The sequence below is a fragment of the Benincasa hispida genome, chromosome 3 (assembly GCF_027475165.1).
Source record: "Benincasa hispida cultivar pf3 chromosome 3, pf3_genome.v1.1, whole genome shotgun sequence".
In the NCBI taxonomy this organism is placed as follows: domain Eukaryota; kingdom Viridiplantae; phylum Streptophyta; class Magnoliopsida; order Cucurbitales; family Cucurbitaceae; genus Benincasa; species Benincasa hispida.
In genome coordinates, this window is record NC_143480.1 from 49,733,930 (window position 1) to 49,806,018 (window position 72,089).

The 72,089-nt window shown below is 34.2% G+C and overlaps 2 protein-coding genes and 2 non-coding genes across 4 annotated transcripts; 3 read left to right on the forward strand and 1 right to left on the reverse strand.

The window, feature by feature from the left end:
* Positions 1 to 18,261: 18,261 nt before the first annotated feature.
* LOC120074264 (chaperone protein dnaJ-like protein) lies at positions 18,262 to 22,633 on the reverse strand. The gene is made up of 7 exons (XM_039027334.2): positions 22,269 to 22,633; positions 21,949 to 22,155; positions 21,611 to 21,677; positions 20,362 to 20,693; positions 20,039 to 20,180; positions 19,702 to 19,827; positions 18,262 to 18,912 (listed from the first exon to the last, which is right to left on the reverse strand). The coding sequence occupies exons 1-7, from the start codon at positions 22,288 to 22,290 to the stop codon at positions 18,528 to 18,530; spliced, it is 1,281 nt and encodes a 426-aa protein (XP_038883262.2). The 5' UTR covers positions 22,291 to 22,633; the 3' UTR covers positions 18,262 to 18,527.
* An 18,400-nt stretch (positions 22,634 to 41,033) lies between these two features.
* On the forward strand, positions 41,034 to 45,025 carry LOC120072643 (mitochondrial uncoupling protein 1). Its single transcript, XM_039025063.2, has 9 exons — positions 41,034 to 41,468; positions 42,159 to 42,371; positions 42,460 to 42,538; positions 43,298 to 43,431; positions 43,507 to 43,605; positions 43,709 to 43,813; positions 43,961 to 44,035; positions 44,151 to 44,237; positions 44,618 to 45,025. The coding sequence occupies exons 1-9, from the start codon at positions 41,385 to 41,387 to the stop codon at positions 44,654 to 44,656; spliced, it is 915 nt and encodes a 304-aa protein (XP_038880991.1). The 5' UTR covers positions 41,034 to 41,384; the 3' UTR covers positions 44,657 to 45,025.
* A 1,110-nt stretch (positions 45,026 to 46,135) lies between these two features.
* TRNAY-GUA (transfer RNA tyrosine (anticodon GUA)) lies at positions 46,136 to 46,230 on the forward strand. The gene is made up of 2 exons: positions 46,136 to 46,172; positions 46,195 to 46,230. It is a non-coding gene; the product is annotated as a tRNA-Tyr (tRNA).
* A 66-nt stretch (positions 46,231 to 46,296) lies between these two features.
* On the forward strand, positions 46,297 to 46,391 carry TRNAY-GUA (transfer RNA tyrosine (anticodon GUA)). Its single transcript has 2 exons — positions 46,297 to 46,333; positions 46,356 to 46,391. It is a non-coding gene; the product is annotated as a tRNA-Tyr (tRNA).
* The last annotated feature ends 25,698 nt before the right edge of the window (positions 46,392 to 72,089 follow it).

Below are 72,089 nucleotides of genomic sequence, written 5' to 3' on the forward strand. Positions count from 1 at the left end.
TTCTTTACATTTTCATTGTAAGTGACCACTCGCCCTTTTGCATATGCAAGGGTGCCAGTTGGCTTTTCGTTCAGAATGCACTATATGGGGATAAGACTAATCATCACTTCCCCATATCCGGAGTAGTACTCTATAAAGCTGTTGTTGTTGCTTATTGCTTTCTAGCCTACTATAATCTTTCTTTCTTTATTCACACTCACAAAAACTGCTTACGAAAACCTTTTCTCCGAACCCGTTTTCTAAAACCATTTTCCCTAAAACAGGGGTGGAGGTTGCGAGAGGCACTCGGTGTGCCACCGGCGGTCCGTATTCGAGTTGGCTAACTTGTTCGTGAGCGAGAATAAGTGCCGCACAATCACTAAGAGAAGCTTCCGAAAGATCGATTGTGACACCAAGCGCCCATGCGGCCGAGCGAGCCCTGCGAGCGATGCCCAACGCCTATGCCACACGCCCATGTGACGGTGACCAACGCCTATGCCAAGCGCCATGAATCGATGCCAAACGAGCCTTGCGGTGATGCTGAGTGAGCGATACGTCGAGGATGAGCGGCCATCCTATGCGTTGGTGGTGGCTAGCTCTTGCGATGGCTAAGTTGGGTTGCGATGGTAGTGAGTGAAAAACCAAGTGGAACAAAGGCCTACTATGCGTTGAACATCCAAGGGTTGTGGACGCATATGAAAGATGAGCTCACATAGAGGACATCATCAAACATGTGTCTTGGGAAGAAACCTTACATTGTGTTGATTGAACATTGCGTTTTGATGTGGGTGCATGTGAAGACATGCAAATTAAGCCCCATGCATTGGCTATGTAGGAGAAGGACACCTTACATTGTGTTGATTGAACATTGCGTTAATAGGTGTAAGGAAGAAACACTTTGAACATGCAGCCAAGTAGAAGGTGTCGACCTTGAAGAGTGTTTGGATGCCTATAAATAAGGCCAAGGACTTCATTTTCAGATCACAATGCAAAAAGACATTAAAAAGAGTGGGAAAGCTGAGTAAACATTGCGTTGAGAGCAAAATCCATGTGTTGATCATAGAGCTTCAAGGGGAACGCAGTGGACAGTGAAGTCTGGAAAACATGATCAAATTGGGATGAAAAGTTCTCCCAATATACTTGTGCGTTTAGAGTGATTTCAAAGCCACCTGAAAGCTCTAAAAGTCTAGTTTTCAGGGTAGGCTTCCAGAGAAGAAGCTCAAAGGGATCCGGCTAGAAACTGAGAAGAAAACAAAAGAGTCAGGCTATTAGGTAAGCTTAGGTCAGTCCTGAAGATTTTAAGATTCCGGCCAAACCACGAGAATTTATAAGCTCATATTTTAGGATAAGCTTTTTGAGACATTTTAGAATATGTTTGTAGAAGGAAGTATCTCGAAATAAGGATTAGAACTATGAGTAATCTGAGTGTAAAATTGAATTTTAATTCTAGGGGTGTAAAGGGAGCCCGAGGTAAACAAGGAACTTCTAGAGTGAAAAGTTCCTAAGAGATCGAGGTGAGTGACTAAAAAATTTGACAAAATATTTACAATATTTTAAAGAAAGCATGTTTTAAAGAAGATTATTCTCATGCCAGCTAGTTTTACAAAGTGATTTCCAAGCAAACCATGAGTTATGTTTTAAACGCATGCATGTGTGGGAAGTTTGTTGAAAAGCTATTTATATGTGTTAAATATACCCAGCATGCGTTAGTATCTTTAAATCCATGTGTTTTATATGTGTTATACTTTACATGCTTTAAAGAGAAAGTCATTTATGACTAGTTTTACTTAAAACGCGATACCGAAGGACATTTGAGAAGGTATCTGCCCAACTAGATACCGAAGGACATTTGAGAAGGTATCTAACCAACTTGGTACTGAAGGACATTTGAGAAGGTACCAAACCCACTTGATACCGAAGGACATTTGAGAAGGTATCCTAGCAGCTCGATACTGAAGGACATTTGAGAAGGTATCTGAGCAGAAGTACCTAGGGTATGACGGTACTTAGTACGGCCACGTGCACGTAGGTAGTTAGAGTCAGAGATTGAGAAAAAAGGTTATCTCTTGACTAGCAGTTGGTGTTGGGATTATTTTTAACCACAATAGGGTTATTCTCAACTGAGAAACGGTTTTACCGTTTCATGATTTAAACAGCTTTATATGTTTTATGCTTGAAAAATATTTATACTGCAGTACAAGGTATCGTAGAAGTTTATATTTCAGTTTAAACTCTTTATTGAGACTTTTGCATGAGAATCAGTTATCTTTCTTAAGTCACTCACTGGGCTAGCAAGCTCAACTCGTTTTCAAATGTTTTCCTTTCCCCCAGGTAGCAGTCAAATCCTCAGGAGATAGCTCTGCATCTTCTCTGCCACTAAAGGATAAAGATATTTGTAACCCGTCTGTTAGGTGGTTACTATAAATATTGTACACATGTTATTGTCGTTCATATAGGGACTAGGGTTTTTGGGCTTTGGGACTTATGAATCTAGTGTTGTAATGACTCTAAACATGTTATGTTTTTTAATTAATAATTTTTTGGCCTACAAGGAATTCGCTGTATATGAGTTATATCTTGGTATCAGAGTTATTTTGCAAGAGTTATTAGGCAGTAAGTGTCAACAAAAGGGGTTGATAACTGCTGCAGTCACGCCCTTTCCTAGGCTAAAAGGGTGGTCTGGGGCGGGGTGTGACAATTATATAACTTCTAAAGAAAAATGAATACCATTTTAGCGAGTCTCTATTCTCTTGAATAGATAGGCTCAGTACACTAAGGAAGCCTAATCCACTTAGGGCTCATGTGAGGTAGGACAAAGAATCAAATTTCACCGGTGAGATGAGTTTAGGGACCTTTAGGACTAGAAAAAAAAACTAAGTGGAAGCTATAGGGTGGGCTTTAGCACGCATTATTAAGACTCCGTCCTAATTATACTAAAATAGAAATCAATTGGTTCCAACCCTAGGCTTAAAGTTAGCTAGACCCGTAACTGACTTCAGAATGATTTAGAGAGCAATGAATCAAGCTTTCGAAGTGGTGGCAAGGCTTAAAAAGAGAGAAACTACAAATTATCTATCTTTGACTCACTGTTAAACGAGGATAGGCCAATAGTCGTTACCAGAAAACTGCTTCCTGCAGTAGGGCTCTTCCAAATTTGTTAAGGGGGCGCAATGATGTCTATTCCTTCTGTGGCATTTTGTCTACCAACATCAGATTCACTAGCACCAAAAATTCACTCAACAGCTAGGTCACCAAGCCCACTTTGATTAGCTACTTAGGATTCAACACACAGGGGAGATTTTAAATGAAAATCTTGATAAATAGAGAACTAAGGTAATGGTCCCATCTGGAATAGGGAATCTTTAGAATTTTTTTAAGGGAGTCTTTTAACAAGTCAGAGAAAAAGGTATCTTTGAGAAAGAAGAATAGAAGCTAAGCAAGACTTATTATTGAATAGTATTCTAGTATACCTTATTTGATTTGATGAGGAATGACTCATCTCCTAGGTAACAATAGGCAAGTAGTAATCATATCCTATTCTAGAACTAGAACTCCGATTGAGTTTTTCAAGTAGTTGCAAAGCATGATACGCGTAAACACACATGTCAAATTATAATATATTTAAAACACTAAATCTCAAACACTTTCCTTGGTGTAGGAGAAGTTAGCAGTGCGGACACCAATCTTCATTCCAAATTTTGGAAACTCTGCTCACACTTTGTAGACCATTCAAATCTAACATCATTTCTGGTTAAACTAGTTAACGAAAGGGCTATCTTCGAAAAGCCTTCCATGAATCTCCTGTAATACCCTACCAACCAGAGAAAGCTACGTACCTTTACCACCATGGCATGTCGCTCCCCTCCCACTATCACTTCTATTTTTTTAGGATCCACGCTCTCCCCTGCAGTTGATACTATGTGGCCTAAAAACACCACCTGATCCAGCCAGAAATAACATTTGCTAAACTTAGCATATAACCTCTTTTCTCGTAGTATCTGTAGCATATTCCTCAAGTGCTCCATATTTTTTTTCCTTGTTTATGAAATACACCAGGATATCATCAATGAAAAAAGATTACAAATTGATCAAAGTAAGGATGAAATATCTTATTCATGATATCCATAAACACTACAGGAGCGTTTCTCAGGCCAAACAGCATGACCAAGGACTCATAGTGCCCATATCTAGTTCGGAAGGCAGTTTTAGGAACATCCGCTTCCCTAACCTTCAACTGGTGATAAACTTATCTCAAGTCTATCTTAGAGAACACCATTTCTCCCTTCTGTTGATTAAAAAGGTCATCAATATAGGTTAATAGATACTTATTCCATATCGTTACCTTATTCAACTGCATATAGACAACGCATAACCTAACAGTGCCATCCTTCTTTTTTACAAACAGGACTAGCACTCCCCAAGGTGACACGCTGAGCCTAACATAACCTCTATCCACCAATTCCTACAAATGCACCTTCAATTATTTTAACTCAGTTGGTGCCATCTTGTACGGTGCTTGGGAAATAGGAGTTGTACCTGGAATCAAATCAATCGTAAACTCAACCTTTCATTCAGGTGGCAGATCTGACAGCTCCTCAAGAAATACGTTAGTAAACTCATGAATCACTAGAATGTCTTTAGATTTCAACCTCTTGTCCTGCAAAATAGTAATATGAGCCAAATAGTTCATACAACCTTTACTCATTAGTTTCCTAGCCTTGACTACTAAAATCGGGCTATTAGGAAGAACTCTCCTATTTCCAGTGAAAACTATCTTCATCTCTCCAGGTCTTCTAAATACTACCTTATTCTTATAGCAGTCAACAGAGGCATAATATTTACTCATAAAATACATGCCTAACATAGCATAAAACTTAAGTAACTCTAAAGGAATTAGATAAATCAACATGCTTTGTCCTCCAATTACTACTTTACAATCTCTATAAAACTCTTTCATTACCAGTATGTCCCCAATTGGAGTAGAAATAAACAACTCAACAAGCATGTGCTCTAGCATCCAATCAATATGCAACTGCAAACATACTAGTTCTAAATGAATGCGTAGCATTGGAATCTATCAATATGTAAGCAAATTGACCATTACGAGTTACCATATCAGTCACAACATCTGGCAACTCCTCGGCCTCCTGATGGGTCACAACGTAAACTCTACCTTGTTGTGAAGTTCGTCCTGCTACCCTCTTTTGTTTACCTTCACTAGAACCTTCACCTCTAGCCCCAACTACCCTAGGCTAACCCATCATTGGAAAAATCATCCTCTGCTCAGCCTGAGTTTCCCGTACTAACTGAGGATATTTCCTCTTAAATGACATGTCTGACCACACTAGTAACATACATTCTTTCCACTGTAACATGCTCCAATTGATTCTTACCACAACTCGAACATGAGGCTTTCTTGATCGTACTAGCCACAAACTCGCCAGCACGTCCTAACCTGGATCCTCAAGCTGAAACTACTGGCTGCCTTGACCTCTGCTGACTTCCATCTTCCTCATCTCTCATGGTCGACTACCCACCAAAACGGGGCTTGAAATTCCTGCTTCCAAACTCTCTAGAAGTAAATCTCCACTGCTCCTCTTTTCCTCTCTATAACTGCTCCTCATCAGCCAAACTTCTCCCAAGTCTGATAGTTGTCTTAATTAATTGGAAAAAGTCCGTTAAGTTAGCCATAGAAGTCACTGACGTACGAAGTTCTTTCCTCAAATCATTCTCAAATCTCCTGCATCTGTCATTCTCTTTATTGGGGTTGATGCTCTAAAGTCTCACGTACATCCTGTAGTTTGTAAACAGTTTTTATGAACGCTTGTATTGTATAATATATGATATTTACTTCACATCTTGTTTTCTGCTTAGTTGCATGTTTTATTTGCTTTACCAAAAACCAATAAACTTAAAACCCCTGGTTATCTGTATGTAACTCAAGCATGTATGTGGTGAAATATATTTGTGGTAAGAAAAGTTCAGTTGTTGGTCTTTAGTGGAATTCCTTATAGTTAACAGATAGTGGATCTCGTGGCTAAAGAGTTTAGTCAGCTATTCACGAACCGTTGGAGCTTCAAGCCACAGGTCCATTAGGTCCCCTGGATAGCTTGGATAAAGTTGAGAATCAGTGTTTGGGTTAATTTGAAATGTTCAAATTGACAAGAGGACGTTCGATTATATGTGATATAATTGGACTGGTTAATTATATATGGTATAATGTGCTAAATATATGAGATACATTATTTTAGAGGAAATTAGATATAAATATGATTTATATCAAGTAGATGAGAAATTACTATAGTAGATATGTGATATCAAACTATAGGGTAAAAATATAATATGATTATATTTAGTAATAATTTAATTGGTTAATTATATGATAATTAACCTAAAAACTCTCTCGGACGTGCGTTAGTGGGAAAACCGCGTTGGTTATTGTAACCAAAGAATAAAAATGAAAATTTGTTTCATTTTGCAAGGTTCAGAAAAAGATCGGAAGGTTTTGCGTTGGTGTGGAAACGTAAACGATCGCATAAGTCGAAAGCCTATACGATAGTCGCTCAGCGCCTAAACGATCACATACCTCACGCCTAAACAATCGCACATTGGTTCCTAAACGATCAGATAGCTTTCCTAAACGATCGTATAGTGTGTCATATTTGTTAAACGATCGCCTACCTTTTCCTAAACAACCGTTCAGTAAAATCTACACGATCGTGTAGTTTCTTCTAAACGATAAGCATCTAGCTATGTGATAGCTTCCTATTCTCTCCCACTTGCTTATCGTCTACACGATCAGTTCTTTCTCCTACCTCTGCCGAATTCACCAAAGACTGCATTTTAGGTTCTCACTCCGAGAATACCAAGGGCTTCTTTCTGAAGGTGTCGTCCCCGCTGCATTCATTTATTTGCGATTGTTCGTGCTGCTGCAGCCGACGCATCTGCTGGGTGTTTGTTGATCGAGTAAAGATCTTCCGCTGCGTTAAGTTCAAAAGCTTGAAAAGCGTCTTCAACTGGTATGAGAACTCTCTCCTTTGTTATTTATTGTTCAAAGCATGTCGTTAATTACTGTTTATTTGCATAACTGTATGTTCGAATGTATTTGGTGTATTTCAGTCACGGTGAAATTAGAGAGATTTGACGACGTTCATGGATGCTCTTCATCAAGAGATCCTTCACTCTTCAGCGATAATCGAATAGGCATACTAAGATAACTCAATAAATCTTTGCTTGTACTCAGCAACCGTCATTGATCCCTGAACCAGCTTCAAGAACTCATCTCTCTTTGGCTCTTTGAACAAACTAGGGTAATACTTTTTCTCAAAAGCTCTCCTGAATTCTCCCCAGATCATAGCTTCAGATCTGCTTTGCCTGGAATCTAGGACTTTTCACCATTTCTCAGCTTCTTTCTGAAGTAAAAACATAACTAAACCGACCTTTCGATTGTCAGGTGATGATAGAAGAATTGGAAGCGCATTATATGATGCATGTCTTAGGTTATGCATTTGTTCTCACGCGTCGGTGGTCATGCGTTGGAGTGGAAAGTATGTGTTAATCTCGTATGTAATGACCATGTGTTCCTATCACAAGTTTTCTTGCGCTCTCGCCAAGTATAACGAGATCACAAGTTTCTCGACTGATGCGAGGTTGAACTCAGGGACTTGTAGCTAAATGTCATGAAGTAATGTGTTTGCGGCGAAGAATAAAAGAATGTTGAGGGTTATTGGCTATGCGCTACTCCTACTTCTAACTAAGAGATTAAGCAGTGGAAGTGTTACTTGAGAGATAGAGACACGACAACTATTAACGCGTAGTAAAATGCATGGGAAAATAGATAAAATGGTGAGGATGTCTTCATCACAACACTAAACTTGATCGCAAGGGTAACCCTAGCCAACGCAAGCTATGCGATTATGCAACACACACTTGACTAAGTCTCTATTACCGCTCATGTGCTCTCACACATAAGCAAGATGACCGCATACCACCATATCTTACTTAAAGGGTGCATACGCTGTGTAGTAGCAAACAGAGCTTATTCCTAAGTCCCCATTCTTACTTATCCGATTCAATCTGCTTTCCCGAGTCTAGATTTGGTTTTTAGACTACTCTCCCAAGTATGCCTAATTAACGAATGATGCGCTCATAAGACAAGGTAATCACATAAAACATGGTTGACGTAAGATTATTCCTATCTCTAGTGAACACTTCTTACTTTGCCTAATGTGATCAATTACTTACCCTCCCAGGCAGTTGGTTGTTGCTGATTGTACTCATAGACAAGCATTGCGTCTGCTTATAGACAAGCGTTGCTACAGCTTCACACTAGGCAAATAGGATTTTCTCACAACACTCGCGCAGCGCACACCTCTCGGTAGTTTGCTACATGCTTCATATGTCTATGCCGCATGATTAAGTATGCGATACTCTAGCAGTCTTACTTAGTGATGCAATGAAAGTAAAGAATGCTAAGTAAATGAAGATGGAGATGGAATCAAAGGAAAATATAGAAGTTCATTGATCACAAAATGTATTAATCTCTTAAGCCACAATGTAATACAATACAAGGATAGAAGAGAAATGGGGGACCAGATGGAAGCAATGTCTTGCTTCCATCAGATGTGTATCAAGGCTGTCGATGGTGCCATGGATGGGCGGTGGAGCAGACTCTCTCGAGATTTAACTCCAGCGAAGGCTCCGGTCGTCACTCGGAAAAGTTGAGGGGATGAAGAACTCTCAAGACTATCTTCTCATGCTTTGGTCTGGATCACAACGATCCACCCGAAGGTAGCCTCAGGCAGAAGACTTTCGATGATTTGAAGTTGGGCTCTAAGGCTTCTATTTATAGAGCTTGATCGCCGACAGCATTAATGGACCTGCTCTGAATCTGACACTCATAGCGCGGTGGTCCCTTTCTGAATCTCTGCCACTCGTGGCGTGGTAGGTGAAATGTCAACATCATCTTTTTTATAATCCCAAAGTATGCGTTCATGCTTGCATTCCACCAACCTTGCGATTGCCTTTCTATTATGGTTATTATTCTGTAGCCGCAATCTCCCTGCGATGACCGCATTCGCTTGATAGTCGCAACACCCATATGACTGACGTATGCGATCACCGCATGCGATCGTCTTTGTGATAGCCTGGCTTCCATGCATGAGATCGATTCCCGCGTTTGCTACAAAAATAAACGATTGAATGCATAATAACGCATAAAAGTGGGTTAGCCAAGCTTCTTAATGTCGATCAATGCAAACTCGTTTTCTCATGAATTCTTAGTATAATCGCCGCATATTCTATTTAACAGCCCTCATAATTCTAAGGATTGCGATAGTAAAAATATATAAAATTGCGTCCAAAAGCATTAAGTTTATAACATTGCGATTGCATGCGTCCATCGTATTAAAGAAGCTAACTTATGTATTTTGTGCAGAAAATACGTTGGCGCAAGGCAGAATTTCGATCAAAGGAATATAGAGTCCGAGCGCATTAAGAGATTGCGACCGCAAGGTTATGCGATCGTTTGCGTTCGCGAAATTCTGCTCAAGAAGGTGGCCGCATAAAGCCAGCGCATCAAGGTTAAAGCTTAATAAATCATGATGGGACAGAAAGCTGATGACAGTCAATTCTGAATTAAGTTGACAAGCTGTTAACGACACACAGTAGCAAGTACACTCAGCTTTTTGGTGACAATTAGTCAGCGCATCAGATAGAGAATTAATGACATCCCATCAGTGCAATCATTTGAGAGAAAAGCTCTTCACCCTGAAGCTCTATAAATACCAAAGGCCACATTCGTTAAAGGAGTTCGGTTCGATTTTTATTCCAGCTGAGCCATATAGAAGATAGTTAGCCTTTGTTCATAGTTTTCTTTTACATAGAAGGCGGAGGCAAGAGAAGAGAGAAGACGCTGGAAGATCGTTCTGATCAGCTCGAGAGAGTGCCAGTGAGCGTGGAAAAATAGATAGAGGACCGACTCTTGCGAAAGCAAGAATATTCTTTGAACAGAGTAGAGAAAAACAGTGTAAAAACCTTGGGAAGCAAGAAATTGCTACCATGCTCCTTATCTTTATTTCACATTGTCATTCTGTATTTCGATTTCATTTATAGAATGGAACCTGCATTTCTACATCTGTTCACTCTCTTTATAATACGCATGAGTAACTAAACTTTCGAATGGGTTGATAAGTACTTAGCTAACATGACCTAGAATCTTCATTGCATGCGATCATCTTGTCTTATGTTGCGTCCATCACCCCTTTAGAGCTACTCGAGAGAGAGTCTAAAGAAAGAACCTAGACTTGAGAGAGCTAAGTTAGAATCTAGACTTGAGAAAGCAAGATTAGATCTGCATAAGAAAAAGATAGAGACTTAGAGATAAGCTCTGTTTGCTAACATGCATCGCATGCACCCTAGAAATAGGATATGGTAGTATGTGATCGCCTTGTGTATGTGTGTGTTATTCATCATCGCATAGACAAGAATAGAGGCTTAGAAGTAAGTCCTATAGACATCATCACATACATCGCATGCATTCTAAAAATAAAGCTATAGCATTTGCATTGAGAGATGACTTGCTGTCGCATGTGTGTAGCATGGTCGCATAATGTGAACGTAATCTTAGGAAGTGTTAACTATATCCCTTTTCAACTTGTTCCCCTGCATACTCTTTGTAGTTTCGTGTTATTAACTATTTTCTCAATTCCGCCGCATATACTTCATACCTTAACAACATACCAACCAACGCATTGTTTTATTGGTTACCGCAAAGAGATATGCAATTACCATCGCATACTGTTTCCATAGTCCCTGAGTTTGACCCCGGGCTTACCAGGCAACTTAGTAGAGTTTAGACATGGATCTTGCTAAGAAAACTTGCATGCACAATGTATATTCTACCATCACATTCTATACCATTATTTCATCGCATTAACCACGCATCACCGTCATCATCAGGACATCTCATTACATAAAAAAATTTCTTAATCAAGTCAAGCCAAACCTCAGAATATGTTGGGTCTGTCGTATCCTTAAACGTCGTAGCACCTAGTGCTTGAACCTCTCAATGCCATATTTATTTTCTAGATCCGTCTGTACGAACCCCACACTTGCAGCTAGACTCTAGGCAATCCTATGAAACACCCTGTCCTCCAATCCTACCTTGAGGGGTACTAGACTCACCCTCAGAAGTAGCCTCTTGTACTAATGGATTCTTGATAAGGTCACGATTCTCATCTGTTGTCTGCTTGTTCAGTCTGCTACTTCATCTCGGCATCTTTCCTAAGATAATAATGTTCAAATATCAAGGACACATTACATCACTTACAAGCCCTAACTAATGCATGAGCCTATTTAATTAATTATATATCAGGGATATTAATATAATTATTTAAATTATTTAAATAATTATTTATTAATTTTATTAGAAAATTAATTTGAAAAATTAATAGATTTTAGAAATAAAATATGATTTTAAAATCGATTTTGGATTTTGGAAATAAAATTACACAAAAAGAAAAAATGGATTTTTTCATTTTCATCTTCAACAAGCTCACTAGGAACCCACCATCTTCAACCTTCAATAACTCCAAGCATGAGCTGCATACCATACAACAAATCTCTTTGCATGATAGTCTGCAATATATTGAAGAGACTGGAGTGAAGTTGAGGTGATTGGACCGATAGAATTTTAGCTGAAAATTCGGTTGAAGAAGGTGTTTTTCATTGGGTTGTTGCAGTGAGCATTCTCTAAGTTCCCTTTGATTCTAGCTTATTTTGAGTCCCACAACTCAATCTAGAGCACCAAGAGAATAGTAGGGAAGATCTTGTGGTGGTCTACACAAAGATTTGGAGGAGTTAGCAGCTAGAAATCAAGATTTCAACGGTTCTTCAAAGGTATGTCTTAAAACCCATTAATTCTGTTTAAGCATGTTTTCTTTTCTGCCAAAATTAATCAATTAGAGTGCTTATGAATCTTGTTCGCTTCCGCTGCGTGTTGGTACTAGCCCAATAGCGTCTACTCATTGATCTTCATACTAGTGCATCGTTGAAATAGGGCTTAAGAGAATTCATGTTTTACTTAAAAACACTCGTCACAAAGCTAAAAGCTCATGCGTGGTTCATCTTTAAGGAAACACATTGAAAACTAGCTCAATAGTAAATCATGTGTTGAAAGCACATAAGAGAAAACATTCATAAACTTTGCCACTCACTATCTTAGGCTACTTCCTCAAAGGATGATAGGCTTCTCCTAATTGCACTTGCCCTGTAACATCAATAAATACCCTTGAACTATTAACTCCATCTTAAGCTTAACTAACATTCTTAAGTTTAACATCACCCTTAGACAACTTTCACCACTTTCATCGCATAAAATACTTCATTGCATAACATACTTCATCACAACATGACACAAGACAGTACCTTGTGCTCAGCTTGTAAGTGGCAATGCGCTCACAACGCTCACTTAGGCTCTAGGACACGCCTACGATGCCTATGCATGTTAACGCTCACCCTAGCATGCCTGGCCCACGTCCTCCTTTCGTTCACAACCTTGCATTCACCTTGCGTGTTCATACACCACAACCAATTCACGCTCAATTGCACATAACCTCACTCGTCAGCCGTGTGCTTAACCCTCAGATGCAACTACCTGCTTGTTCAAACATTAATTTTCCAGATTTAACTTCTAGCCTTAACAACTTAAATTTGAGGCATTATTTCATTAAACTTCCTTCTAAGAACTTGTTTATAAGCATCTAACTTCCTTACCTTAAAATTTGAGCCTATGATTCCTCCTAGCAAGCTCAAATTCATGAGAAATTATTCTTGGCAGCCCCAACTCATCTTCAGCACCGATCAAACCTCAATTAGGCAGCAACTTTCCTTTCTTAGCACAAGTTAAAATTCCAAACCAAACTCTTCTACTTGACTTCCCCTTTTATACTAAGGCAAGCATAGGCAGATGGCTTAATACGGTGACAACTCAACCACTAAACATACTTAAGGCATCTAAACACAACACCTAGCCCACTAATCTCGACAATGAAGCTGAACTCTTCCATCTCACACCAACACATAGGTTAAAATATCATCTCATGGGCTAGTTTCCATCGTATAGACCCCTTTCTCGGCCAACGTGTCTCCAACCCTTATCTCATGCCCTCACAACTTAGGCATGTGTGCTGACACTTACTGCTTATCAACATCTCTCAAAGCCTCCCTGGAACTCTTTAGCGCCCATCCAGCCAACGTATAAGTTGCGCCTTGCAGCCTGTGCCTTGTGTCAGCACCCCTTTTATGCCTTCCTAGACAAGTTTGGCTACACGCATCCTGCAAGCCTTAGTCTTCACTAAGTTCTTCATGGCCCTTAACGCAAGCCTTATACTTAGCCATTTTTCCCCTTTGTAACCTTGGACGCATGGCATGGCAAGACTATTTTCATCCTCTATACTTCTTCCTACACTTAGAATAATTTACTTCAAAACTTCCAAGCCCCCCCTTTTACAAAAAACATTCATGCAATCGAATTAGTCATATATTAATACATTAACACATTAACTTAAACATACACACATAGTAAGATAAGGTCTAAGGCTTACACTTTTAGTGATGGAAATTGAGTTTAATGCATGATTGATGTTTCTAAAGACTGTTTTTATATGAAATCTCCATGCATTTTACTTGAGTTTTCATGTCATGACTTATCATTTAAATGAGTTATCCACTGATTCCTATAAGTTTGCAAGCATGTTATTTAATGACGTTAGCATGTGTGATGATATGAAAACCTACCTCTAAGCTTTGATACCGAAGCTATAGTAAGGTACCCAGTTATATATCGATTCTTGCTACCGAAGGTATGGTAAGGTAAGCAGGATCCTATTTAGTTCTACGTGCATGTAAAACTTATATTATTGACGTTGATGAGATCGAGCAAAAGGGCTCTCTCTCAACTACGGTTAGTAGGGATTGAGAAAAAGGGCTCTCTCTCAATTAAGGTTAGTAGGGATTGAGTAAAAGAGCTCTCTCGCATGTTTAAGCAAAGAAGTAGAGGAATTCTACAGGATATGTTGATGAGTTTTAAACCAGGGTTTCCATGTTATGTTTTCTGTATTTCCTAATTGTTATTTATGAACCATGGTATGTTAATGAGAATGTTTTATTGTTAAGTTATTTATTCTATGAGTTATGGAAGCATGTTTTCTTAAAAGAAGCCACTCATTGGGCTTTCCAGCTTACTTTTTTTTTTAATGTTTTTCCTCCTAGGTAGCGGTTCTACCAGTCAGTCACTTCTCAGGCCCTCAGAAAATTGAAGCTTAGGTGGTTCATCATGTTTTATTAATCTAGTCTTTATGCTTATGTCATGGGGAACAGGGTAGACTTGTGTCGAACAGTAGTTGTAATAGACTTAGTTTTCTAGAACTATTATGCGTGTTAAAGTTGATATTTTGGTTAATAGTACTTTGTATGGTTTAAGTCGTTGTTGAGAGTATGAGTTAATGTAAACCATGAACTGCTAAACAGTTGTAACATGTGCGAAGGACATAGGTTTGCATAAGTATGTTAGGCAGTAGTTGTCATAAGAGAGTTGGCAACTGTTGTCTTCACATCTTTCCTCAGATTAGAAGGGTAATCTGAGGATGGGTGTGACATTGAAGAACTCCCAAAATAAACCCTAGAATCAGCCTCCTCTTTCCGTTAGCAGAAATGTGAAATTTATAAAATACCGTCGCAACGTCGTTGCCTCTGAATCAGCGTGATTACATTGGCTTTTATTTTAACTCGTGTGTTTTCTCCGTCAGAGTTCGTAGCGTAGCTACACTGTGGATAGCATAATTATGTTGTGATGAATCTTTAACTACTACCTTGCAGCATAACGGGGCAGTGACACTACGTTATGCATTATGCTGTCCTGTTTTTTATACTTTACAATTTCTTCCACTTTTCTCCTTGCCCAGGGTCAAAGTTATGACCTTCCTTGGGGGTATTTTGGTCATTTTATCCTCAAAATTGTTTGTTCCAGTCTAATTGCTTGATTTCCTACAATTAAATATAAAAATCACCAAAGATCATAATTTAAACATAAAACTAGCTAAATTCTAAGCCTAGAAAACACGCTTTTGTTATGCGTTTCAAAGAAAAGCAAGGGAAGGTTAATAAATAAGGGGAAATAATATTACAACCGAAAATGAGAAATGAGAAAGAAACTCTTCTTGGTAGAATAGGTAGAGCATGACTTCTTTCAACCATTCTATTATAAGTTCTTAGTAATAGTGTTACAATGAATTGTATTTTTAGCTCTCAAAGAGCTTATTGATTGAGAAAGTGAAGTAGGGCAGAATCGAAGGATAATAGAGTGTCGAACAAGTGGGTTTTGAATTCTATGGTGATGAACTAAATGGAGTCAGTTATAGTGATCCTGCTACTGTGAAAAAAATATGTCCAACGCGCTGCCCTTAATCCAGCCACAGGGATATTTAGGCTCGATATGAAAGACGGACGAGTGAAATCTTTGAAATCCCATGGTTTGTATTTTCGTAGTAGTCCAAGGGGTTTGTCTACTTTTGGACATGCTTCGTTTGCTCTTTTACCTTCGATGGATCTATATCTTCTTTTATCTTGTATGACTCCCCTTAACAGATAATAGTTTTAAGAAAGAAAAAAAGAGACAAGTACTGTTTTCCAACAAATCCCATTTATGGACGGAATGTGGGACTTACCACCTATATCCATCAAATGATGGGCTCTGTTGGGTAGCACGGTTTTGATCACGAAGGGATCTGGGGACCATTTTCCAAACCTTTGTATCAAGAGGTAGGATAGTTTTCCATACCAATTCTCCTCTTCAAAAGATTGAGGCTTGAGTTTCTTGTTCTAAGCTCTAGCTATTCTTATCTTCTAAACCCTTAGATGATCCAATGCCAGTAGTCTCATTTCATCAAGACTATCTAATTCGCCAAAGATGGCTTCATTTTAGTTTCCTGAAGTCAAGTTATTTTGATAGGCTGCTCTGATATACTTCATTTTTCTTTCCATTGGAAGTACGACGTCATGGCTATAAGTTAAGGCAAATGGAATCACTCTTATACCTAGAGCGATAGACTGACGGATCTCTTCCAGTTGACACCTTTTTTCAAATAGAGAATTTGTAATAGTTACCGTAGCTCTTTCAAGTCCTCTGGGCACAAAAGAACTATACACTACCTTTGTATCTCTTTAGTTCGAAATCTTTTCCACTCTTATCTTAATAGGGAGCGCAGTTCCAGCAGAATCGTAATTAGACTATTACTTATACCTAATCACTACTTAAACCTAATTTATTCAATTCTAATGGTTTAAGGAAGGAAACTGGCTTAAACCCAACTACAGAGCCTATATAGATATAGGTATGGATATACTTGTGAACCAAAGCACGAATTTCTTCTTTTTGTTTGAGTCATATTCCACTCTGTATGCTATTCAGGTCTTTCCCTTTTCTTATCGGCATAAGGACTACCTATGGTCAACTTTGAAACTCTTAGCTCTGATAATCTCAAAAGAGGAAGGACTCGCAAGCAGCAGTAACTCCAAAACACTTGTTGGGAATGCACTATGTGAGCATATCAATACGGCTACTAGGGAAAGTAATAGCAGTATACCAGGCTTTCGAAGGCTATTTGCCTGGTTTCTAGTTCAAAGCGAATAGCGGTTAGGCATAGTGAGTAAATTCTAGGTTGGAGTGGTATTTCACCCCTAACCACAACTCATCCACGGATTCTCCAAAATCAACCGGTTTGGACCTCCACTTAGTTTCACCCAAGCTTCATCCTGGTCATGGATAAATCACCCAGGTTCGGGTTCATAGCCAGTGACAATTGCCTCATGAAGACTCACTTTCAATACGGCTGCGGCAGGTTTCCTTAACCAAGCCTATGAGTCGCTGGCTCATTCTTCAACGGACACGCAGTCAAAGTCCTGGTCTCCTCCCACTGTTTGGAAGCTTACGGTTTCATGATCTATTTCACTCGGCAATGTGGGTTCTTTTCACTTTTCCCTCACGGTACTACTTCACTATTGGTCACCTAGGAGTATTTAGCCTTGCAAGGTGGTCCTTGCTGATTAACACAGGATTCCACGTGCCCTATGTTACTCGGGTCAGAGCGTAAGCGAGTGATGCTTTCGGCTACTAAACTCTCGCCATCTAGGGTGCAGCACTCCACTGCTTTGCTTATAAGCGAGTGATGCTTTCAGTTAATTAGCAGCATGACGCTTGTATTGCTCTCCTACAACCACATTTTCACGGGTTAGGTTGCTCCACTTGATTCCATTTTAGGGTTTAGTTTGGGATTGTTGTAGCTTTGAAAATAATTGATGGCAAATGTACTTAGAAAAATCAGAAGTGAAATTAAGTAAATCAATGTTTAGTAAATTTCAGCTAAATATCTAAAAAAAAAATAGGTTATAGTGTTTGGTAAATAATGCTATATTGTTGTGATAGCAATGACTAAATAGACTTGCTATCGAAATTTGTATCTTTTTTTGTTGATAATTTATATTTTAAAATATTTTCAAAATATTATATTATATATACTTTCAACTTAAATTTATTTGTTAGGAGAAATAGATGCAATTTTTTTAATTTATTATTTAAAGAAAATATTAATAACATTAAACTAATCAACCTAAAAACTTGGGATATAGAATTTGATTTGATAAGGAATATATTAAATTTATAAAATAAATTTAAATTTACAATAAATAAAATTGAAAATATGTTGGGAATTAACCGCTGTTTTTATCAAAATTACTACTTTTAAAATCTAGTATGGAACATATTTTAAAGGTTACATAGTAAAGTTCAAAAACTAAATTGTTGTAAAAATGAAAGTTCAGGAATTAAATCATTACAAACAAAAATTAAGAACTAAACTGTTAATTTTATGAAAGTTTAGGAACTAAAAAGTGATTTTTAACGAATTTAAAAAAGTGCGATGACTAGCATAAAATTTAAGATGTGATTTTAACAACTAATGCAGATACTCTTAACGCCGTCAAAAGTAATTCGAAATGCAGCTCAACTTTAAATTATTCTTTTCCCAAAATATAACTGAATAAGCAAGAAAAATTATTACGCGCAGACAAGAAGATGAAGAATCTCTTCAATCTATATGATTGATGTCATTTTCTCTAATCTACATTAATATAGAAGATTAAAGATTGATTTCCCGTTCTCCCTCTTTGTTATTAATATTAATTAAAAAAATGAAAATGATTTTAGATTCTGATCCAATGAATATATAGTTTGAAAGAGAAGTGAAAGTGATATATATGAAGCCAAACTTTGAAGCAAAGCAAAACAGAGAGAGTTCTCGCACTCACTCTGAAAAGCACAAAGCAAAAGAAAGTTAAAGGCTTGGCCAAAAAGATAACCCATGACAGAAGGCAACAATGCCAAAGTAAATAAAATTACACAAGAAAGAAAGAAGAGAAGCCACCCCATTATGAGAATTCAGAATCACAATACAAATCTACGAACTGGCAGCAGCCATGTGGTTTTCTTTTCTTTACACCTTCAGCCACTCCAAGCAAGGACACAGCCCCCAACAGAATCTTGAAGGGTAGTAATCCTTCAAGTAAACTTCCTTACTCAAACCAACAATGTAGAAACTGAAGAACTTTCCACGGTCAGCCATTGTGACACGGGTCACCGGTACAACTGAGATAATATGTCGTTCGCATATGACACGTGCAGTGGGAGAGATAGGTGCTCGGTCTGCTATGACTTCAGAAGAGAACTTGTTGAGGAAGAAGGAATCTGCAAAGAAAGCTGGAGTACATTGATAGGCTTGTGTGTTGCATAACTGGACTCCTTTGGCTCTGTGGAACACTTCGTCGGGTACAGATGCTGCTCCACTCATAGCCCTTACTTTTCGAGTTGAAAGTGTCCTCCTGCAAAAGAAGAATTCCTTTCTTGTTGATGTTATACACATCTTTCAGCAAGAGAAAATATAAAATATACCTAAATAAACAATCTGATTTATTTGCAGTCTAACTAATCTATAAAACGTGTTTAATCGTCAAAAAGACTATTCCATATTTCAAATGCAAATCATGATGAGAGGTGAATAGGAAGGTAGACTGACAAAAACCATGTACTACAGCTAGGAAAATATTGGGTAAAGCCTTAAAGGAATACTGGAAAAGTCAGATTCTTCATGTGGGGCTTAGCCTTTGGAAGTGGTAACGTGGGGTGGGAGCAGTACTTCAAAGGGTGAACTCCAAACCTTCAAATTTCATTTACTTGCAGCTTTCTTTGTGGGAAAGGGGAAGAAACTCGAGTTCATATGCTTGTTCAGTGCCACTCTACCGTCATTTTACCTTTAGTATGCAGTTAAATTGTCAATGGAGCAGCTAAACGTCTCTTTTGGAAAGTATGAATTAGGAATGAAGAATTTTCCATGATAAATTCAGAAGCATGTAGAATATTTGAAACTATCATAGTTTTTGTGGCTTTTCTTTGGAGCCCTTTGTACTGTTATTGTGGCAAGGATTCTTTTTTTTAAAAAAAGGAACCAACTGGGGGTTTTTCTTTGTAATCCCTTTCCTCCTTGGCTTTGGGTTGATTTCTAGTTTCTCTTTGTAATTCTCAAATGAAAGTTACTCTTGCTTCCTATCAGAAAAAGTTGTAACTGGGGAAAGAGCCAGTTCTAGAAAATGTATCAGAATTAGTATCCACACCATCTAACCACCGCGATACTCCGAGTCAGAAGAGAACCACTATGTTGGCATGTCTCACACTTAATCAGGCCACGAGATCCGCAGGTTGCACAAGGAAGTTTTCCCTTGCCATCACATTTTGCACATCTGCACATGACACGAATGATTCAGCATAGAGAAACAAAATAATATTTCAAACAGAAAGTTAACAGAATATCAAATCCCATGGTAAGGGCATTTTGAGTTCAACGCCCTGCTATCACAGCTATAAATCAAAAGTTTTACGAAGAATCTCGTGCAAGAAGCCACTAAGCAAATAACTGCACGAGACATGAGAATCTACAATTAAATAACTTACATGGTGTCAGATCCATCTCTATGAGCAATCAAACCCCGACCATAACAAGAAGGGCATTGAACCATATGATTTTCAACATAAAACCCAGGTTCTTGATCTGCGTTACATGTCGGACATACAAGATCTCCTCGTCCTGCACAGACTGCAGAGTTTTTCAAATGCAAGTGTTAAAATCGAATGATAGTGAGCCTAAATACTTTATGCTTAGTACTGTCTTCAGACCATAAAATTTCCACTCAAGTTTGCAGGAGTCAGAAATTCCTATCAAGTACAAAGTAAAAAGCATTCCAAATAACTACTAATTTAATTTCCAGGGTCATCACCTGAACACTTCTCGACGGTTTCTGAATGAGGAATTCTTTTCCTTGATTCTTTAGAAGGTACAAAAAGAAGTGGGAACTCAGATTTCAAATCCAATTCCCAGATTCCAAGTTCAGGTCCATTGTTTCTTCCATCAATCGAGCCACCTCTACATGGCTCAGTCTCTTTTATAACATCCCTTTCCTCAATAAAAGTATCCAGAGTTCCCACATAAACATTACAGTCTTCCACAGCACTAATCTTCCACCTACGAGCAGGGCGACTTCCCCAGCAACAACGATGACCAACATGATCAATAAGCAGTTCTCTTATCTCTACTTCATCCAATATTTGTCTGCACATAGGTCATTTCAGGAGCCACATTAATTATTTGCCTCTGAAAGATAAGACTTCACTCGTCACCAAAGAAACTAGAAAGCAAAAGATTGTCTGAAACTATTTTTGATAGAGAATTTCATACTTTTTAATTTTTATAGGAACAAAAGTTATGTAAAAGCGTGTTTGGATAAAGGTTTATTCAAAGTTATTTTCTCTTGTTTGTGTTTCTCTAGGGTATTTTCATAAATGATCTATACCATCAAAATACAAGTGCCAAATATTTGCAAATATTGACTTCAGTACACAATAAAGTAAACTTCTACCAAATCATTCTTTTCAAATGCATTTCATAAAACAAAAAAAAAAATTATTTTCAATACTGCCCTTAAAGCTTTGAGATAACAAAAGGCCCAATTAATAACGATTCCATTTTTAGTTTTATGATTTTGAAATTTATGTTTGTTTCCTCCCAATTTTCCTCTTGTATTGTCACCTTCCTGGAAGAAACACTTGAATTCCTAGTCAAATTCTAAAGAAACAAAATAAGTTTCTTAGTTTTCAAAACTAGGATTGGTTTTTTGAAAATATTATCAGAAAGTGGATAGCATAACATAGAAACTTATGCGTGAAAATAGTATTTATAAGCTTATTTTTAAAAAACTGAATAGTTATCAAATGAGGCCAAAGATGAATGAACATTTGAGTAAGAGTCTCCTCATACAAACAAGAGAAAATTTTGAAGTGGCAGATGAATAATGAGTATGTTAACATTAACCACACTTATTATTGATACTGTTTTTCTTGCCACCATTATTACTGTCTACTGATGGTACTCGGGCAGCCACCATATTTACCAAAACTAATCACTATCTTGCGATCACTTTCATGTCTCAGTTCCCTACAAAAACAAACCAAGTCCTTCGCTCTTCTTACCTTCCAAAATCATTATTGGTTCGAGCAGACTCTCCTGCATATCCACCTTGATAAAAGAGCCCTTGATCTGCAGCAAATAACTAATCATTAACGCAGCAAATTCTTCTCATTATTAGCTATGTTCATTATCCCTCTCAAATCCGAAACAGCAAGTGTCAAATCTCTAACCATACTTAACAAGAAGCAATTCATAATCTAAATGGAAAATTCAGGCAATGAGTAAATTAGTAATATCATCCAAGTCCAAATTCCTCTACCTGCGCTAAAAAAAAGCTTCCATAAAAGCTCAAAACCATTTTCACCCACGAATTGTTCTTTCGTAAAAAACAATTGCGTACCTCTAGGATCAGGCTCTGGCGAACTAACCAATGCGCCATGAAGAGAAGGCGGGTAATAATTAGAAATACTAGGCGCCGATCGAATTTCTTCGACGCTAACTTGGGTTCCTGCAAATGAATCGGTAGGGTTCGCAGAGCCTGTTGTTCTCAAGTACTGATAAGGATTCAACTGATCCCTCCCTCTATCTCCCAAATCACTTCGATTTTCTTCTCGAATCCATGGTGAAATAAGAAATGGGGAAAATCCCACAAACAAAAAGTGTCAGAAAAGCTTATTGAGAGTCTAGAATTTTCGATTCCAAAGAAAAATGGGAGTGTACCTGAAATCAAAGGTTCCTCCATGTCTGTATCTTGGTGGGCACGATTTGGGGTGGAAGAAATTAGCGTAATAACAAGCCCGTTTCCTTCACAGCGAAGAAATCGATCAAAATTGGTGATGGTAAGGGATTTTGTGATGTTGATCTTGATACTTGATAGAGTTCCTCCATTGATTTTTTTTGTTTGGTCCACGTATTGGTGGAGTTATTTCCATGTCTGTCGTCTTCCGTTGGTTGTTGGTTTGGTTCATTGCTCTCGCTCGTCCTCTTCGTCGAAAACATTAAATAAAAACCAAAAAAAAAAAAATCGATCTTGTTTGATTGATGGGAATTTTCATATCAACAAGATCAAGGAAAAAAAAAAAAAACCCATTAAATTTAAAGTAAGCGAAATGTTTTATTATGTCGAAATTATTCATTAGGAACGTTCAGGGTAAATATCATCCTAAAATTATAAATTATAATAATTATCTCTTGAAAAAATTAAAATAATATTGTTATTTAAAAAAATTTATAAAAATATTGTTGCTTCGAAATTATTTATAAAAATATGGTTGTTTTTTTTTTAATATGTCGAGTTTTCAAATTTTGACCAACCTAGGTCAAATTTTGAAGGTTCGACCTTCACTTTTCTTTTTCTTTTTTTTTTCAAATGTGTCGAGTCTTCAAAATTCGGCCAACCTAGGTCGAATTTCACTTTTATTTTTTAAAATTTTTCATTTTATAAAAAAAAATTCTAAAAATATTTTATTATTTTATTTAACTTAACTCTAAAAAGAACAAATTAAAAAAAAAATAATATCTCATAAAAATAAAAAGTGTAAATTAAAATATCTCATTTATATAAAAATAATTACAAAAATCAATGTGTTCCACAAGATGGACGCGTCGATTTCGAGCTGGTTGTCGTCGTCGACTTCGAACTTGAGGTTGCTCTGGTTCTTCTTGATGTTGCTCTGGTACCTTTGCAAGCACTTCATAATATAAATATTCATCAATGTCATGAACCAAATGCTGGCATCATCATCGTCGGACTAACATAATCAGTTTGACTCTACGTCTGCAGGGCAACTCTTCCACATTATGGGCAACCTCATCAAACTCATCATCTTCTCGAATAGGTCCTCCACGTCTAAGAGCTGATGGAGAAACAATAGGTATATGTACATATAATGTATCTCCTCTATATAGTTTTGGTTGTCACTACATATAGTAAGAACCTGGTTCGGATCATTCGCAGCATCACAGAGTCTACTGTTGTTCAATCTCTGTGAATTATAAAACAATTAGATAATATTTAAATTAAAAATAATTAGATAATATTCATTCATTTACCAGATGACCCACAGCTGCTCCCGAACAAGTGACGTAGCGCCTTGTGATATTATTACACCAATAAATGTAGTCTTGAGTGACATTCCTGTCAAACTGTTCAATAGAAACCCCCACTGCAATAAACCTTACACGATAGTGTCATCGCACTACCAAATGTGTAACGACCCGACCCCTAGGACTCAAGTTAGGTTGTTACTAAATACATGCATGCATAGAACTTAAAACAACATCCTTTTATAGTAAAATAAATAAGTTGAACTCAAAAGACCTTCATTAAATTCATATATTAAAACAGACGATAGGGTACCCATAAATCATAAATGATAATAAATAGGTTTGAAAACAAATCTTAATGGTAAGTTTCAAACATCAAATTGAAAGTTGAAAAAATTGAAAGAAATCTAAATATCATGAGCGGAAGCATAAAACTAGCTCGTTCAAGGATTCCTCTTGTCATGCGCCAGTGCGTCCTTGCCCTTACCTAAAATATAAACATGAGAAAGGGTGAGTATAAAATACTCAGTAAGTAACCTCACTACCGGGGTCAGGCTAAGCATTTATGTCCAATAAATGCAACATGAACTGAAGCTCTCTACTAGTGGGACATGAAAATTTCCCTTACATGGCTCACTCTTTTTCCTTTCCCCTAGAGTGCACCTCCTACGTACACCTTAGGTCCTCTCTATAAATGTAGGGATGTGTACTTCTTTTGTACACATGGTTATGCATACACCTATTTCGTATACACATAACCCACTGAATGTGTACCTCTTACGTACACATGGTTATGCATATACCTCTTTTGTATACACATAATGCACTGAATGTGTAGCTCTTTCGTACACATGGTTATGTATACACCTCTTCCGTATACACATAACCCACTGAGTGTGTACCTCTTTCGTATACATGGTTATGTATACACCTATTTCGTATACACATAACCCACTGAGTGTGTACCTCTTTCGTACACATGGTTATGTATACACCTCTTTCGTATACACATAACTCATTGACTGTGTACCTCTTTCATACACATGGTCATGTATACACATCTTTCGTATACACATAACCCACTGAGTGTGTACCTCTTTCGTACACCCTAAATCCTCTTTATAAATGTAGGATGCATATCTCTTTCGTACACATGGTTATGTATACATCTCTTTCGTATACACATGATCCACTGAGTGTGCACCTCTTACGTACACCCCAGTACCCTCTGGGTGTGTATCACTTTCAATACACCAGCCCTAGTATATCTCTTTCATGTACCATTGCCCTCGGACATACATCACTTTCATGCAATCACATAATCTGGAAAGGAAAAGAGATTACATTTAACTTCATATTACATATAACATTCACATAATCATGAGTCCTCTAAAATCTCCTCATCGAGATCATGTTAATTAACCTCAACGTACGTGTTTAATCTAGTTTTAATGGTTCAACTCTAGTACATCACTTTCATGCACTAACTCATGTAAACAATCAAATATTCGAAGTTTCATAATACATTATATAGCCTACACACTTTCATAATAAATCACAAAAATATGTACATCAACAAATGCTTCAACTTTCACTTAGTTTTAAGACATTCCAGTAGTAGTGTCGCTTAAATCATAATTTAGGGTCATGCTCAATCGTACTTGTAATATGTCTCATAAAATTCTAAATCATGCTCATACATTAACATGCTTTAGACATATTATCACATGCTCATATATCTTTTCTAGACAGTCTATTAAATATCGGAATAATCAAAATTATCCTTGTAACTAGTCTTAAAATCTTCAAAATAAATCGTAAATTTATCGCCTGGCACAAAGGCGGTTCCAGTAGTAAGATTACTTACCTCAATATGAAACTGAAATAATAATTATGCACTTAAGCAAACTCTCCAATCCAACTTCACAACCTTTAGTCCAACCCCAGGGCATGAGGAAAATTCGTTTTAGTCTTCAAGCTCGATTCCATACATAAAGAAATTTTAGAAGCCAACAAAATTCTTGTCTAACTAGCACTTCAATCTTAAATCACCTCAAAACCCAAGTCAAAATCCAATAAAAAACTCCTAATTCAATCTTATTAGTGTTGAATAGCGTGATCCCGACTTCAAACTCCGATCTAAATTTCCAACAAAATGGGCTATCGTTAGATTAACTCAAAAGTCAAAACCCCAAAACCCAAAAGCCTTGGAGGGGGGAGTGTTGTCGCGTGAAAGGGAGAAGAATGTGTATTTTCTTTTCCTTTTTTGTTATTTCTTTTTAATTCTCCACCACAAAAAAGTATAAATAATAATAATAATAATATATATATATATATATATATATTATTTCCTTTCCTTCTTAAATTTCAAAATCCATATATATTTTTTTCTTTCTTAAATTCCAAAACCCTTATATATATGTATATATATATATTCCTTTCCTTAATAAACATATCACATCAAACTCAAATCGTTCACCTCTTCTCCAATTAATTAAATAAACCTCAAAACAAATTCATCAACTTTAATTCACTTCTTTCCAAAAATCCTAAATCCCAAAATTAAATTTTAACTTTCCAAATTAACTTAAAATTTAATAACTTCCAAATAAACCAATTATCTTTTCCTAATTCTTTACTTAAATTTTGGATTCAAATTCCAAAATTAAATAGGGTAAAATTTTAAAACCACAATTTTCCCTTTTTCCCTTTCAAATTTCACAAAACTCAAAATTTATTATCCAAATAATTCAATTATCCCTTCCAATTAATTTAAAACTCTACTCAAAGAATCCATATAACCAATAAAACTTCTTCAACCGTAACAATTTGATTCCAAATTCCAAAGATTAGGAAACTAAAACTCAACAATTTGAGATAATTAACTTAAATTTTCCTAAAAAAAATTGGGATGTTACAAAATGTGCAACTTTTCTGGACCAATCTACAGTTCTTAAGTCGATATCATGCAGTAGGGGTTCAGTATTACAAGGCGATGGGACATCCTGTTGAAACCGAATTGTCTCATCACCCTGTCAGGAGGATGCCACTCACCAATGTGAAAACATATGAGATGACTCATCGTCTGTCATATGTTTTGACCATTTGTACAGAAATTGGGTAAAGTATGCATAATAATTTTGTACAGCTCCCAAATAACCAGAAACACAAAATATTATATTGGAGAACATTAAAGATAAATACAATAAAAATGTGTATAAAATAATCAATTTGGTTCAGTGTTAATGTATTTGATTAGGTTGAAGCAAATCAAACATGTATTTGTACTGGTTGGCTACATGTGTGGTTGTCCTAATTGTTGGGGTTGATGCCCTAAAGTCTCGTGTCCTGTAGTTTGTAAATAATACATACGAACACCTATGATTGTTAATATATGATATTTACTTCACATCTTGTTGTTTTGCTCATTTACTTGTTTTAGTTGCTTTACCAAAAACCAATAAACATCAAATCCCTAGTTATCTGTATGTGACTCAAGCATGTATGTGATGACATACAAGTAGATCATGCCTTGAGTGATAACCAAAATAGTTTGTCGTATATGGATATAGGAGGGAAACCTTATCCGGCAACGCTACGAACGCGGCCCACTTTGTGGAATGGTCACAAGTATTGTGGCTTGCCACAGATGATTTGATCCTAATCATTCGTGTTGGGGACATGCGAACGGGGGCGTCCTATACAAAGAGTTTGTATAAGACCTGACTACAAAGTGTAAATGTCTCGTTATATAACACCGTTCATGACAGAGACTTCACTTCACTAGGATGACCATAGGTAACATAACCTCAATCTTGAGTGAGTTGGGAACTCCTACCATTGAGGGCGGTCATTTGATTTGTATGGGTGCAAGTGGCCAAGTCTCCGATTCAAACCTACCATTTTGGGGATACGTCTGATTTGGGAGCTGTGAACTCAGCTACACAAGAAGGAATTCACTCATTTCCCGATGCAGGGATAAGTAGATAGATGGCTCCCTTAAGGGCTGATTCCAAGGCTTGAATGATGTGGCCCCACACACCTTCTCTTGGCCCGAGAGGTGTTCACACATAGTTGGACTATGTTGTATTGTTCATTAGAGAAATCAGTGGTAGTTAAGGAGTGAGATGTAACTACAGGGGCAAAACAGTAAATTGGCCCATCTGTACTTACGAGCATCTGTGAAGGGTCATCGTACTCATGATTGGGTATATCCAATGGACACAAAAATATATTTGTGGTAAGAAAAGTTCAGCTGTTGGTCTTTAGTGGAATCACTGACAGTTAACGGATGGTGAACCTCATGGTTAAAGAGTTTAGTCAGCTATTCACGTATCGCTAGAGCTTCGAGCCACAGGTCCATTAGGTCACCTGGGTAGCTTGGATAAAGTCAAAAACCAGTGTTTTGGTTAATTTGAAATGTTCAAATTGACAAGAGGAAGTACAATTATATATGATATATATGATATAATTGGCTAAATGTATGAGATACATTATTTTGAAGGAAATTAGATATAAATATGATTTATATCAAATATAGGAAAAATACTATAGTAGATATATGATATCAAACTATAGGATATAAATATAATATGATTATATTTATTAAATAAATCAATTGATTAATTATTTTTTAATTAACCAATTTTCACGTTTAGGAAATGGGATAAATTTGTGCTAAATTTGTAGAATACACTTAGTGTTGTACATTTAACTAAGCAAATAAATAACTAAGCGATCGTTTAGATAAATTTGTGCTAAAATTACATATTGTACAATACAATTGGTGTTGTACATAGTATAAATAACTAAGCGATCATTTAAATAAATTTAGATAACTGTTATATCATTTCTGACTTTCAGACTGATAGGATCCTAATTATATGGCAACGTCAAGAAAGAAAGAATAGATGAGAGGTGGTTGAATCAGTTAAGAATGTCTTTCAATTATGTTGGGAGAAATTGAGGTTTAAAAGGAGAAGGAAACAAAAAGAGAGATAGAAAAGTCTGAATATCAGAAGTGAGGAAAGAGATCTCTCGAGAGTGAGAGTTCAGAAGACGCTGTCGTGGAGAAGCCATCGCAGCGTGCCGCTCATCGTCTATTTCCATTAGGCGATCGTGTAGCACTTGGTAGACGATCGTATAGTAAAAGGTAGGCGATTGTATAGGTTCTGAGAAGGCGATTGTGTAATAGTAATAGCTAAGCAATCGTGTAGGACTTTGTGGGCAATCGTAGAGGATTTAGTAAGCGATCGTTAGTCATACTGAGCGATCATTGAGAGATTGTAAACTATCGTTTAGCGTATCGTAAGCGAACGATTAATCTTGTTTGATTCCTATCGTCTAATAAAGAAGTTGTTCATCATTCACTTATTCTTTCCGGAAGTTTGCACCTATTGTTAGGTTAATAAAGAATTACTAAACGATCGCACAATAATTTACTAAACGATTTGTGTGTAATCGTGTATAATTACTAAACGATCGTGGATAATTGACTAAGCGATTGTGTGCGATCATGTATAATTACTAAACAATTGCGTAGTTTACTAAGCGATTGTGTGCGATTAATCCGATGTACGGGGGAAAGAAACTAAATAAAATATTCTCGAATGACCGGTTGAACCCTCGACCTCTTGTTTAAATTTTGTCATCTATTTAGGTTGAGGGTTCAACCCACGACCTCTTCTTCAAATTTTGTCATCTTCTTTAATTTTCTTTAGGTCAAGGGTCGAAACCTCGACCTATTCTTTAATTTTCGATAGGTCGAGGATTGAACCTTCGACCTCTCTTCAAATTTGTCGTCTTCTTTAATTTCCTTTAGGTCAAGGGTCAAACCTCGACATCTTCTTTAATTTTCGACAGGTCGAGGGTTGAACTCTCAACAAAATATTTTACACAATATCCCCGCCCTCGAAAACTCCAAAACAATCCTAAATTTGTAAATAGTTTCAGAACCACTATATTTCTCTAAATTGTTTTCCTAATCACAATATTAAAAAAAAAATAATAAAAAAAACTCCCCCATCTCTTTATATAGTAAATACTATTTCAACTCCCAATTAGTTATCGTTCATACTATTTCAAAACCCTCATTTGCTACGATAATTACTAATTGCTACAATTTTTATTATTTTACATTAATCGTTTTTTTCTTTACTTTGCACGCAAATCAAAAAACTCCTTTAAATAAATAAAAACTTTTAAAACCCTAATTCCCACATTTTTCCCTCAACCAAAAAATATAAACAAAAAAAAAATCTTTCTTTTCCTCAACAACAACAAAATTTAATTATTTATTTTTTCCACTTCAAACCTAATAATTAAGATTCCAGTAGGATTTTAAATCTCCACCAAACTCCAATTAAAACCCAATTGAAATCCACTCATTCCAAAACCAAAATTAAATTCTATTCCGAGTAATCGAATTAATTTCATATCTTGACCAAGATTAATTTAAATCGATTTAACCAAAATAAAATAATTCTAAATCTCTAAAATTTGAAATGCAAATCTACGTAATCAAGATAAATACATGCAATTTCTTAGAATTTGGCTTGTTATAGTGAAAGTGGGGATCTCATACTTAGGGGAGTCTATGTATAAACTAGAAGTTAAAGTTGCTTGAGTCACTGTTGGATGTGTTTAACTATAAGAATTATATTGTAGTTACTTAACTATTTCGCTTAGTGAAGATTTTTTTTTTTTTTTTTTTCAATGGGCAATCTGCCCACTAGACCTAGGTGATTTTGCACTTAATTGGGTTACAATCCTTGTGTCGTATTTATCTTGTTGTTTACTTTCGAGTCGCATCTTGTTATACCTTGTGCTAAAACATTATGTATGACACAAGTTATGTAGTTTGACATTCACACATTTTTTCAAATTGTTATATATTTGAGGGTCCAGTTTTTATCGTTTGGGGATCAAATTTTTACAACTACAGTAAGTTTGAGGGTCTAGTTTTAACACTTGTAAAAGTTTACAAGCCTACTTTTTACAAATGAAAGTTTGAGAGTATAATGACAACTACTAACAAACCTCGGGGTGGTTCTTTCAATTTTCTAATTTTTCCTTTACAATATATGAAAAAATAATACAATATCAAATTTCGAAGTTGATAGTATGTCAATTGAGTTATACTTGTGTTGTTCAAAACTATTATTCATTATTATTATTATTTCAAAATATGAAAATATATTTGTTACACATCTCTGTGTGTCATGTATATCTATCTTTGTTCAATCCATTTCAAATTAGACACAGAAATAGTTCAATTTTTTGTTTAAAAACGAAAATAAAAAAGAGCTGGTTACATGACAAAATATCTAATCATGATGTAGTATCTTCCTTTCTATAAAATGGAAAAATATCTTTTTAATCTCTCTAGTTTCACTCTATTCTATATATTCAAAATGTTACACTTTTACTTTTGAGTTTGACTATTTCGTCATTGAATTTCAAAATATTACATTGTTATCACGAGTTTTTAGTTAATTTTTCATTTAATCTTAAGTTTCAATATTCTACACTTCCGAGATCTAAAGACCAAAGAAAATATACCCAAAATCTAGACCAAATTATATACACACACATATTAAAAAAAGCATGAGATTCAAATTCACAAGAGTAAGAAGCATAAAAATGTCGTTTACTAATTTCTTTTGGTTTAAAATATTTTTGGTCCCTAAACTACTATGAAACTAACAATTTAGTCATTCAATTTTGGTCGGTAACGATTTAGACTCTATACTTTCAATTTTATAACAATTTAGTCTTTGAACTTTATTATAATAATTTAGTCATTGTACTTTCAATTTTGTAACAATTTAGTCCCTAACGTTTTAAAAAAAATCAAAATCAAAATCAAAATCAATATTCGATGTCAATTTTTATTGTTTTATGAGTTAGACTTTATATTTTATAAAAATATTGAATCTCTAATTAGTTTATTAATTTATTTATACTAGAAATCTCATTAGATCTTAACACTAATTTCTACAATAGAGACTAAATTGTTACAGGTTTTAAAGTACAATGACCAAATTGTCACATAATAAAGTTTAGGGACTAAGTTAACAAAATTGAAAGTTCATAGACTTAAATCGCTATAAATCAAAGTGTAAAGACTAAATTGTTATTTTACGAAAATTTATGGATTAAAAGTGACTTTTAAGCTACCTAAAAAAATGTTGGTATTGAGTAGGCTTACTGAAATATGAATAATGGTATAAGCTTAAGAGTGAGCAAATAAAAACAATGTAATTACAAGGAGATACGTTGGACCAGGGGTAAATGGTTTGATGGTTTAAATACTAAGTTGGTCTTTGTGAGTCTGTATTTTTAGTTTTAGTTCATTTTGATTTTCCAAAATGTTCATTTTGGTTATTGTATTTTTAACATTCATTTTTTTTCGTCTATATACTTTTAAAATATTTATTGTGATATTTATATTTTTAATTTAGTTCATTTTGATCCTTACTTTTTAAGAGTGATAATTTTAATCATCTGAAAATGAATTAAGAATAAAAAATGGATGGACATTACTATTTTTAAAAACACATAGATCAAACTGATTATTTGAAAAGTATTATGAATCAAAATGAACTAAAATTGAAATATAAATATACGGTTACTAAAATAAATATTTTGAAAGTATAAATGCCATAGTGAACCAAAGTTAAAAGTATATAATTTGTAAACACTCGTTTCATCTATGAGTTTACTTGTTTTGATATTAGTAATGTTTTCAAGGTTAATACCAAATTTTTATTTATTTGTTTTTTTATATATATATAAATTAGGATAAAAATTCAAATGTTGTTTTTAACTTAAAGAAAAAAAAGCCGATGATCATTGAGAAAACAATCATACTTTTTTCAAAAGAAAAACCAACAAAGGAAAGAAAATCTAACAATAGTTATTAAATGAAGTTTCACTTTTGTAATTACCTTCTAATTTTATGGCTAATTTATTCATAGCAAACTAAATTTGAACAAATTTACATTCTTAATCTAAATGATTGGAGATCCACTTATCAAGTTTTATAGTTACCATCCCAAATTTATTCTTAGACAAACAAAATTGAAATATATCAAACATTGAGAATAAATGTTGGTTTAACATAAGATGCAAGCAAATATCTGCAAATTGATCATATGTCTGACATCAAAGGACAATAGGGATGGATTATCATCTAAAAAAGCTCTTGAATGTGGCAGCCCTTTCATGCAAATGCAAGTGGCCTATGATTGTAGCTTTTCAGCCCTATGGTAGTGGGCTATGTTCCTTCAATGTACCCACTCTCAACCTGGTCAGAAATGCTCCCAAAATTAGGTCAAGTAATAAAAAAAGTGGACTCGATTTGACTATATTTGATGTTGTTTACTTGTGTTCTACATCTGTTCGAGCAAATGGAACCCACTTCCAAATATGTAATTAAAGACGCAAGTTGATTGACGAGCAGAACGTGCCCAATTCAATTGCAACTGAAAATTACGCCGTATCGTTATCATTATTGTTACCGTTCCATAAGAAAAATTATGAATTCTGACATATTTACTACTATCGTTATCGTTTGACCCTTAGAGGTAACGGTAGCGGCAATAGTAATAGTAAATGTGACAAAATTCATAATTATAAGTAAATGTGATCAAAAGCAATCCAATTACATTTGCAATTGAGTATCCTTATAATTGATTCATCAATGAAATTTCATTATGATTGCATCAATTTTGATTACGGTTTGATAAACGTGGCCTTAGTACATGTTGATTTCTATTCAATTATAACATAACATTGTTATTATCTCAACATCTTAGTTTACATAAATAAACAAGACAAAATGTTTGATGATGGTTTGAAATAAAACTTTGAACAAATCGCAAAAAATCATTTCAAATATACAGTGGTAGTTGTAATTATACCATCAAACTTTCAATTGTAAAATTTGAACCTTCAAACTTATATAAATGTTAAAATTGAACTCTCAAACTTATACCGTGGTAGAAAGTGTACTAATTGTATAAGTTTGAGTGTTAAATTGTTATCACTTCGTGGTCCAATTTCTACAATTATTATAAGTTTGAGGGTCTAATTTTAACACTTTATAAGTTCAAAGGCTCGATTCTTACAATTGAAAGTTTGAAAGCTGATTGCAACTTCCACCACAGGTGGTTTTTTGAATTTCATTTAGGAGCCGTTTGGTTTAAGGTTTTAAAAATGTATAGGAATTAAGTATGTCTGGGAATTAAAACTTCGGAATAAGATTGCTGGCAATCAATGATGACCGTGTCTAGTTGTACATGAAAATGTTATAAAAAATTTACGGTAACAAATTAGCTTTGTATTTTATTTATAAAATTAATCATGAAAACCTCTATAAGAATTTGATAGATTAGTTGATAAACAATAAATTCAATTCAACGTTTTGAGCAAAATTAATTATTTTACTATTAAGTAATAATATTAATTAAATTATTAATTACAAATATTTGTAAAATGAGTAGTTTAGAATTAAAGTTACATGATTACGTAATTTGATGAATTTATATAAATACGATATATTCATTAATAAAACAATCCAAGTCAGTTTTAAAAAACAAATATAACATTATGTGAATACAAAACAATGAATTATAATAAATCAATGATAAAATAATTATAATTGTTAAAAAACAATCTCATAAAATATTAATCATAATAACGGTTAATTAACTACATATCTAATTTATCAATGAATTAATAGTACGATCATTTACGATTTATTATATAATTAATTAATTTATTTATAAATATGAAGTAGTTAAATTCAAATTTTAATGTAATTTTCTAAACTATAAATTCAATATTCATATATTAATGAATTTTAACAATATAAAATAAAAGATTAAATTCATGTATTAAAAGACGAGATAGTAGATATCAAGAAAACTCATCATTTTAGATGAGTATCATTCATGAGTATAAAGAATGCATGATAATAACTTATTCTCATACTTAAAGCTTTAAAATTTATATCAAATAAGAGGATGTATAACCCTTATCCATTCCTGTTCTTATTTCGATTCCAATTCTCTCCATCCAAACGTCCCTCAAAATTTTATAATACTTCGGTCCTAGGTGAAAGATCGTTGATCTCCACGTGGCATCATCAAACTTGCTAGTCAATGCTGATCCATACTCCATAACGCGCCACGCAAATATCTAAAAGCCTAAAACTGGGTTAATCGGAGAAATAAGGCTGTTTTTTTAAAGAAAATATTGGAGAAAACGGGTTGTTTAAAAAATATTTGGAGAAATAGGGTTCATTTTTTTGTCTTTCAGTGCATTTCACCGTTTTATTTTCTCTTTTCTTTCAATTTTCTTCCGTTAACTTCCGTTACTATTTCTTTATTTTTTTTTAATTTCTTTTTATTAACCCTTTTGTTTACCTCTTTTCATTTTCCTTTTAAACTATTTTTCGTTGTACTTAAATTGTTGAATGTTATTTTTTACGGAAAAAAAATATTTTTAATATCTAAATTTTGAGTCGATTTCTATTTGGTCTATATATTTCAAAATGTTACATTTTTAATTATTCAGTATTGAGTAAGTTTGGTTTTAATTTAGTTTTTAAATTTCTTAATGTTACAAATTTATCCTTCAAATTTGAATTTTGTTTTTTTATTTCAATTTAGTTATTAGGTTTGGAAATATTACAATTTCATCATTGATTTTTTTTTTTTTTTTTTAACAATATCATTGAGAAAAAATTATAATTAATATGTCAACCAAATTTTAAAATATCAATGTCAATGAAAATATAGAAGTCTTAGTTTTATAGAAATATTGATAAAAATACCGATGTCGTTAGATACTTCTTGAAAAAATCTAAGACTAATTCTCATTATATTTATAATGTGTATATAAAAAGTAATTAATATATCAATAAATTTTATAATTTTACGTATAGTAAAAAAAAATTATTCTAACTGACAAAATTGCTGAAAATATTTACAAATAATAACAAAATAGTCTATCTACGATAGACCGTGATAGACTACTATCTGTGTCTATCATGACAGAGATAGATATAGATTGACACGGATAGTAGTCTATCGCAGTTACATGTAAAAAAATTGTTATATTTGTAATCTAAATATTATGATTCATTTTCTTATATTTGAAAACAGTCTTGAACAAACTACAATAATATGTTCTCCTCATAAAAATGTATGATTCGTGGATCAAGTGTCCATATAATTTTAATTTAATAAAATAATAGTTAAACTATAATTTAAATATTAAGATAATAATCATCTTTATTGATATTTTTAAATATGGTATATTAATCGCACTTTGGTTTATTTCAATCATATATTAATTTTTTATGTTACACTTTAAAATGATTGATATTTTAGGGGGCGTTTGGGACAATAAATTGATTATTATAGTCCTAGGTTATAATAGTTTGTGTTTGAGGTGTAGATTATTTTAGTTTGAGTTATATTGTTTGAAATGTAAACTATTTTAGTTTGAGAACAAAATGGTAAATACTATATCAAAGAATTAAGAAAACGATGAATGTAAGATAGTAAAAACTGCACCAAATAGTAAATATAGTAAATGAGAGTTTTGAAATAGTGTTGACGGTAGCTAATTGGGGATTACAAAATAGTATTGACTATAGCAAGTGATGATTATTATAATCTTATGATGGTCATTGCCCCAAACATCCCATTCGTATTTAAATTATAATTTAACTATTAATTATATTTTTTAGTTCGACTACTTTTAGAATTGAAGAATTAAAAGTTTGACTATCTAATCTATAGCATATACCTTAAATAAAGAAAATATTTTTAAGCATAAAAGAATTAAATACTTTTCGAATTTGTATTTAGTATTTAAATTAAATTTTAAATACTACTAAAAATATGATTTTAGTTATTATAGTATTAAATTGAAATAATGAATTAATTATATATTTTTCTTGCAAAATTATAGGATTATTAATATTTAAGATTATTTTTTTAAAAATAAAAGAAATGCACTGTGAGACCAGAACATTTAAATAAATAAATAAAAATTATTATTATCTTAATATTTAAATTAACAACTATTTTATTAAATTAAAATTATATAATTACTTAATTCTTCAAATATTTAACATTGCACTCATTATAATATTTTGTATCGCAAAGTGATAGACTATTAATATTTAAGATTGAAAATATCAAATCAAGAAAAAAAATAAAAAAATAAAAACGTTTGGGGTTGGATTTGAACCTAGGTGAGTACCACAACAAATCCAAATTGGTATGTACTAACCATGTACAATGTTTTATATAAACAAAAAAAAAAAAAAAATCATCGATTTTAGTTTCTTTTATTTTTCGTGAGTTTCATGTAGTGGTGATATATATTTCAAGGTGAATAAGTCTTTCTAAAGACGCATTTTAACGAAGATAAAAAAAAAAAAAAAAAAAAAAACACACACACATTTTCCTACATGGTTTAAAAAATATCTTCTTTTTTTTTTTTTCCTATTCTCTTTTTTAAAAGCTATCATACTTATCCAATTAATCCCTAAAACTTTAAAGTAACTTTATTATTGTTTAGTACAAAGTCGCCTTTTTCTCTCTCTTTCTCTTTTTATAAATATATTTCCGGTTAAAATTATGTTTTGGTTCATATATCCAGAAATTTATATAATTTTAGTATGTGTACTTTTAATTATTTAATTTTAGTAAAATAAATAAATTTTAAATTTAGTTTATCAAAATTAACTTTTATCGAATTTAGTTGAATAAAAATAATAATTTTCATACAATATATGTTTTCAAATTTTATAATTGTGGTGTTCAAATAACTCGACAATTCAATCCAAAATATAAGGATTGGATTGGATTAATTTTGTTTTTAAGTTGGGTTAAACTTTTTTATTTTTGTTTAGTTGATTGGATTGTGAGTTGACTAAAAAAAATGTTGGGTTGACCCAAACCAACCCGATATATATATATTATTCAAAATTTGATTACTTTTATCGATCAATTTTGAGTTTTTAATATTTTTTTAAAAAAATTGTTATGATATTTATTTTTGTTTAAAACTTGTAATAAATATCATAGATATTTGGTATTTAACATTTGAATTTTATAAGATTTTAATTATGAGTATTGTGTTGTATATAAATTTACATATTTATAAATAAAAAGAAAAAATAAAAAAACTCAACCAAACCCAACAAAACCCGAATTTTAAGGGTTGGATGAGACTTTAGGTATTTTGGGTTGCCAACTCAACCAAAAAAAATCCTAAATCCTACCAAATCCAATCCATATATACCCCTATTTATAGTAAAAATGTTAGACGATGATTATTTAAAAATAAAAATGAATAGTGACTCAACTTAACATTTATTAAAAGCACATAAATCAAAAGTAAATATTTTTCTTTTGAGATAAAAGAAAAATTCAATAATGAAATGAGGAATTTACAGGGACGAAAGCTTCACAATAGGCCAAACTCGAAAGCTATGCGGGAAAATGGTCAATCTAGACAAAAGGGGAGGAGGATTCAGTAGTGAGGGAAGCTAAAGAGTGAGTAATGTTACATCCTCTTAGAATACGAGAGATAGAGAAGGAAGAAAGTAGCTGCAGAGAAGCTCGAATATTATCACACCAGACTCCAATTTCATTTCTAAAAGATGAAGAATCTCTAAGACCCCTAACAACATTGATGGAATCATATTCAATTAGTAGATGTTGAAGATTTAATTTAGATGCTGATGATAATTCATGGAAGATGCTGCAAGTTTCCCTTGAAGAGGACTTTGAAGAATACCAGAAAATCCATGGAAGTAGGGATGACAACCGAACCGGGGTGGGGAGACACCCCATTTCTAGTTTTGGGGAGTCGGAGTCGGGGAATCCTGTTTGGAGATTCGGATATCCTCACTTTTTATTTTATTATTTTTATTATTTAAAATTGACTAAATTTAGTATTGAAATTATAAATTTTATATAGGAAAATAATCCTTATATATTTTTTAATTAGAAATTAATAAAACTTAAATTTATTATATTAGATTTTTAAAATTTTAAAAAAAAATTTGAAACATAGCTGAGCTAAGTAGTATATAATTTATTATTATTATTATTATTATTATTATTATTTTATATATATTAACAATTAGAAAATTGGGATGGGGATCAGGTTCAGAGTCGGGGACGGGGTTGGGATCCCCTCCCCATCTCCGCCCTGTCTCCAATTGGGGACCCGATTTAAATTCTCGATTTGACCCTGTCCCCGGTCAAACTAGGAATTTTCTGCCCCGATTGGGTCGAGGACCCGACTCCGCGGGAAATTTTGCCATCCTTACATAAAAGCAATGATGGTGCCATTGTCATCTCTGATAATAGAACCAAATCGAGAAGAGGTTTCATTAGAGGACCAAACTCCATCAACATTAAGTTTAAAGAAGTCATTTGGAGGAAGAAGTCCTGTAAATTGATCGACATATTAGAGAGACGCAAAAGTTTTTAATTAAAAGTACCTGAATCAAAATTAAATAATTGAAATTACATAAATTAAAAATTAAACAAATTTCAAAGTATAAGAATTTAGATATTATTTTAAACTATATTTTTTTTAATCTTTTGGAAACAAACATGGCGATATACTTTTTAAACTTATCAAAAAAACAATCATAATTATTGATAGTTTAATTTGAAATATTTTAAAACTCCACACAAGTGGACTTATAAAAAAATAAAGTTTTATTGTTTTTCTAAACCAAAGGCATTCTACATTTGGGTACGATCGAGTCGGTTGACTTTAAATTAATAAATTTCATATATATTAAATGGGCAATGTTTGAAATTTGATGAAATAAAAATTTAAAAGCCAAAATCAAATCTTTTTCCCTTTTGAGTCTTTGATTCATTGTTTCCATTAAAGAATTGCACATTGTTGTTATTACTTCTTTATGTATCTACATTCTTTTTAGTATAATAATTTGGGACGAAAGGATTCCAATGTTTAATATCTTTATTGATGACTATTTTGAATAAATTGAAATTTATTATAAGTAAAATTAGAAATTTATATATTTATCAAACATGTTTTTAAATATTTAAAATACTGACGTTAATAAAAGTGTTGATGCTTCAATTTTATATAAAAAAAAATCATGGAATTTATTTGAAAAAAACCCCTTATAAATCAATAAGTTTTACTGATGTTAATAAAAGTGTCGATGCTTCAATTTTATATAAAAAAATCATGGAATTTATGAGAAAAAAACCCCTTATAAATCAATAAGTTTATAAATATACTTTTGAATTGAGAAATAAATTTTTGTTCAGATTAATATTAATATCATATTTATATTTGACACTTCATATAATTCAAACCCATCAATTGAAACATCAATTTGTCAACATAAATTTAAAAGCCTTATCGAGAGTCTATACCTATTGCCTCAATATTGAAAATAGGTCTCATAACACAAAATTGGAGTCAAAACGAGCATAGCTCAACTAACACAGTGCTTCTACTATCAACCTCGAGATTAGAGGTTTGATTTTTCACCCACACATTTAATTCAATATCTTTGAAAAAAAAATCACAAATTTCAAAGCTAAAAAAGTAAGTTAAATTGCATATTTGGTCACTATAATTTATATAAAGTTGTAATTTAGTATCATGGGTTGATAAAATTTTCACAAACAATCTATATGACAATGATTATTCATGGAGATTTTATCAAACCATATAAAATATTTATGAGGTCGTATCAAACCATAATGCTAAATTACCACCTTTAAAATCACAAAGATCAAATTTTGACTTTTTCCAAATTATAGTGATTAAATTTATATATATATTTTAAAAAAGAATGAAATAATTACAATAAGAAGCCTTCCGAATCTATTGAACATTTTTGTAAATTCAAAATATTTTTTTCTTTTTCTTAAATACCTATTGTTTTTGGGAAAGGAAAATCATTAATATCTATATTAGTAAGACTAAATTTATAATAACCAGAATTAACGATTATACAAAATAAAAATTTAAATTATCCTGCCTCAAAAAAGGAGAAACGAAATAAAAAAGATTTATATTTATCTTGGTCAATGAATTTTAAATCTTCTTGAGCAAAATGAAAAAGTAAAATGTCAATAATTAACCCGATAAAGTACCGAATGACAAAAATCTTGAACGTAAAATGATTTTTGAGTTCTACACAAAATAGTTTTACCATCTAATTCAAATTTAAAATTCTATATTTTTTTCAGAGTGATTAACTTATTTGATAACCTAATTATCTAAAAATATCATTCATCTTATCAAATTTTAATAGTAAATATTAAAGTAAACATTTTTAAAAAATTTAAAAATTTAAATTGATGCTTTTAAAAAAATCTATCTACGAAAATAGAATAAGCTTCGGAGTTTGGATGAATCAAAGGATATTATTGAATACAAAATCTAAAGGAGTCGTAGGACCTAAGTATTTTTCTTTTATAAATAAATTGAAATTAAGTGATTGTCGAAGTGGCGTAGTAGACCGAAACCCAAGAAGAGAGCTGCCAAGACGAACAATCAAAGCTTCGCTAATCACTTCTTTCTCGTTTTGCTTTTCCCCAGATTCCCATCTCGACGACGAGACCCATTATTCTTCTTCTTCCATTCCTTTGTTCTACTTCAGTTTTTTCGCTTTTCTCTCTGAATTGATCTTGATCTCCTTCTCGCCGGTTTAGTCTCGTGGGTTTGTTTTCTTTGGCCCTCGGCTGCTCCGGTTTAGCCATGGTAGCCGATTCGAAAGGCAAATCGGACATCTCATTCGCTGGCACCTTCGCCAGCAGTGCTTTCGCTGCTTGTTTCGCTGAGGTAATATATTATATGCATACTCTGCTCTGCATCTTCTTAAACCCTTTTGGCGTTTGTGTTTCTGAAAAGTTTCTTGTTGAAAATTTGTTTTTGTCCACGTTTGATTTGGGGTTAACGAGTTTAGTGTTTGGTGTATTTTGTAGTTGTCAAATTCAAATTATAAACGTGGGTTTGTGATGTAATTGGCTGATTTTATCTGCATCTTGACCATTTTTAACTCTGGTTAACAATGCACTAGGATTGGCTTAATCGATTTTGTCTTCTAAACAAGGTTTTGTTCTGAATGAGGTTGGAGTTTGACTGCTGTTTTGAGGGATCTTGACCATCATTAAAAGTTAGAACTGAATCTTATTATCTTTGATACCACAAAGTTGTGATCTTCTAAATATTTGATATCTTGTGTTTGTGTTGGGGAACCATGGAAATCGATCGATGTTGTTGTTAACGTTTGCTAGGGGGTGTAAGAAACAAAAATTCTAGAAGTGTTTTTAAATGGTGGAATGGTAAACAAAGGAAACATAGCTACAAGTAGATATTATGAACTTAATGATCTGAAACAGGTAACTGAAACTAAAAACAAAATTGTTATGTTTTTGCACCCAAGCAACTGTTGCGATCTTCATCCACCTTACATTGTTGGATCTGAAATGATTTTTGACAATAATTGACATGCGTTTGATGTTGATGCAGGTATGTACGATTCCTCTAGACACTGCCAAGGTTAGGCTTCAGTTACAAAAGAAAGCTGTTGCGGGAGATGTCTTACCGAAGTATAGGGGCATGCTGGGCACTGTTGCAACCATAGCCAGAGAAGAAGGTTTGGCATCGTTGTGGAAAGGCATTGTTCCCGGATTGCATCGTCAGTGCGTTTTTGGTGGCTTAAGGATTGGGATGTATGAGCCTGTAAGTTTTTGAGTCCAGTCTGGGAGTCTCTACTGTTCTGTCTTTTAGCTCATATCTAACACAAATTTGTATATTGTTTACATCGCAGGTCAAAAACTTTTATGTGGGCAGTGACTTTGTTGGTGATGTCCCTTTATCCAAGAAGATTCTTGCTGCACTGACAACTGGTGAGGATGGATTGAACTTTTTGCTGTGTATAACATTTTTTTTCCCATTGCACGTCTCATGGTTGCCGTATTTGTGTTTTTGCTTTCATGTGTGTATTTCTTTTCGAGGATGATGGAAAAATTTCAAAGTATCAGGACTTAGGAGTTCCTCAAAATATTGATTAATAACAATATCAGTAAATAAACCATCCATAATGGAAAAGGATTGGCCTGTAAATTCTTGATCAATCCACACTCTATCTCTCTTCTAAGACAAGATATGCTTGGACTTTTTGGCATTCCTCTTCCAAATTATAATAGTCCTGCTAAAACTTTTATGTAGTCCTGTCCCCACAAAGCCTTCTATTGCCTCTATGCTCAAAGAAAACTATGAATGAGTGAATATTTTTGAAAGTTTGAACTAGTGAAAATCTTGCAAAAAAGGAACACATAATGTCATTGGCTTTGGAAGTAATTGAGTTGTAGAATAAACATTTCTTCCGAACGGTTATTATATTTAACTTCTCACTCATTTTTTAGAAGCCCAACCAGTTTGACGTAGTGAATGAGACTATTTAATGGTCTATTTAGAATGGCTTTTTAATTGCTTAAAGCATTTTTTTTTGTGCTTTAAATATTTTTAAGCACTTTGAAAGTTATTCCAAACAGGTTTTTTTTTTTTTTTTTTTTTTTTTTTTTTCCAGAAAAGTTAAAATCATCCAAAAGAGGTAGGAGTGGAAAGTTAAATTTCCTCATTTTCCTATCCTCCTCCTGTAACAGGTGCTCTAGGAATCACAGTAGCAAATCCAACCGATCTTGTGAAAGTTAGACTTCAAGCGGAAGGAAAATTACCTCCTGGTGTGCCTAGGCGTTATTCTGGTGCATTGAATGCTTATTCAACTATTGTGAGACAGGTTAGCTATTTGACCTCAAGATCAGGGAAAATTTTATTGCCATTTCCATTTGTATGACTTTCCTATAACATATAGGAAGGAATTGGCGCTCTATGGACCGGCATTGGACCAAATATTGCAAGAAATGCAATTATAAATGCTGCAGAACTGGCCAGCTACGATCAAGTGAAACAGGTAAAACCATTGGGAAGTTGTGTTTTTAGAACTATTCTTGTTTCCTGCCCTCCATGCGGGGGGACTTTTTGTCCTGATTCTTATCTTATTATATTCATTGCAGACAATTTTGAAAATTCCAGGTTTCACAGATAATGTTGTTACTCATCTTCTTGCTGGTCTTGGAGCAGGGTTTTTTGCTGTCTGCATTGGCTCGCCAGTGGACGTGGTAATCTTTCTATATCCATGCTATGTCACCTCTTTCATAGTGTTTTCTTTTAACAATTTCTAGGTGCCACACTCTCTTTCGAACATAATTCATGTTGTTTCATGAGACTTGGAGTCATTTGCACATGATCATATACCTTTTTGACAGGTGAAGTCAAGAATGATGGGAGATTCAGCTTACAAAAGCACACTTGATTGTTTCATCAAGACTTTAAGAAATGATGTATGTTTTCTTACTCTTTCATTATTTCCTTTAACTTAGTTGAGTCTGTTCTCTTGATATCTGTGTTCTAAACTAAAACAAAGTAAATTTATTATCTGGGATTTGCATTTTGTAGGGACCTCTGGCATTTTATAAGGGCTTTATCCCGAATTTTGGTCGGTTAGGATCATGGAATGTGATCATGTTCCTAACTCTAGAACAGGTACTTCCTTTCGACCCCTGCACCCTCGATGTCAAATTTTCATCAGCTACTCAATTGCTAAGAATTAGATTACTTAAAGAGTATAAAGCATATTTCTCAGGAATCTTCTTCTTTCATTTCTTCTCAATTTTCAATACTAAACCAGTCTCTGAAAGTAAGAAACCTCAACAACACTTTCTTTTGGGCTAGAACCAAAATAATTGAAAATTAAATAGGAAAGAAACAATACATCAAAAGAAAGAATTTGCAGATTCTTTTTCTTCTCTGTGTGAACAGAACCAAGATTTATGAAAGACTGGGTTATCTAATTTTCTGCTAAGAAGCAATACATACTTGTAATCTAACGAGTCCTTGTCACTCAATTATTTGTTATGTGATAGGCCAAGAAGTTTGTGAGAAATATAGAATCTTCATCTTGAGCTATTGGGGGAGTGACGTGGAAGCAGATTGCTCCCTTTTCAGACATTTGCTTAGAGAATAAAAACCACCCCACATGAAGAATCTACTTTATGTGCTAATTCCATTGATGAGATGAAATCTTTTGCTCCTGCCATGGGAGAGAATAAGATGAAAGTAATCCTTAGACTGAAAGATTCTTTCTCAAAGTTGTCATTCATTTTCTGTATTACAATATATTTATCATTCTGCTAATCTTATTAAACTATTTTCCTTAAATAAGAGTTCAATTTTCTTTTGTATTCCAATTGCCAAGTCTTTAGACTATAATCATGTTGTATTGTAGTCCATTGGAAACATCTTTAAACGAAATATTAGAAGTTTCAGAGATATATGGCTCGTGGTTTTCTTTTAAATAGCCTTTGATCTATGTAGCTTCAGTTGGGAAGCTCGAATTTGTGTAGTCTATGTTTGAATTTATATATATATATGGTAAATCAAATCATCATGGTTTGGCTTGGTATCTATAAGGGTCGTGAATATGATAAATGACTCAAAAGAAAAGTTTAATCTATGGTGGTCACATTTCAAATAATCATGGATTGGCCTAGTTACGATAAGAGTCGTGGGTATAATAAATGACTTGGAAGGAAAGTTTAATCTATGATGGTCACATACTTAAGATTTGATATCCTATAATTATTTTCGACACTGAATGAAAATAGGTTGTCTAGTAAGATTAGACAGAAACGTATGTAAGAAAGGAAAAAATAATGTACATGGCAACTTAGCTCAAATTTCATAAGTTTGAATCATCTTTTATGTTTCAAAAGATAGAATTTTGGTAAAATCAAAATATGATATTTAAATTACAAATGGGAAAGATGGAAAATCTACCAACATTTTGCACTACAATCAGTCTCAAGTTTGGTAATGTAGAATTTCTAGGATTGTATTAGTTTATGAAAATAGGGTTTTTTTTCCCCTTCTTTTCTTTTAAAATTTTATAATAATTCCGTTCCGATTGTTTTGCATCAATTATTAATGACTTTTGTGGGCTGGTAAGTGGTATCGGTCCTATAGAAATCAAAATCTCTGACTTCAAGAACGATAATATATAACAATGATCGTTGAACTATGCTCACTTTGCTATCAAAAGTGATGAAGTAGTTGACATATAATTCGTGCTGTGTTTAGTTTTTACTTAAACATCAGAATTTGTGCTTTTTTTTTAAAAAAAGATCAGAGTGTATGGTATATCACTGCATCGATATAACTCTTTGTAGAGGATAGCTTGACCCGAAAACCGAATTTCCAAGGAGTGATATGACGATATTTATGCACCAACAAATTCTCTATCCAAAAATTTACATTTCCTGGTAGAATTTAGTAAAAATGTTGAAGAAATTGTAATGACAGCCTAGGTACGAGTTTGGATCTAATTGCCTCCATAATTTTTTCAACTAGAGAAAAATAAATAAAAAACAAAGGAATACCAGCGACCGACCTTAGCTCAGTTGGTAGAGCGGAGGACTGTAGTTGGAACAAATTCCTAATAGCCATCCTTAGGTCGCTGGTTCGAATCCGGCAGGTCGGATTTCCTTTTCTTTTATTTCTTTTTAAATAATATATATAATAGTATGATCCATGATAATGCTAAAATCCGACCTTAGCTCAGTTGGTAGAGCGGAGGACTGTAGTTGGAATTTAATTCTAAAAGTCATCCTTAGGTCGCTGGTTCGAATCCGGCAGGTCGGAACTTTTTTAAAGTTTTTTTTCCTCTACAATATTTGGTTTTTTTTTTTCCACGTTAAATTTAAAAAAAATTCCTTTTTTTTGGCTATTACAAGCTAATTTAAAAAAAAATCCATATTTTTTGGCATGATAATGACAGTAGATTTTTTTAAAAATCACATTTTATCTTTCTATATCTGCTATTCGAAATCTAATTTTTTTCAACAAATAGCTAATTTCAATATCTCATTTTTACTAGGTATCGTAAGGGCTATGAAAAAGTAGCTATCTATATACTATGAACAATCACGTTATATATATATTATAAAAATCTAGATTTAGATTTTATCCATAATCTCATATTATGTAAAAAAAACATGTATGAAAATCTCATTTTATCTAAAAACGTTAAAGAAATTAAGCAATTTTTGATATCATTATTGAATGAGAAATTTCAGCCGATTAAATTTTGCCACATCATCTCAACTAGGGGTGTACATGGGTTGGGTCGGGTAATTTTTTGGACCAATCCGAGTTGGCTACTCAAATGATTGGGTCTCCAACCCAATCCAACCTTTGAAATTTGGATAGGATTGGGTTGAGTTGTTAGGTTATTTAAAATTTCATCAAACTCAAATGTTAAATATCAAAATCCAAGATATTTATTACAAACTTCAAACAAACATCATAAAGATGCATATGAGTTATAATATTTATAAGTTACAATATATATTTTAATAATATTAGAAATTCGGGTTGTGTTAGGTCAATCCGAATGTTTAAAAGACACAAACCCAACCCAACCAAGAAAAAAACATAAAAAATTCAACCCAACCCAACCATGCATTAAAACTAACCCAATCCAACCCTTACAATTTGGGTTGGGTAGTCTGTTTGGGTTTTCAGATTATTTGAACACCCCTAATCACAACGAAAGCAAGGCCCATTGTGGAAGTTATAAAATGGATCGGGCCGAGTACTTAAAATTATTCGAGCCCAATCCAATTCAAGCCCATGGTAAAAAATTGGGCCAAACTAAAGATTGGATTCAAACCCAATATTTGAGCCCAATAACAATGGGACCCAAATCCATACAAGGCTCAAGAGAAACCTCTATAAATAAAGGCCTCACTTCTTCATTTGGGGAAGTTGGTAAAATTAGCAATGAAATGCTGAAGCTCTAAAGATCAAGATTAAAACTCTGAAGCTCTCATGACTTCGAAGTTCTAATTGATTTCGAGATTACCACCTTCTGAAGATTGAAGACTTGGAAAATTAAATCTTCCTTGAATTCCACAAGATTGAATTTCAAAGCAACACCTTGAAGATTGAATCATTAGAAATTTTAAACTTTATCCCTTGTTTGAAAGAAGACATCAAAGGATCAAACATTAGAGATTGTATCCACTATACTATACTGAAATCAATACAAAAATTCCATGAATTAAATTCCTTTTGAAATCTCGTGTGAATAGTTTGACATGCCTAGTAGAGCTATCTCTACCTTTCATCTCTTTTTATAGAGCAAGATTTACCTAATAAAGTCATGGCATAAAAAAACAACACTCCTAAAACTCAAGTGACGTCTATGAGAGACAATTACTCGCAGCCGTTCCAAGGGGATTCAACAATCTGAAGAGTTACCTCCCTTTGAGATTGCGAGGAATGTATGGGAACAAATCTCAAAGCAACCAAAAGGCATAATTGTCATAAGGAAAAGTCCTGTAGTTAATAAACATACTTCACCTTTTGAACAATCAAGTGAGAAGACATCACACACAAATATAATGTCAATCATGATGACCGACGTAGGAACAAGTGAAGAAAGGATGACCTAACTCAAAAGGAAAGTTAACATGCTGATGAATATAGTCGAAGAAAGGGATTATGAAATTGCATCCCTCAAAAATCACATCGAGAGTCGTGATGCTGCTGAATCAAGCCATATACCCATAGTAAAAAATGATGACAAAGGGAGACTGTCCTGCAAGAAAGTAAACCTCAAATTTCGACATCAATTGCTTCACTGTCTGTTAGCAATTGCAGGAGATGATTGCCAACTCCATCAAAGCTCAATATGATGGACCTACTCAAACTTCTCTCTTGTATTCCAAGCTAAATACAAAGAGGATTAACAATCTAAGAATACCAAATGGATAGCAGCCACTCAAGTTCCAATAGTTTGATGGGAAGTACGCGAAAATATTTAATGGTCAAACAATTTGTTCAAACTCTGAAGGGAAATATCTTCGACTGGTACACCGACCTTGAATCTGAAACCATTCATAGTTAAGAGCAGCTTGAAAGAGAATTTCTCAACCACTTCTACAACACTAGGTGTATCATTAGCATGATAGAGCTCACTGCCACTAAACAATGAAAAGGCGAGCCGGTCATTGACTATATCAGTCGCTGAAGAGCATTAAGCCTTGATTGCAAAAATAGATTAACTGAATTGTCAGTAGTGGAAATGTGCACTTGAGGAATGCACTGGGGACTTCTGTATATCCTGCAAGGGATAAAACCACATTTGAAGAGTTAGCAACCCGAGCTCATGGTATGGAGCTAAAAATTGCTAATAGAGAAGCAAGGATTTAATGGTCCTAAAGTAAAGAAAGAAAAGAAAGAAGTGAAGAGTATCCATAAGGTATAGAAAAGTGATGTTAAAGAAGCTATGGTCACTAATACAACCCCTTTAAAATTTATCTCCAAAGAGAAAAAGATTAATAAATACCAAGATGGAGGCAAAAAAAGATGCCCAACATTAAAAGAGAGAGAAGAAAAAGTCTACCCTTTTCCAGACTCAGATTTTCCTGATATGTTAGAGCAATACTAGAGAAACAACTCATTGAACTTCTTGAATGAAACGGCATGCAGAAATAGGGAGAGTAAATGATCTCAATTACTGAAAATATCATCGAGTTATCAGTCATCCTGTAGAAAAGTATATTGTATTGAAAAGGTTAATTTTAAAGATAGCCCAAGAGAAAAAGATTGAGTTAGACTTTGACGACGTGGCGCAAAAAAATCACGCCGCAATAATGATTCATCTTGATATTTGACTATCTGCAACAGGGAGTTTAATCCAATTTGAATCTCTTGAGTCTGTTATTATACATTCTTCACCGGAGGCTTCACAAAAGACCGACTTCCAAAAAGTTGACTCCCAAGAAAAAGAAGAGAAAGTGGAAGATTCAGATGATGGATGGACATTAGTAACTCGTCGGAAGAAGCATAAACCAAACTTTGTTCAGAAAGAATCTTGTTCATATCGAGACCATAGAAGGAAGAGTAAGTCTCAAAGAAGAAAAACAAGGAAGAATACGTGAAGACTTCGACCAATCATCGAAGAAAGAGAGAAGCTTCCTCAACCTCACTAACCAATAACCTTGAAAGACTTTTTTCCAAAGAACTTTTCAGCTAAAGTTGTTTTGTGTCAAGTCGTCAGTACGTTTTAAGATGATGGCGCTCCTTCAAATTCTGCAGAAGCAACAACTAAACTAGAGGAACTACTTTCTTTTAGCATAAATGATTTGTTGCCACTCCTGCAAGAGACCAAGAATACACTTGTCAAAGTATTAAAAGATGATTGAATTCTGATTACTTCTGCAACCCAAACAAATGCATATGCTTCATGTTGTATATCGATATCATTCACTAACAAAGATTCGCAACTTGGGTCACATCTTTATAATAGACCCTTATTTGTGTTGAAGTATGTTCAATAGCAAAAACTCAATCGAATCCTTATCGATAATGTCTTAACTATCAACATACTGTCAAAATCAACCATGAATCAATTGGGCATTTCGATTAAGGAGTTTTCAGGTAGTAAACTGGTGATTCAAGGCTTTAATCAAGGAGTGCAACGAGCGATAGACACAATTCCTCTAGAAATCACCATAGGGGATTTTGCAAGCGAACACCATATCAATGCAAGAACCACCTACAGGCTATTGTTAGGGTGTCCTTGGATTCACGAAAACGGAATAGTAACCTCCATGCTCCACCAATGTTTTAAATTTCTCAACAAGGCATCAAGAAAGTCGACGCTGACTCAAAGCCATCTTTAGAGACTAAATCTCACTTTGCTGATGCAAAGTTTTATCTAATATCGGTGAAGCTATATCGACATAAGTTCTTGTTGCCAAAGGCACCTATAAGCCAATCAACAAACGATCACAACAAGGAAGTCAAATGAAGTAGATGCTTTCAGCAACCGAGGGAATGATCACTCAAATCAAGTTTGAAGTGTTAAAGAATGAAAAGACAATAAGCCTACAAGAAAATATCTCAAACCCTCATGTCCTACACTATGTTCCTTTTTCTTGACACAAGAAAGGCGAACCAGCATTCGCAAAATGCTCAAAATATCTGATGATAGAAGACATGATAATTTTGTAGGAATTCTTCACCACACCACTTACAAAGATGGATAAAGAAGAATTAAAAAGGTTGGGAAAGAAGAGGTGAAAGCAATCCTTACAAAAAACGAACAAAAGATGGCTTCAATCCAAAGGCATATAAGCTGCTGGCAAAGGCGGGTTATGACTTTACAACTTGCATCGAGCTTAAAAGTTTAAAAGTATTTGATGAAAGGCTCGAGCATTCCCCTATGTAAAAGAAGCTTAAAAAACAAGGATATTTTATACCTAATTCGAGATCCGAACTTGAATATAAGTCCTCCGAGTTGACTCACATAACTAGAAAAGGGAAAGCAAAAGTTGCAGACACGTATCATTTACCATAGAGGCGAGCCATGATTCCATAAAAGAGGATAGAAGCAAAAGTCAGAGGACCTATGTCTTTAGTCGCATTACTTCTTTAGTGGCACATTCTTCGGTTTTTCAAAGACTAAGTACGCCTGCAGTTGAAGATAAAAATCAACATTCAACTTCTAGCTCCACCTAACTTTTAGCCTTTCAGAGGCTAAATACAAACTCGAATAAGATAAATAATATGTGTTCAACTCCAGACACACTGACATCTGCTTACGTGAGATTAAGCATGACCACAACAAGAAGCTTGAAGTGATCTCCCGTATTGGTCTTCAGCAAAGCATGCCAGGTGAAAAGTGACGAAAAATTTGCTGTGCTATTCCATCAAGAATGAAAAAGAAGTTGCTTGTTTCTGTAAATACAGAGGGATCATTAAAAGTAAAGTGACATGATCTCATTATCACTCGACCTAAAAAAATGACCCAAATGATGAAGAAGATGCAACAAGTTGTTGCCATGTCACAATAGCAGAAACATCAGATTCTAATATTTGAAGAAGATGCGGAATAAGCTTTTTTTTCACTTGAGGATGATGGTTAATCAATGGTTGATGAAGAGCCTCATCCAACCTTCATAAGTGTACATCTGCTAATGACGAAGAAAAGGAATATGTGAGCTTATTCGCTGCATAAAAAAATGTCTTTGCTTGGTCATATAAAGAAATGCCCGAGCTTGATCCAAAGGTTGCTGTCCATCAGCTAACAATTAAATTAGGGTATCGACCAATCAAGCAAGCTCAACGACGCTTTCAACCAGAATTGATTCCTCAAATTGAAGAGGAGGTTAACAAGCTAATAAAGGTTGGATTTATACGCAAAGTCAAGTACCCAATATAGATAGCCAACATTGTTCCCATAAGGAAAAAGAATGGTCATCTATGTGTCTACGTGGAATTTTGTGACCTAAATAATACGTGTCCAAAAGATAACTTTCCCTTGCTTATCATAGAAATTATGGTAGATGCCACCACGGAGCTTGAAGCTCTATCTTTCATGGACAAGTCATCAGGATACAATCAAATTTGTTTGGCTTTGGAAGATGAAGAGAAAATTGCGTTTCAAACTCCAAAAGGTATATATTGTTATAAGGTGATGCCTTTCAGAATAAAAAATGCAGGTGCCACATATCAACGTGCTATGCAAAGGATCTTTGATGATATGCTACATAAACATGTTGAATGTTATGTTGATGACATTGTAGTGAAGTCCAGTAAGCAACACGACCACCTAAAAGACCTAAAACTCGTTTTTGATTGCCTAAGGAAATATTAATTAAGAATGAACCCTCTTAAATGTGAGTTTGATGTGACTTCAGGAAAGTTTCTTGGGTTATTTGTGAGGCACCGTGGAATTGAAATTGATCAATCTAAAATCGATGCTATCTAGAAGATGCCAAGTCCAAGAAACCTGCACGAGTTAAGAAGTCTTTAAGATCACTTGGCCTACATCAGAAGATTTATATCTAACATTGCAGGTGTTGGGATTGGTGTCTTAAATCTCTTGTATTCTCGTAGTTTGTAAACATTATATAAACAAGTTGTTATTAATAAAATAATTATTATTTTATAAGCATACACTCAATCCAATAAACTAAAGATCCTAAGTTATTTTATGTAATTTAAACAAGTATGTAGAGACATACAAGTGGTTTTTGTTTAAATAATAACCTAAACAGTCTATAGTAGATGGATAAGGCTGGGTACCTTATCATGGTGACACTACGGATACGACCCACTTTGTAGGTGTTACAAGTGTTGTAAAGTGCTACAAATGATTTGATCTTGATCATTCATGTGGAGACATGTGAGCGGGGGTATCCTATACAAAGAGTTTGTATAAAACCGAACCACAAAATGATTAGTCTCATTATATAACACCATTAATAATAGAGACTTACATTTCACTATGATAACCATAGGTGACATGACCTGAATCGTGAGTGAGTTATGAATTCCTGCTTATGAAGGTAGTCCTTTGATTTGTATGGGTGAGAGCGACCGGATTGCCAACTCAATAAGTCTACCATTTTAGGGATTTGTCTGACTCGAGAGCTGGGAACACAACTACACAAGTCAAAATTCACTCCTTCCCTGATGTCGAGGTAAGTAGATAAATTACTCTCTTAAGAATTGATTCTGGGGCTTGAAAATAGTGGCCACACCCTCTCTTGGCCCGAGAGGGACTTGATCATAATTGGATTATGACTTATTGTTTATTAGAGAAATCAATGGTACTCAAGGAGTTAGATGTAATTATAGGGGCAAAGTTATAATTTTAACCCAGTTATACTTATGAGCAATTTGTGAAGGGACATCGCATTGTTGATTGGTTATATCAAATGGACATAGAAATATATCTGTAGTGCAAAGAGTGCTGCCCTCGGTCGTTTAGTAGAATGATCGATTGTTAATGGAAGTTGGATAATTTAATTAAAGAGTTTAATTAATTATCCAAGTACCATCAAAGCTTCAATCTGCAGGTCCATAAAGTCCCCTCTGTAGCTCAATAGGGTTTTAATTGAGAATTAATTTTGAATTAATTTGAAGTGTTCAAATTAATTAAGGAAATTAATTATATATGATATAATCAATTAAATTAATTATACATGTGATATAATTAATATAATATATTTGATACATTATGATATAAGGTAATACGAGAGGAATATGAATATGATTCAAATTATAAGGATGAGATTCATATAAATGAATTTAGTATAAATGTGATTTGTATTAAATGTCAAGTATTATTGAGAGAAAATAAAATTATAGGTTATGTTATATTGATACAATATAAAACTATAGATTATGCTTTATTTGATATAACATATAGTGTGTTTATGTATGTATGTGTGTGTGTGTATATATATATATATTAATTTAATTAAGATTAAATTAATTTTAATTAAAAGGAGGGAGTTACAACTCCCTCCCCATTATCTCTCAGAGTTTTATGTGAAGTTGGATGAGTATGTGGTGGGAGTTCATCTTCTTCCACAATTCTCTCAGTGCAAAGTGTTCTCTATAGAAAATTGACAGAGAAAGGTTCTCTGAAGAACCCTCTCATTCCCTCTTCCAAATCAAAAGTAGAGCCCACAACTCCCGCCAATTCTCAATCCTAAAGAATACAGGAGGCTCCATTTGTGGTGGTGTCTCAATTGGAAAAAGAGATCGTGATACGTTCGAGGGAAATCTTGAATAATTGTTCTTCAAAGGTAAGTCTTTATTCTCCCTTTTCCCTTTTGAAAAACTTGCTGTAAATTTAATTTTAATGCATAACCTTTTCTTTTAATTTTGCTATTTCATAAGTTCTGTGAAAAACAAAATTGGGATCGATCTCCGCTTTTCGCTGCGAAAACCTTCGATGATTTTCCCTTCAGCAGGACGATGTCAACAATTTCATAGATTGATGAGGAATGATACAATATTTAAATGGGATCATACATGCCAAAATGCATTTGATAGCATAAAGAAGTTATCCCTGTGTATAGATCTATATCTTAAACCCATCACAATAATCATATGAACCATATTCACTTGAATGACTATAGTTACTATGAGAATAGCTATAGTTACTATTATTTTAGACACGACCATGTCCATATTAACTATCTAAACTCACCCCCACCATGTTTGAAACAAGTGAGTCAGCATCAATATGAGCATCTTCATTAGTGGATCTTCTATGAATGAAAGGTTTTCCTATTGCTCCAAATCTATGATCATGGTTGAAGTCTTGTGTGACATGGATGAATTGAAACTCTCCAATGAATGGGCTAATTCCTGCTCCACTAGTTTTATGGTCATGGTCAAAATCTTTTTTTTTTCATTTTTTTTTTTAAATGAAAGTTTTGGATTGAAAATTGGAAAAGTTAGCACAGTGGAAAAGCTTGATATTGAAAAAAGGAAAAAAAGTGATATATAAAGATAATTAGACGATATGCAGATGAAATATCCACGATATTTTCATGATATATCGACAAAATATCCATGATTTTATTGAGTTTCAAAAGATATTAACCCAAAAAGATATGTCGGAAATATATCACTAATATCAACGATATATTATAAAAATTGGAGAAAAAAAGATCCTACCTGATTAATATGTGATTTTACGGATATATCAAAGGGACAATACCAAGTGCTTAGCCGAATTAAACACTTTACTTCTTGTAACACACCAGCGCAATCTCTTTCATATGTCAACTCATCTCTACACCCATCAACCCCGTAGTGACCTCCTGAGAAACGCACACCAAGTTTCTTAATATTAAATGAGATATATATTATCATTAATTTGATATCATCTCAGTAAAACCAAGTTAGTTAAATTATCAAAATAACTAAGACCCCATTTCGTAATTATTTGGTTTTACGTTTCTGTTTTTGAAAATTAAACTTATTTCAACCACATTTCATACAATGATTTGCATCTTTCTTAAGTATAATGGTTGAATTCCTAGTCAAATTCCAAAAATAAAATCAATTTCTTGAAATCAATTTTTTTTAGTTCTCAAAATTTTTAGCTTGATTTTTTAAACCATCGATGTAAAAAAGTTGATAATAAAAGAAAAAATTTAGAGGTAAAAGTAGTGTCTATAAGCTTAATTTTCAAAAACAAAATATTTATCAAATGGGACCTGAAATTTTTCAATCACACGTGTCATTTATTAAAATAATAGGCGCACACACATCAACCTTGTTAGTGTATTTAGCATTCTATTGAGTTTATTGAATTGTTGTTATTATCTTCCTCCTATTTTGTTAAGCTTGTTATCTCAATGTAAAAGAACAGTAGACATCAGTTGCAAAGTTTTTTTTTTTTTTTTTTTCCAAAAAAAAAATAAATAATAATAAATAAAGAAAAGAAAAATTGCATAGATGTTATGAGATAAATAAAACTATGTCGAACCATTATTTCTATGTGGTACCAGAGCATAATGACCAACGTCAAAATACGACTCAAAATTCCTCTCTACCAACACGTTTCAAACTTTGTTTTTTAATTAAACTTTTTTTCGTTCGTCATGCTTCTTTGGAATGTTTGTAATCTTATGACCCTCAAGCTTGATTCCAAATTTCAAACTATTGTTGATGAACTAAAAAAGGAAAAAAGAAAGTATATAGATCACATATTCAAAAAAGATGTGTCCTTTTCAAAAGGGTCGTGTAATATTCAACTTCTAAAAATTCAAAATTAAATAGCATACACAATTACCTACTAACAACCTAAGCACCACCAATCTTTTTTATTAAATGCGTAGAAGAAAGATAGTTTAAAATTTTAAAGAAGTAGTTTATCCAAGGAAAAAAAAACTAAATTACATGTGAAACGACCAGGGAAAATATATATTTCTTAGATGGTATTTAATGAAAGGGAAGACAATGGATACGTTGAAATAAAAATATATTTTTTTCCGTCCATGTAATTTGAAATAAATTTAATTGGTTTTTTGTGTGTAAATTTATTTAGTTTCTGATTTTTTTAACAAATAGTTCTATCTTGCTTTTCTAGATTATATTGATGCATTACATGAAATACTCTCTAAAATAATTGTTACGGGTGATTTTGGATCGAAAAGTATAATTGACATTTATAAAAGACAAAGTCAAAGCAAAACATGATCTAGAGTCGAACACGGGACTATAGACTAAAAATGTGTTTGAGCTTGATGAATGATCTTAATGCGATAAATTCTTAATTAATGCAGGGAATGAGTTTTAGACAACTAAAGTAATGATTTGATTACAAATTGTGGTAAATGATGATGCATCGAGTGTGTTATGATGTGTGGAATGATGGAATTGAAGATGATGATGACAAATACAAACACAATTAAGCAGCATACGTAAAAGTGAAGGAAAAATCAACTAGTAAGACATAGTTGAGAAGGGTTACTAACATTTTCCTATGTTCTGCATAAGTTATGTGTTCATGTCATTAACTCATAAAATGGAGAACTCTCCTCTCAGTGTTTCTGAGCTATATTTACCCTATCTCTAGGATGTATGCTCAAGTTAATTTCAAATAAAAGGTTGACTTTATCTCTAAAGCTACTTCTTTCCCTGCATGATGAGGTCCACAATCACTTACTCTCTCAAAAAGTTGATTATTTTTACTTAAACCAATTTATCAGATGGATTCAAGCAATGTTTTTAGTCACACATTAAGCAAGATAAACTTTAAGTACGCAAAAGTTGTGAAAATGTTAGTTCAACCTACTCAACTCATTTGAAATTTAGTTACATATGATAGAGGTAAGATAAGACATAGATGGATGCAAGATGATAGAAATCGGATTTATATTAAGAAATAGAAGTTTCTCAATCTCAACTATCTTAATACAAACTAAAATAACAAGAAAAATGGAATAAAGATCATAGATAAAATGTGTCAAAGCATCGATCGCAATGTCTTGGTTCCTTTGGCTTGGATGGAGGCTGCTTCAAATGTAGTTGTTATGGAGATGGTGGTGCTTTTTTCCTTTTTAGAGAAGAAGACTGAGTTCTCACTTAAAATTATTCAAAGAGGTTGAAGATAATAGTGGAAATTGGGAGGAATTCAAGCAGAATTTCGGCCAATCTTTTGGAAGAAAGTCTCATACTTAAATTGATTCTCAAAGGGCTATTTATAGGCGTTGCAAGGAATGTTCATTGCTTTTTTTAATGATTTTCTGACGCCTTTGCATTTAATTCTATGTCCTACTGCGCCAAATATTCACGTCATAGATTCATTGGCTCTGGCACGACTTGTTGGGGTTTATGCCCTAAAGTTTCGTGTCCAGTAGTTTGTAAACAACTTTGTACGAACACTTGTGATGTATAATATAAATGATATTTACTTCACTACTTGACTTTGCAAATTTAGATTTTACCACAAACCAATAAACTTAATATTCCTGTTTATCTATATGTAACTTAAGCATGTATGTGATGACGTACAAGTGGATCATGTCTTGAGTGATAACCAAAATGGTTTGTAGTATATGGATATATGAGGGAAACCTTATCCTGGTAACGCTATGGATGCGACCCGCTTTGTGGAATGGTCACAAGTGTTGTGACTTGTCACAGATGGTCTGATCCTGATCATTCGTGTAGAAGACATGCGAGCGGGGGTGTCCTATACAAAGAGTTTGTATAAGACCTGACCATGAAGTGTTAACGTCTCGTTATATAACACCATTCATAACTGAGACTACACTTCACTATGATAACCATAGGTAACATGACCTCAATCCTGAGTGAGTTGGGAACTCCTGCCATTGAGGGCGGTCCTTTGATTTTCATGGGTGCGAGTGGCCAGAACGCCGACTCAAACCTACCATTTTGAGAATTCGTCTGATTTGAGAGCTGGGAACTCAGCTACACAAGATGAAATTCACTCCTTCCCTGAGGCAGGGGTAAGTAGATAGATAGCTCCCTTAAGGGCTGATTCCATGACTTGAACAATGTGGTGCCATGCACCTTTTCATGGCTCGAGAGGTGTTCACACATAATAGGACTATGTTGTATTATTTATTAGAGGGATCAGTGGTACTTAATGAGGAACATGTAATTACAGGGGTAAAACGGTAAATTGACATGCTGTAATTACGAGCATCTGTGAAGGGTCATCGTACTGATGATTGGTTATATCCAATGAACCTATAAATATATCTATGGCAAGAAGAGTTTAATTGTCGGTCTTTAGTGGAATGCCTGGCAGTTAACGGATGGTGGATATCGTGACTGAAGAGTTTAGTCAGCTATTCACGTACTGTTGGAGCTTCGAGCCATAGGTCCACAAGGTCCCCTTGGTAGCTTGGATACAAGTTTAGAATCAGTTTTTGGGTCAATTTGAAATGTTCAAATTGACAAGATGGAGTTCGATTATATATGATATAATTGAATGAGTTAATTAAATATGATATAATTAACTTTATGTATGAGATACATTAATTTGGAGGAAATTGGATATAAATATGATTTATATCTAGTAGAGGAAAAATATTATAATTAATATTTGATATTAATTTATAAGTTATGAATGTGATAAGATCACATTCATTGGACGGTTATAAAGGAAATGGGAAGACGTCTTTTCGTTCTAAACAACAGATGAGTGCATTATAAATAACAGACGGTGTGTTGATCTCGGTGTGCGTGGGTATTGTGAAAAAGATAGTGTCATCGTTTAGAAAATCAGTGCCTATATGTTAGAGACTACACAACGCTTACATATACGATATTGCTAAACGATCGCATACTGATTACACTGTCGCGCACTATTACCTAAACGATCGTTTACCTTTTTCCTAAGCGATTGTTTAGCTCCCGATATTTACTAAATGATCGTATATACGATCGCTTAGTTTTTTTTATGCGATCGTTCACCCTTTTCCTACACGATCGTTTGGACGATCGTTTACCTTTTCTTACACAATCATATGGACGATCGCTTACTTTTCCTACATGATCGTATACTTCACCTAAACGATCAAGCATTCTGTTTATGCGATAGACGACCTCTTCTCCCACTTGCTTGATCGTTGTGTACGGTCTCTCATCCTCCTTCCCTCTACCAAATCCTAACAAAGCCCACACTTTGGATTCTCATTCTGAGAATACCGAGGGCTCTAAGTGGTGTTGTCTTCTCCGTTCCCTTCTGTTCGAGTGGTTACTGTTCGAGGTAGACGGTTGGACTTCAGACTCGCTGTGAAGAAGAAATCTTCATCTGGTATGATTTCTTGATCCCTTTAGCATTATGAAAGTATGTTTGAATGTATATGCAGTAATTCTGTCAAAACGAATTGGAAAGATCCGCTTCCGCTTGTAGGTACTTTTGAAGAAGAGTTCCTTCACGACTGTCTCAAATTAGCTACCAACTTGCATTTTGATTTGACATTTATCGCCCATACGTTCGCGATCTACTTTGCATATTTCTGCTCAATGCATGGTTCTTTGTGTGCAAGGTCGAAGTTTGATCTAATCTCCTTTCATGCGTCCACGGCTGCAACTTTTCTTTCTTTGGTTTATTTTTTATTTCTTTTCATATAAATCCTGTGTTTAATGCTGTTAGATTTCATAGTTCTTTGTAAACATATGAATGCAAAGTTTAATTATTCACATGAGTTACGTTTCAAATTAATGCATTTTCCCCTGAATTTCCCTAATTATTCTAAATAAAGAGCTACAATAACTTATATTCTACAAGTTATTAGCAAGCACCACACCTGTGTGTATGTTTCATATTTTGTAGGCCACATTCTTCTCCCAATTCAAACAAATTCATTGTTGGTGTCAAGTGAAGATTTGATGCATTTTCCCTGTCCACAATTTAACATCAACAGTTGACATTGTGTATGGGGAAGAAAGTGTTCTACTAACAATCTACATACTTTACGAAGCATGAGTAAGAGGGATGAGAACAAAACTCAGACGAAGATAATTGAGATCGAGGTCGAGGTGACAAATGCCGAGGCCAAGGAAACTAAGTTAAAATGAAGAGACAAGGTTGAGGCAACCAATATTGAGGCCAAGGAGACCAAGTAGAAGCGGAGAACAAAGGCCGAGTTCACCAATGCGGTGGCCAAGGAGACCAAGTACAAGCAAAGAGCCAAGGTCAATAATGCGGTTCAAAATTATTGATGGAACGTGAATTTACGATCAACATTTCACAGGGGGCTGACCGAGGTCAACCCTAAGCTTATAAAAGCAATATATTTTCACCATTCATATGAGTCTTAGTACGCCATGCGCACTGTGGTAAAATTGCTGAGGTCGAGGCCGACCCTAAGCAAATAAGGGCTAAAGTGTAGGAACCGGCGAAGGTTCACAGCCGAAGGGGATTGTCCCAACTTTTTTAGTTTTCATGACAATTAAGTTTTACAGAACCAAAAAAATATGCAACAAGTATTTTACAACATGCCTTTTAAAATAAAATTGAGAACAAAAGAATTATGAAACCCCACAAATGGTCACCACCAATTGGATTCCTCTGTATTCTCTAGGATGAGAATTTAAGGAGTTTGTGAGCTCTTCGAATTTTGGGAGAGGGAAAGATGAGATGAGGGGAAGAAAGTTTTTGTATGGGGATATCTTTCTAAAAAACACAGTACCAAAGTCCAGAGAGATCTATTATTCTATATTCTCTTTTTTGTAGAAGAGAAATAACCACCCTAAAACCCCTCATACTGAACATGTGTTGAAAAAAGAATTAAGAGGAGGAAAGTTATTTCCCTCCCTCTTAATTTAAATTAATTATAAATTAATATATATATATATATATATATATATAATAACTAATTTATTAAATATATATATAAATATAAAACTATATGTTATATCCTATATAATATATAATCTATGGTTAATATTGTATCATATGTAATATAACATATAATTCTAATCTCTCATCAATGGAATTTAATATAAATCTCATTTATATCAAATTCAATTATATGAATCCAATTCATATAATTAATATTTGAGTCACATTCAAATATTTATTTCTTCTCAAATAAACTTTATATTATAATGTATCAAATACTAATTATATCATATATAAATAAATTAAATAAATTATATCACATATAATTAATTCCCTCAATTAATTTGAACAAATCAAATTAGTCCAAAATTGATTCTCATAAAACCCCGTTGTGCTACAGAGGATACCTCATGGACCTGTAACTTGAAGCTCCAATGGTACTTGAATAATTAATTAAACTTCTTTAATTAAATTATTCAACATCCATTAACTGTCGGACACTTCACTAAAGACTGACAGCTGAACTCTTCACACTGCAGATATATTTAAATATCTATATCAAAACAAAAGTGAGTCAATTTCTACCATTATTATGATATTCCAATCCGATTGGGTACTATAAATAGATTCGAGATTTGATCTGCAGAAAGAATATAGAATTTGTTTGTATTTTTTTATTTTAACAACATGGAACTTTTTCGTAGATTCCACTGTTAAAAAAAATTCGCTTCGCATAGAAGAGAGATATTTTACCTATACCTATATTTTTTTTAGTAGAATTCTACGAATTCTATTTTTGATTGAAGTATGTATAAGGACTTGTATTTATTAATAAACATGTGCAGATATATATATATATATATATATATACTGCCTCCTTTATTACAGTTCTATTGGGGACATGTGTCCATTGGAAATAACCAATCAACAGTATGATGACCTTTCACAAATTGCTTGTAAGTACAACTGAGCCAAAATTACCGATTTTCCCCTGTAGTTACATCTAACTCCTTAAGTACCACCGATCCCTCTAATGAACAATAAATCATAGTCAAACTATGACTAAACCCCTCTCGGGCCAAGAGAGAGTGTGACGCCACATTGTTCAAGTCTCAGAATCAGCCCTTAAGAGAGCAATTTATTTACTTTCACCAACGTTGGGGAATGAGTGAATTTTTTGGGTTGGTGTCCTAATTCTTTCGGAGTCTCATTGTTTTGTAAAGATACACATTGTTCAATGAATAAAATAAGTGTTATTTAATTCTGACATTTACTCATATCCAATAAACAAAGCTCCTTGGTTATCTTATGTGAACTTAAACATGTATATGTGATATACAAATAGATTATGCCTTAAGTGATAACCTAAATAAGTCTGTAGTATAAGGATTAAGGTGGAATACCTGATCCTTGTGACACTATGGATACGACCCGTTTTGTAGAGGTTTGCAAGTATTGTAAACTACTACAGATGGTAGATCCTAACCATTCATGTGGAGACGTGCGAGTGGAGGTGTCCTATACAAAGAGTTTGTATAAGACCTGGACCACGAGATGACTAGACTCTGTATATAAGCCGTTGATACTAGAGACTTACATCTCAACTAAGCGACCATAGGTGAACGACCTCAATCGTGAGTGTTTTGAGAACTCTTGCCTTTGAGGGCGGTTCTTTGATTAGTATGGGTGAGAGTGGCTAGATTGCCAACTCAACATGCCTACCTTTTTGGAGACTTGTCTGATCTAGGATCTGGGAACTCAATCCACAAGATGGAATTCACTACTTTCCCAAAGCAGGGATAAGTAGAGAGATTGCTCCCTTAAAGGCTTATTCCGGGGCTTGAACATAGTGGCCACAGCTTCTCTTTGGAAGAGAGGACTCAGTCATAGTAGGACTATGACTTATGTTCATTAGAGGGACTAGTGGTACTTAAGGAGACATATGTAATTACAGGATCATAATGGTTATTGGTCCAGCTGTACTTACGAGCGATCTGTGAAGGATTGTCTCACTGCTCATTGGTTAAGATGGACACATAATATATCTGTGGTAAGAAGAGTTCAGCTGTCGGTCTTTAGTGAAGTGTCTAGAAGTTAACAGATGGTAGAGCTCGTGACTAAAGAGTTTAGTCAGTTATTCACGTACCGTTGGAGCTTCGAGCTACAGGTCCATGAGGTCCCCTTGGTAGCTCAATGGATTCAGTTGAGGATCGGTTCTTGGTGTTGATTTCAAATGTTCAAATTGACAAAAGGTATTTTGATTATATATGATATAATCGGTTTGATGTATGAGATACATCTAGTGGAGGATTGATGTAAATGATATTTACATTAAGTACCATGGAATAGGAGAAGAATTATGGTTTATATGTTTCATAAGATGAAATATTAAAATTATAGGTTATAAATATAGTATGATAAGTTGGTTATCATTTATATTTATAATAATATTAATTATTGGATAATTAAATATTTTTCTTTTAATAACCAAATTAATGGGTGGTTATTGAATCATGGTAACTGTGAGTTTAAAAGAAAAATGGTTTTCCTATTTTGAAAAAAAGTTTTACAAAACGATTGAAAGAGGTTTTGAGTTTTCTCTCCACACAAAAGAAACTCACGTAGTCGTCAAGTAAATACGGATTTACTAAACGACGGCTGGGTGAGCTAAACGATCGTGCAGTGGCGAGCTAAACAATTGTGCAGTATTTACTAAGCGATCACATAGTTTTGCTAGACGATCATTTGTCCTAAGTAAACGATTGTGTAGTGTCTGTAGGTGACAGACTGAGCTAAACGATGAGCTAAACGATCGCATAGCTTTTGTTAGACGATTGCTTAGCTTTATCTAAAAAATTAGACATCGACCTATACGATAGGTCTCCACCATCTCCCACTTGCACAGTCGTGTACGCGATTGGTGTTTCCTTCTTCATCTGCCTCATACTGAGTCCGAACAGAGCCCACCCTCTAGATTTTCACACCGAGAATACCAAGGTAGCTTGATGTCAGACTCAACTCGACACCATCAAGGTTTTCTGGAGGTTGTTCATGGTGCTGTGGAGGCCGTTCGTGTCGTTGAGGAGTTCGTGATCGAGCACGAAGTGTTCGTGCTATGTTCGTTGCGGTGTTGCGGTCTTATAGATCGAGCGTTCGTGGTCGCTGTTATTCGAGTGGTCGTGCGCTACGGAGCATGGAGACACATCTGCATATGTGCGTAGAGTTTTTCTCATTGTTCATTTGTTGTTCATGCTGTAATTTCTGCATTTGAATTGTATAACCGTTAGTTTGAAATCGACTGTAAATGTATTGTTCATTTATGATTGTAATTTGGAATAATCTTGTTCCATTACTCATGGAAATCCCGCTTCCGATTTCCTTCATAAATTCTATCTTGTGTAGCTATGTTCTCAACTCTCTAATCGAATGAATTCCTAAAATGGTAGGCTTATGAGTCGGCGATTTGGCCACTCTCACCCATACAAATGAAAGAACCACTTTCATAGGCAGGAGTTCACAACTTGCTCATGATTCAGATCATGTCATTGGTCATCCTGGTGAAATGTAAGTTTCTATTATGAATGGTGTTATATAATGAGACTAGTCATTTCATGGTCCAGTCTTATACAAACTCATTTGTATAAAATACCCCCACTCACATGTCTCTACATGAATGATCAGGATCAGATCATTTGTAGCACTTTACAACAATTGTAACATCTATAATGAAGGAAATCAAACACGAGGATTTCTATGAACAACGAAAGGGATTGTTTCAAATTCCATTCGAATGAACACAAACAATTATAGTCTTAAAACGAAAGCTAATAGGTTATGCTTATACAGAAATTACAGCATGCTAAACGATGATACAAGGGATAGAGGATGCATACCTTTGAAGAACCATTCTTTAAGAATCCCTCGAACAATCTACAATGCGTCCAAAGACAACAACATACGAATGCAACGATCACCACACGAACAACATGAACAACCAACAACTCCTCGAACCCAATTGAGTTTAACTCGATCCACGAACTGAGTGAAGACACCACCACAATGATTACCTTGGTATTCTCGATGTGAGAATCCAGGATTTATGGGCTCTATATGATCTTGATTTGTGGAAGAGACTAGAAGTCTACGATTGAGCAAGTGGGAGATAAGAACACAATCTATCGTATAAACGATGTACTCGATCGTTTAGTAAACGGCAGCCTATCGTATAAACTTAGCCACTTGATCGTGTACCAACGATCAGCTGAATGACTATCGTATAGTCAACTCTACACGATCGTTTAGTCTCTGTCAATGCTATCGCTTAGTGAAACTCTTTCATTTGATAGCTTGTCTCCGTGAGTACTTTCCAAATGAAGTAACTTTTAAATTTAGGAAAACAATTTTCCTTTTATCTCACAGTTACCATAAAACTACCAATAACCTCCTGATGCATTTTTTTTATTGAATGGAAATATGGATGGAATGCGTTGATGGGTTTACGTTGTGCACTCAAGTTTCCCCAGCAGAATTCAAGTGTAAATTCCCCTGAGTTTCCTGGTAAGTCCAGGGTCGATAACAGGGACTTGTGAAAATAGTTTGCATTGAGAATTTTCTTATAAAAACTTTGCGGTAACTGGGTAAATAAATAAGGTGGTTAGTTTGTTGTTGTGTTGATAAAAAGAAATAAAATAAATGCAGCAGATTTGAGAAATAAAGTTGCATTGCTAGATGAAATGAGTATGCGATGAACGGGTTGAGAAGATCTTTAGCTAGCGTTACGTAGGAATGCGTCAGACTATTCGACCATGTTACTACCATGCACAGCAAGTCATTTTCCAATGTAAATGCGATGCTCCTAAATCTAGGACTCAAGTGTTGCATGCAAAATGTCCATAGAGCTTATTCCTAAGTCTCTACTCTTGTCCTATGTATTGATGCAAAATGCATGAAAGCAAGGTGACAACATACAATCATATCTTATTTGCTAAGATGCATGCAACGTTGATAACAAATAGTGCTCATCCCTAAGCGCCCATCTCTCGTTTATGCGTTCTAATCTAGTTCTTTCAAACCTAGATTCTGACTTGACCTTCCCAAGTCTAGAGCCCATCCTTAGACTACCCTCCAATAGACGAATGAAGCATATATAAGCAAGATAATCACAAAGAATGAAGATTCCCGAGTTGTGCTAGCTAAATGCTTCTCAACTTATTCAACTAATTTAGCTACTCATGCGTGAATCATAGAGAGTGAACAGATATAGAGAAACATATAAACATGATCCACCTGTATGTCTCTACATAATATTTAAGCTACAGAAGATAACCTAAGATGTTAGTTTATTGGTTTGTGGGTTTAATGCTACTATATGTCAAATAAAACATCTCATATTATATTAAATAAATAAAATGCTTATACAATAAAATTACAAACTATAGGACCCTACGGGATTTAGGGTATCAACCTCAACATAGAGATCTCTATCAACCGCACCCTAATGTTAAAATGGTTGTTGATGGTGTTAACAATCAACATGCAGAAGTAAATAGGATCTTTAAGCACTCTAATTTCATTAATTTGAGCAAACAAGCATGCATGGTTATTAAAGAATAATAGCATTTCAGATTCAATACCTTTGAAGAATTCTCCAATCCAACTACTCCTTAGCTCAAAATTGATCACAAACTTGTTGTAGACTACCACAAGATCTTCTCTAATATCCTCTTGACCTTTAGATTGGATTGTGGGATCCAAAATTAGAAGAATTTTAAAGGGAAAAACAAATTGGAGAGTTGGTTTTTTTTTATGGCTGAGTTTGAGAGAACTATTTCTCTCCAGAAATTGAAAATTGCAAGAAGAATTTTCAGCCCAAAATTCTTTTGTTTTTAAATAACTCATCCATGCAATACAATTTCTCCACAAATTGACACTAAACAACCTTTATTTGAGTGAGATTGAAGGTGTATAGACAATGGGAGAAATGAGAAATATCCACTCAAACCCTAAAATTCTATTTTTAATGATTTTTCTATAAAAATCATATGAATTTGAATTGTCAATTTTCAAATTTAAATAGAATTACAATATTAATTCATTAATTAATATTAAAATAAAATTTATTAATTTTAAATAATTAATTAAATAACTTAATCAATCAATTAATTTAATATAAAGTATTAGATTAATACAACACCTATTCCAAACATGAATCCCTATTCATGTAATTAATATTTAAATCATATTTAAATATTTTTCCAAATCTCCAATTGCATTTAATTCAATAATTTAAACGTTTAATTATATCATATATAATTAATAGTTCCCTCAAATCGAATTTGAACACTTCAAATTGTCTCATTACACTATTCTAAGGTTTAGTCTGATTATGAGCTAGTAAAAGGGCATAATGAACCTATAAATCATGAGCTTCAACGATCCGAGATTAATTGGTTAAACTCTTTTAACCGAATTAACCAACATTTGTCAACTATCGGATCACTCCATTAAAGCCCAATAGCTGCATTTTTCTCATTGTAGATATCTTTCTGTCCATTTGATTTAACCATGATCAGTAAGTCGATCCTTCACAGATTGTTCGTATTTACAGCTAGGTCAAAATTATCGATTTACCCCTATAATACATCTTGCTCCTTAAGTCTCCATTGATCTACTAATGAACAATTGGTTTATGGTCCTACCAATAAACCGAGTCCCTCTCAGTTATAGAGAGGATGGTGCCCCTTGTTTAAGACTAGGAGTCAGTACTTAAGGGAACAACTCATCTACTATCCTTGAAAATAAATAGGAGCGAATTCCATCTTGTAAGACTATGTCTCCAACTATCTACCCGGTTTTACCCCTAAAATGGGAGGCTTATTGAGTGTCGATGTTGAGCAACTCTCACATTGATGATTAAAGGATAATCTCGAATGAACATGAGTTCATAGTTAGCTTAAGATTAAGATCGAGTTACCTTAGGTTATCAAGTTGAAATAATCGATTTTAACAGTAAGTGTTATTATAAAGAAAAGTGACTATTTCGTGGTCCAGTCTTATAGAAACATCTTTTGCATAGGATTCCTCCACTCATATGTCTCCACATGAACGATTTCAGGATCACATCATTTGTATCAAATACAAAGCGGGCCACATCCATAGTGTCCTCAGGATAAGGTACCCAACCTTATCCTTATACTTGTAGACTTTTTTGGCTATATACTCATACTTGATCTTCTTTTATGTCTCTACATAAAATTTAAGTATTCATGCTATAGCCAACAATTTACATGTTCAATAACAACTTTATTGAAAAAATCTTAATAACAACTTTATTGCAAATAGAATATATTTAAAGATTACAAATTGCGAGTTTTAGGACATAAACCCAACAAACTCCCACTTGGACTAAAAATCTAGTAGATTTACATATATACAAATATATACAATGTTGAGTATGAGAGAATAAATATAAATGCAATAAACTAGGGCATCAGATATCAATGCATTATTCCACTTTCCCTAGATTTATTAATCTCGTAGTCTTAGTCCACCTAGGTGACCCTCGAACACTTTAGCTATGAGGATCTTTGTAAATGGATCAGCTAGATTGTCTTCTAAGGCTATTTGTGTGACGATCACGTCTCCTCGGTGTACTATCTCTTTAATGAGATGATACTTGCGCTCGATGTGCTTTCTGCGCTTATAGATTTTCGATTCTTTTGAATTTGCAACAGCTCCACTGTTATCACAATAGAGTGTGATGGGCAGATGCATATTTGGAACCATTTCCAAATCGGTCAAGAACTTCCTTAGCCATATTGTTTCTTTCGCTGCTTCACATGCAACCACATACTCCGCTTCCATGGTGGAGTCAGCAATACAACTTTGTTTTATACTCCTCCAAACTATAGCTCCTCCATTTAGAGTGAATACTGACCCCGAAATTGATTTCCTAGAATCCACATCGGCTTGAAGATTAGAATTAGTGTATCCTGTAAGGATCAGATCCTTAGCACCATACACAAGCCTACAACCCCTTATTCTCCGAAAATACTTAAGCATGTTTTTAACGACAGTCCAATGACCATATCCAAGGTTGAACTAAAATCTGCTGACTATTCCAACTGCATAGTATATATCTGAGCGTGTACACAACATGACATACATCAAACTCCCAATTGCTAATGCATAAGGAATTCTTTTCATAGCTTCAACTTCTTAAGGTGTCTTAGGACACAGTTCCTTAGATAGATGAATTCCAAATCTGAAAGGTAATAGACCTCTATTGGAATTTTGCATCTTATATTTAGACAACATCTTGTCAATATAAGATGCTTGAGATAATGCTAGCGTTCTGTTCTTGCGATTCCAAACTATTTGGATTGAAATTGCGATGCTAACCATCACTTAATGTCAATAAGAAATCCTAACTTATTCCCAATGAGTAGGATATCATCAACATATAATACCAGAAAAGCTACAGTCTTGTTGACAATTTTCTTGTATACACAAGGTTCATCAACGTTCTATTCAAAGCCATAAGATTTTATCGCAGTATCAAATCTTATATTCTAGGATCGAGATGCTTGTTTCAACCTATAAATGGATCTTTTAAGCTTGCAAGTCTTTTGCTCTTGACCCTGTTTAATGAACCCTTCTGGTTGAGACATATAGATACTCTCTTCAAGATAGTTATTCAAAAAGGCTGTTTTGACATCCATTTGCCATATTTCATAATCATAAAAGGCAACAATGGATAATAGTATTCTAATAGACTTAATCATGGCAACTGGAGAGAATGTTTCTTTGTAGTCCACCCTTTCTCTGTGGGTAAACCCTTTTGCCACGAGTCTAGCTTTGTAGGTCTGTATCTTACTAGCTTAGTCTCGTTTTCTCTTGTAGATCTATTTGCAACCAATAGGTTTTACCGCATATGGTTGATCTACAAGTTCTAAGACTGAACTGAAGTACATAGACTCCATTTCGAGGTCCATGGCTTTTATCCACTGATCTCAATCCACATCTTCTTTTGCCTGTTTAAAGGTCAATGGATCCTTTAAGCCATCAATGGGTATGACGACTTGAGTTTTTGTCAAATTCATGTAACGGTCAGGCTGTTGAACAATTCTCTCACTACGACGAGGCACTCTCAACTCTTGAGAAGGATGTGATGGATCGGTTTCATTAACAACTCTTGTTGAAGAACCAGCTTGATCAACAACCTTTGTTGATTTATCTGTAGTTTCTTTGGTCACTTCACTCAATACTAGCTTACTGCGAGGTTGATGATTTCTGATTTAGTTCTCCTTTAAAAATGTTGCATTTGTTGATACAAATACTTTATCCTCTCTGAAGGAACTATTTTACAAGAGTCCTCTGAGCGGAAGCAGATCTTTTCAAAGCATTGTGACAAAATTTCCACATTTACATTCATATAAACAAATATGCATTAAACTACTAAATTATCGACATGCTTAAAGATAAATAAACAAAAGAACAAGGAACTTACCAGTTGAAGACTTTCTTCTCGGCAAAACTCGCACTCTCCACGAACGACTTCCTTGCGCTCTCGTTAGAACAACAAGCTTTCGTTCAGCAACACCCCAGTCATCTACCACGAACGGCTTCACACGAACAGCAAGAAGATGGGGACGACACCACCACTTGGAGCCCTTAGTATTCTCGAAGTGAGAATCCAAAGAGTGGACTTTGTTCGGATTTGGTAGAGGGGAGGAGGAAAATAGATCGTATACAATGATCAAGCAAGTGAGCGTCTATCGTATAGATAGAGTGCTTGATCATTTAGGCGAGGTACACGATCGTGTAGGAAAAGCTAGGCGATCGTCCATACGATCATTTAGTAAAGCTCGGGCACTAAACGATCGTTTAGTAAAATGTGGGCGATCGTTTAGAAGAAGCGCGTGCGGGTGTGCGATCGTTTAGTAAAAGTGAGCTGCTATCATATAGGCTCTCAATCCATTAAGCGATGGGCAGAACACTTCGTTGAGCAAAATAAGCGCGTTCTTTACAAAATGAATTTTTTTTTTATTTAATTATTCAGTTACGAAAACCGAATTTGAACTTCCCACTAACGCATGGTTACAGAGAAAACGATTGCCAATTATCGCATAATTTCCAAATTAATAAATAATAAATATAATCATATTATATTCATTAACCTATAGTTTAATATCATATATCAACCATAGTGTTTTCTTCTCCACTAGATATAAATCATATTTATATCCAATTTCCTCCAAATTAATGTATACCATACATAAAATCAATTATATCATATATAATTAACTAGTTCAATCATATCATATATAATCGAACTCCCTCTTGTCAATTTGAGTATTTCAAACTGACCCAAAAACTGATTCTCAACTTGAATCCAAGCTACGAAGGGGACCTTATGAACCTATGGCTCACGTGAATAACTGACTAAACTTTTTAGCCACGAGATCCACCATCCGTTAACTGCTAGGCATTCCACTAAAGATCGACAGCTGAACTTTTCTTACCACAGATATATTTATTTGTCCATCGGAAATAATCAATCATCAGTACGATGACCCTTTATAGATGCTCGTAAGTACAACTGGGCCAATTTACTGTTTTGCCCCTGTAGTTACATCTTACTCCTTAAGTACCACCGAGCCCTCTAATGAACAATACAACATAGCCCTACTATG

Bases quoted from the DNA above. Each gene is read 5' to 3' on its own strand.
- LOC120074264 (XM_039027334.2), bottom strand. From the start codon at position 22,290: ATGGAGGAACCTTTGATTTCAG. The intron at 20,694-21,610 runs GTAAGAAGAGCG...ACCTATGTGCAG, and splicing joins ACCAATAATGATTTTGGAAG to ACAAATATTGGATGAAGTAG. The intron at 18,913-19,701 runs GTGTGGATACTA...CTTCTTTTGCAG, and splicing joins AGTATCGCGGTGGTTAGATG to GAGGACACTTTCAACTCGAA.
- LOC120072643 (XM_039025063.2), top strand. From the start codon at position 41,385: ATGGTAGCCGATTCGAAAGGCAAATCGGACATCTCATTCGCTGGCACC. The intron at 43,814-43,960 runs GTAATCTTTCTA...CCTTTTTGACAG, and splicing joins TTGGCTCGCCAGTGGACGTG to GTGAAGTCAAGAATGATGGG. The intron at 44,036-44,150 runs GTATGTTTTCTT...TGCATTTTGTAG, and splicing joins TCAAGACTTTAAGAAATGAT to GGACCTCTGGCATTTTATAA.